Source organism: Dipteris shenzhenensis, chromosome 7 (assembly GCF_047967505.1).
Source record: "Dipteris shenzhenensis isolate YYH24624 ecotype China chromosome 7, Dip_SZ_1.0, whole genome shotgun sequence".
Taxonomy (NCBI): Eukaryota; Viridiplantae; Streptophyta; class Polypodiopsida; order Gleicheniales; family Dipteridaceae; genus Dipteris; species Dipteris shenzhenensis.
In genome coordinates, this window is record NC_141602.1 from 22,253,268 (window position 1) to 22,325,356 (window position 72,089).

Consider the following 72,089-nt stretch of genomic DNA (forward strand, 5'->3'; position numbering starts at 1 on the left):
TTGGAGAAATGAGCACGCCTCTCGATAGTCACCCTACAACCTTGAGTCCCGCGCTCCCAGGTGGACCGTAGAGTGTAAATGATATCCTGTCATATGGCAACTAGGGTAGCCACGGGTGGAACCGATGCTCACCCATCACAAGACTGCAGCGAGCCACCCAAATGTTCCAAGCCGTGATGTTGGCTACCACCTCCCAAAGATTGTCCTCCTTAGGAGGAGGAGGAGCTAGACTATTAGGGGAGACTACCTCGTGGAGTGCAATCCTCTGGATGCTCTAACCCTGTATCCGACAGGCTGAGGAGATCTCATCAATCTGAAACGCGTGTCCTCCCTCTGTCAAACAAGCCACCATCCCCCAAGTGTAGTCTCTATGAAAACTTTACATACGTGTCTTGGGCTCCCATCCAGATCCTTGCTGCGCTATGATAGCTCCACAGGCAATGCGGGATAGTCTCCAAGACACCATCGGAGCAACAATGGCTGTTTGACAAGAACCGCGGAGGAGCCGATCCAAAGCCCAACCTGATCAACAGGGAGGCCTGTTGTTGTCCTTATCCCCCCCCCTATCCCCCCTCCTCCTTCCCCCCCAGACCCCTCCCCCTCCTCTTCACTTCCCCCTCTCCCTCCAGGGTTCCCCCCCCTACGTCCCCCCTTCTATGGTCACTCTCACCACCGGCCCCCCTCCCCATGTCCCCCACGTCCCTACCCTTCCCTCTACCGCCGTCCCCCCCTCCACTTCAGCAGCAAGTTCTTCTGCTTCGACACCCTTGTCAGCAGACAAGGGAACAATAACGTCCCCTTTTGCTTCCTCATCGCAACAGTAGGTTCGTCTAGAGAGGGATTCGGAGGGACAAGGCTCGTCCTCCCAATCAACAGCCCCCAACCTCTAACCTGGGCGTCCCTTACCGTGGGACTTCTGGAGGATAGAATCCTGGAACTATCTGGAGATTCCGAACTCATATTCTCTATCACTGGAGGTAACACTCATGGTCCTTCAATCCCAAAAGGGGGGTTTGATCAGTGCAATGGGATCTCAGACACACCTCGTTTGGAGATTTTGTTTTGCCTCCATAGGGTTGAAGAGTCTCTATGATTAGCCCTCTGCCTACGGCATTTGCGGGCCTGCTTGCTTGGTTTCTTTTTCTTCTTAACATGTGTCTAGTCCCCTGCAGAGGGAATAATTCATGGGATCTGAGACTCCTGCTACTCCTACCTGAGAGGATGTTGAACTCGGGCTTGCTGACTCTGCCTACACTACGGAGGAGGGAGGGGGAGGCACACGAGGGAGGCCACGGGGGCAATCTTTGACGAGGTAACCCATCTATCTGCACCAAAGATACTAGCCTGGTAACCCGGAGACCACCCTTCTATTGCTCTTGCCTGAGAGGGCGCTGAACTCGGGCCTGCTGACTCTACCTACTCTGCGGAGGAGGGAGGGAAAGGCGCACGAGAGAGGCCACGAGGACCATCTCTGGCGAGATGACTCATCTGTCTGCACAAAAGACACTGATTTGGTAACCCGGAGACCTCCACCCTCTGGCGAAGTGTGCCCCCTTCCAAGGTCTCGAGAAGGATCAACTTTAGAAGGGACTCCAGGCTCTCAACCACCAGTCTGATCCTCCTGGGAACTCCATTATCTGCTAGAACAGAGGCAATCGTCTTTGGCGGAGACTCAAGCACTGTGCCAAATGCCCGACCAATGAAAGGGAGGATGGCTCCATACTCCTTGGGAAGCCCTGAAAAGCGGAGTGTAACTGAAAACCGTGGAACATGGTGTGTCGTATCCATGTCCTCCATTGTGAACCTATGATACCAAGGAAAGAGGTAGACAAGGTGCGGACCAAGGAGTACGAGACTCTGGTCACAAGTATCAAGGTAATGTCAGAGGAGCTCAACTGGATGAGGAAAATGCCTCCTCCATAGATGGTGACCTCTTGGATGTGGTCTCCCTCTAATGCCAAGCTCACCTAGATCCACTCTCGCACCTGTCTCCGTGTAGACGTGAGGCCCACAATTCTGCCTACAAGCACCTTGTCCTAAAGGGACTGAACTGCTTGTTGTATCTGTTGCTTGTCAGCTGGGAAAAGAAGAATCTTAACGGCTGTGGGATTCAAGGGTACTGCCATAGAGCCCCTCCGGCCAAACCAAGGGTCACCAACAAGGTTTTTCTTTCGTCTTCATAAGCACAAGTGCTCCCGCTGCAAGGAGGGAGAAGAAAAGGAAAAAAGAGCACCAGAGGGAAAGGCGGAGACAAGGCGAGGCGGAGGGGACAAGGACAGAAGTGAAGTAAGGAGGGCAAGGAGGACGGGCGACGGGAGAGGAAGGAGGACGAGAAGGCGAGGGGAGAGGAGGGGAGGAGAGGCAAGAGGACGGAGAGGAGATGGAGAGGGGAGCCAATGGGGAAGAGAGGGACGCGGGAGGCAGAAGAGGTGGAGGTGGCGGGGAGCGAAGGGAAACGGGGTGGCGGAAGACGCAGCAAGCGGAGGGGAGCACAGCAAGCGGAAGGGGAGGCAATAGAGGCGAGCGGGAGGCAACGCAACAACGGACACAAGAAGGGCGGCAAGAACAAAAGGGGCGGCAAGGAGGGCAAGGGAGTACAGAGGGGGTGGAGGCAACGGGGCAGCCAAGGAAGGCATGGCGTCAGGGGGAGCAACGGCTCGCAGTAGCAGTAGCTCGAGGGCTCAGCACTCAGCTTTCTAAAAGCCCACCCTAAATAGTATCCACTTATGTTACTTGATCAATCATTCAAAGGATGTGATATCGCAACATGTCAGTTCATTTCAAAGAGAGAAATTACGATTGTCCTATGCACAATCATTCAAAGGATGTGATATCGCAACAACATGTAAGTTCATTTCAAAGAGAGAGCAATTACAATTGTCCTATGCACAAGTCCATTTACAAATACAATACCACATAAATTTTTAATTTAAGAAAAACAAATTCTTGTATATGATGCAACCCATGCTAGGACGGCACCCTTATTGATCATCCAGGTGCTGGTTGTGTGGAAAAAGAAATTTTCAACAAGCCACAATGAGATTGATTTCTTTCAACAAGCCACAATGAGATTGCTCCTATTGCACTTGTAGGTGCCTGAAGATAGCTTGGATGACAGATATTTCTGAGCGAAAAAAAACTTTTTGCAGTTTGTCTTTGTTCTTCGGATTTATTGTCTCTTAGCTGGGTGCTTAGTTTCGAGTGTTCTGTCTTTTGTCTCCAATATGGCTTGTGCGTTATTGTTCGCATGAATTTGTGGGTACAATGAAAATGAGGATATGGAGAGGATGTACCAGGAGGATGTAAGGAGTATCTGAAGTCATGTCCGAATCCCCCTACTACTACAACACACTCATCTTTATCTCCAAAGAGACGGTTGGTTGTGGAAGAGTTCAAACGCATAACACCGATCTTGTGCAGTTCTTCGTCCCTTTTAATGCACACCATCACCAAGTTACGTTGAGAAGGTTCTCCTGCCTCTTGCTCACAGGCACCCAAATGTAACCACCAGGAATCAAATTCTATCCAGTCTGCAGAAGACGGGAGACAGGAGCTACCCTCAACAACAGCTAATGCCAGCCTGACTTCACCTGTGTTGTAGTAGCTACCCACAAATTCCACAATAAGCTCCAGTTCTGCATTGCTGCTGCGGCAGAGTTGTACTTCTCCCCGGCTAAATATTTCTTCCCATTGGAGCCCTTTGGGGTCGTCGCCATAGCCCAAAGATACTTCCGTGTAGCAAGCCGACTCCAATGCTGGTAGCCTTAAACGAACTTGAACGAGTTTCCCTGCAAGCCCAATTTTTCCAGCAGTTGTTACCTCTTTTACAACCACACTCTTTCTGAAATTCATTAACATGGTCTGCCAACCATATATTCGATCCTTAGTGGTGCTAAAATCCGGAGCCCATGACATCCCTGTGGCTCCATAAGCCTTTGCATCCAGAGCGCATAGTTGTATCAACGCATCATCATCCCGTAGCAGCTTCGCGAGACCTGCAATCTGCTCATCCAGGGTCTTCCCTGCCTGCACCTCCCTCAGATCTTTCACCGGTAGCAGACCCAGTATAGAGAGCACTCGATCCTCTTCCAGTGAGCAATTACGAGCTGCGATCTCTGACACCACCTTAAAGGCTGGCCATCTTCGTGTTTGTAGAAAAGCCCGTGTCTCACCACCATCAGGGCCAAACCTGCCAAACCTACTACCAGCAACCTCAGAAGCACGTGCGACAGCATTATCCAGGTGCAAGGCTGCATGAACAAGAGTCTCAGCACGCATCAAGGAGAAAAAAGCCTCCCGATCTACAAAATAAAGAATGCCCGCCTCATCCTCTATAGAGACCTTTCGTATCAAATTTGTGCCACATTTAGGACAGCGATCATCGCTTGTTATGATCTCTCTGAGGTCCACATATTTCATTTGTGAATTATCTGGCTTAGGGAGAGCTTGAGAATCCAATTGCCGCACGGTGCATCGACAGTACCCAACATGTGACCGTTCGATCACATAATTCACAAGTTGTATGGTTGCAAAATGTAATCCCGTTACTACAAAAGTGAGTGTACTAGGCAGCAAGAATTCCTGCAGTGTCCATGCCCTTGAAAACCAACGAGGAACTGGATCTTGGCCGTCCGACCACAATCGGAATCCTCGATCCACACCATGGGTAGAAGCATAGCATCCCTGGCTGCACTTGTAGTACTCACCCATGCTTGATATTTCTCTACTCTTCTCTTTTATATCCATCTGATTGATGCATAAAGTGTCCATCCAAACCAATTTCACTCCATCAGTAGCGAGTACATTTAAGAATTCTAACATCTTCTGGTAGCAGGGCTCTTCAGAGAAGGTGGCCAGTTCCAATGCCCACCCGTAAGGGTCTGTTAATCCTCGTAAATCGGCGAATGAGAAGTAGTTGCGGACCTCCTGCTTTATTCGCTCAGAGAAAACAAGCAGACCTTCAGTCCAAGTGTGTGATATCATGTGGAAATTCCAGTCATGTGGTATCTTAAAACAAACCGCTCCCTCGCTACTGAGGGTGCCCGAGACATCAATGACACGTAAGGGCAGCATTGATCTCAAAAAGGTTCTATTCCTCCCAAATTAGGCTCCATTTCTCCCAAAATAAAACCCCATTGGCAGAACCCCATTGCTCCCAAAATCTGTAAAATATGACGTCATTAACATAACCCCATTATTGACAGCCCATTACTCCCAAATATAATGATCTGATTGGCACGACATCATCCACCAGCCTCAATGCTCCTGACCCCAATGCTCCCAGTTTGTTCAGCTTCATCTCGGAACTGCAGGTGGTCAATAAGATGCAACATTTAAGAAGACTGCAAAGACAAAATCACAATATTGTGTGGGGTGCACAACTACATACAACAAGGAATATCATTGCAAGCAATTATTTATTTTTTACTGTTCCGTCATGGCCCTTTAATAAGCTTCCGTTGCTCTTTCCATTTAATTTCTTCTCTCTCTCCCTCACACACACACACAAGGGTCATTTTAACATCACACCCATAGCAGCAGATATGAGACACCTTTCAACCATACATCTGTGTCGTTCGGTTTTACATGGCAATCAGGAAACTAACCATGCAGAATATCACTATATGCCCGTCCCACAGATTGTACCCAGGTCTGCACACAGGCATCCTTGCATCATACCACTGGGATAACAACCCCTTGACAGTTACAAAATTAAATAATGTTGAAGGTTACACAATAATGCAAATTCAATCACGTTTAAGGTTACACAATAATACAAATTCAATAAAAGCTAAAAATTCTGTGGTTTCGAATTGTTTTCCATTGTAACAAATTCCAAAACTAAAACAATCAAAGAAAGAGCGGGACACGCCAGACAAATCTCAATCAGCCTGCACCTGAACATTTCTAGATTCAAACATTCTTGTGTGCATGAGGGTCAAGCTGCTTGACTTCAGCTACCATAGGCAGTATAGAGTAACAGTATAGATAGACAAGAAGGTAGGCAGACAACAAGGTCAACTGACAAGCTGACTGAAACTGCAGACCAATGAAGGGTGCCCTTCGGGAACACCGCAAAGCTGCCAACACTAATTCTATTGCCGATAATAGCAAAACCATAGGCACAAGATAAAGACGATGAGGCTACAAATCCTTCCATGGGCGAATCCCAGTAGCCTGCAATCAGGTTTCACATCTACAAAATATGAAAATAGGTGCATGAAGCAAATTGCAAGCCAAGGAAGATTGGTTCGCTATAGCAATGTAACCAAGCTGCACATTATACCTTTGTAAGGCTAGGATATATCCAATCGTAAAAATTTAGATATTTGTTGTTCTAAAGCCCAATATTCTATAGCAATGTAACCAAGCTCCACATTAGGTTAACTAAACAGACAGTGTCTCAAGCAAAATTCAGAGAATGTGGAAACACACCATAGGATCAAACATATGCATCAGTCTGGAAGATATCTGAAGACTCTTTTCACTGCCTGCCAATGCTGTGAACTGGGCATGTGCATGAATCTGTTGAGCTGAGATACTACATACTGCAAGCCAGGTGTGGTGTGACATAAATAAATAAGGCATCCAACAGCCTGCTGATAAAGAGTGATATCACATGGTGGGCTCCCATCATGGGCTGAGAATTTGAAGCAGGGTCCACTGGAGTAGAGATTGGCTTGCAATCCTCAAACTGAAAACGATCAAGGAGCTATCCAATATAGTTGCTCTGAGACACCATGATACCCCCCTCAACATGAGCAAACTGAACGCCCAAATAATAATGGAGCCGTCCCATGTCTGACATGTCAAAAATCTGCTGCAAATCAGCCTTGAAAGCTGCAATTTGCTAAGTATCTAGGCCCATGATGAGCATATCATCCACATACAAAATCAGCACTAAAAAATCAGATCCACTCCCACGGACATAAAGAGTGGGTTCTGTGGGACTATTCTGAAAACCAAGGGATAGTAAGTGTGCATGAATTTTGGCATACCATGCCCTGGGTGCCTGCTTCAAACCATAAAGGGCTTTTCTAAGCCGGCATACCTTATTTTCAAAATTAACAACCTCAAAGCTAGGAGGTTGTGTGACATAGACTTCTTCCTGCAGATCCCCATGAAGAAAAGCGGTCTTGATGTCAAGTTGGTGCACTTGCCAATGATGATGGGCTGCAATGGCAATGACACATTAATGGTAGTAATCCTGGATGTGGGAGCAAATGTCTCCTCAAAGTCAATGCCTTGTTGTTAGGCATACCCTTTTGCAACAAGACGGATTTTTGTATTGATCTATGCTGCCATCAGATTTCCTTTTTAGTTTGTAGACCCACCGCGTTCCGATGGCATGCTTGCCAGGAGGGAGATCTACTAATTCCCATGTGTCATTTTTGGCAATAGATTGTAACTCAGCTTTCATTGCATCCATCCACTCTTTGCTATCAAAAGCATCTTTATGGCACAGAGGCTCTTCATTGCAAGTTGTAGCAAGGAGTGCAAACTCAAGAAAGTGACCATGCTGTCTATTCCCTGATCTTGTCCGGGCAGCAAAAGGCTGATCTTGTCTGCTGTCCCTCAATGTATCAAGAAGCCATCTGGGAACTTGCCTTTGCTGTCTATTGACAGCTCTTTCTTCAATGACTGCATCACGAGTAGTGGGATCATTTTGTGCCGGAAGAGAAACCTGCAAATCAGCATGAGGTTGTGGCTGATTATTGCTTAGTGGAGGGCCTACAGGAGGCTCATGTTGCTGGTCAAAATCCTCTTCTGATGATGGCAGAGGTAACCAAGATTCAAAGGCATCAAACATGTCCACATCTGGCTTTGCTTTGCAGTCCACAAGAGGAGAAGCTGAATGTTCAGCAAAGATCACATCTCTACTGACAATAATCTTCCCAATATTTGGTTGATATAACCGATACCCTCTGCTCTCCTGGCTGTAGCCAATAAATATGCATTTGATTGCCTTGTCATCAAGCTTATGTCTCAGCTGAGATGGTACATGAACATATGCAAGAGATCCAAAAACTCTCATGTGTGAAAGTGAAGGCTTCCTGCCTTTCCATGCTTCATAAGGTGTAATAGTCTTCAATGCCAATGTAGGTGATCTATTCAGCACATAGTTGGCACACATTACTGCATCAAGCCAAAATTTATCGGGCAAAGACTTGGCCTTAAGCATGCATCTGGCCATCTCCATTGTGGACCTGTTTTTCCTTTCGGAAACAGGATTCTGCTGAGGGGTGTAAGGAGTAGTGCATGAGTGAATAATGCCCCGTGAAGACAAAAATGCATCAAACTCCTTTGACATATACTCTCCCCCCCTATCTATGTTGAGGGTGACAAGCTTGCATCCTGATTCATTATCAACCATATTCAGCCATCTCTGAAAGCATAAGAAAACTTCAGATTTGGCCTTTAAAGGATATACCCAGCAATATCTTGTGAAATCATCAATGAGAGTCATGAAATACTTATACCCCCCAATGGCATTTGTCCTCATTGGGCCACAGACATCACTGTGTACTAGCTGCAATTTCCTTTGTGAGAGTTTTGGGGAAATCGATGCATATTACCCAAATGACAACCCTCACACACATGTATGGAAACTGTGTGAGTTTGAGGTATATCAGTTGCCATCTGTTGTGAATGTAGCTTTGCAAGAGCTCTATAATTTAGATGGCCCATTCTCTCATGCCAAAGATGACTTTCAGCAAGCTGTGAATCTGAAATAGCCAATGCTTCAATAGAAAGTGCAGCTGAATGATGATCAAGGTGATAAAGCCCTTTTTGCAAAGTGCCAGTGAGAACTATGGTATTATCATCACGAAGATCATAAACTAGACATCTGTAGCCATCAAAAATTACTCTGAAACCTGAAGTAGCAATTGCTGAAATTGAAATCAAGTTGACTTCAATGCCAAGCACAAAAAGAACATTTGTCAGAGCGACAGGATGGCTTGAAATGCATGTGAGCTGCACATCTCCAACTCCTTTTACAGCATTTGAAGCATTATTAGCACATGTAATAGTCCCCCCTCGAGGTGCATCAGCTAAAGAATGGAACAACTGTCTGCAAGATGTGAGATGCTTGGAAGCACCACTATCAAAGTACCAGGACTGAGCATCATTAGCAATAAAAAGTCCTAGGTCTAGGTACAAGTACCTTGTACTTAGATTCTTTCATTATCTAAGATTTGACGTGACGGCTCACTCAGCGACTCTTTGCTACCTGCACTCTCTCTCTCACTCATTCGATCCTTCAGAGGTATCAGAGCCACGGATCTGTTCCGTCCCCGTACAGTCTGTACCAAATGACCGTAAATTTCTGTATCAGCTGTCTGTACATCCGTCGTACCTGACAAGTGTCCTATGTGGCCTAAAAGGCACTAACACTACAAGTGCCTACACTTACGCCTACAAGGCACATACCATGGCCTATAGGGCATCACTAGAACCACCAGAAGATGGCCTACAGAGCTATGCTCTCCCTCATCTAAAAGTCAGCTTGTTATGTGCACGCTACTGGGAGGATTAGAAGAGCTCCCCTCTTTGGATTGGTGTGTGGTGACAAATGCAGGCTGTTGTATGGGCTGTGTACCGTATGAGGGGTGGCAGTGTTTTTAAGGTGGCTGGGCTGTACTCATTCCATACGTGTGCTATCCACGCTGATTGAGCCCTTTATTGCTACTCACCTGAGTTAGCTAGCCAAACATAAGCAGCCTGGACACATGCATGCAGAACTAGTAGTAAGAAAACGCAGTAGTGCTGCCTCGGACATGGCAGATTCCTGGCTGCTTGATTCATGTCTGGATTGATGCTGGTGGCTGGCAGCAGCATGCGTTTTAAGGTTGCAGATCATGGCTGAGTGAATCCTCCCTGCTGGAAGCCACGCTGGGTGATGTGTATGCTGTATGTAGACAGCATCATCTAATTTTGGATCACCAGCTTTTCCTTCACTTGGCCACCATATAATTGGCTTGCACAAAAGCCAACGCTTCTGCTATAAGAAGTCCTATGACCTTTTCTGTGGGACTGCCTATTTTTGTGACTGCCCAGTCAGCCAACAATCCCGCATTGTCTATGGGGCTGCCCCGCAGTGCAGAGGATAGGGACGGGGTCCTAATGATTGTTGCCAATATGCAGAGGTTACAGCAAGACTTCACTTGGGGGATGGTTGCATGGCTAACGGAGAGGGGTCATGCCTTCTCCATTGATGCAGCCTCTCCAACCTACAGGATCTAGGGCCAGCAGGTCTTTAGGATAAATTCCCATCCACACCCCTTGCCTTCACCAAAGGATAGAGTATGGAGACAGTGTCCAGCATCACTGCCTAGAATATCTAGGTTTCCCGCTGCAGTTTTGTGATGGAAGGCCATCAGGTTCTCCAAGCAGCCACCCTTGTCGCAATCTGACGATATCATTTACACCCTGCGCACGATCTAGGAGTGCAGGACTTCAGATCCAGGGCAATCATCATACAAAGGGAATGTTTTGCAAGGCAAGGCAGGTATAGTTTATGTGTTTACTGAGCGAGGTATTCGCTGGATGTATAGACCTCTCCCCTGATTGTTAGCCCCTGTTTCAGAGATTCCCTGGGTACTGAGCTAGGTTCTCTGGAAAAAGGCTGGTTTTTCGAACATCCAGTTTTTCTATTTTCCCCATGACCAGCACCTTTCGGATGGCTCATTTGTATGGTTGGTCTCTCAATCATTGATAGAAAGTTCTTCTCTTTGGAAAAAAAAAAAAAAAAAAAAAAGCCAAATCCTGTACGTGCCTTCAAATAGCATAGCTCACCTAGACTTCGGGATTACCATTGAGGGGACACTACTTCCCCCTCGAGAAAGTTTTCATCCTTGAAAACAAAATTTGGGAATCTCTTTGGAAGTGTGCAACTTTTTCCAAGTAGAGCCTTCTTTGGGCCTATCCTTCCACTTAACTAAACACTTACATCGTACTGAGTGTCTAGTCCTTTATCTTGTATATCCAAGATCTTTTCAGGTCATGTGACAAGGATTCAGGCTCTATGTCAACAACATTATCATCAACACATTAAACCTTTTTCAATCTACTCTCATGGAAGACTGAATGAACTGTACAGCCTTTGTAAAAGGCTAACTCATAAGCAATACCTCCAATTCTTTCAAGTATTGTGAATGCACCACAATACCTCAGTGATAATTTTGGGACTACCCCCATCTTTAAAGATTCTGAATGCTTAGACACCTTAAGTATATTTTATCACCTTTCCTGAAGATGACTTGTCGATGGCTCTTGTTGGCATAATGCTTAGCACAGTCTTGTGCTTTTTTAACATTATCTTTTGCGATTTTCAACATCTCATTGAGATCTTGAATTGTAACTTCTCCTTCTTGAGTCCAATGGCCATGGGGGTTTGAGGCTGAAAACAATACATCAGCATAAGGGATTATACCCTATGGCTGAGTCTTTGACGCTATTATAAGCAAGCTCCATTATGGAGCAAGTGCTCTTCCCAATTGGTTTACTTTTTGCTTACATATGCACGTAGCATATCTTCTAGGATCTGCTTGACTCTCTCAATCTAACCCATCACTCTGTGGATGATCAATCATACTCATATTTAGCATGGGTTCCACCTTTTGAACACAACAAGCCAAAAATGACTATAAACTTTGTATCTCAATCGCTTACTATATTGGCAGGTAAGCCTTACAAGCGATAGATATTCTCAAAGAATTGCCGAGCTAACTCAGGCGTCTTCATTGCCATTTTTGTCACAACACATTTTACTCAATCGATCCACGACTAGTGATACCGCATGGCCTCTACTCGTTTTAGGTAAAACTACTATGATCTCCATAGAAACACTTTCCCACTTAGCAACTGGATCTCAAGCAAACTCAGCAAACCACCTACCTTGAGGCGTTCTACCTTAATGACCTGGACAGAAGTGGTGCCCCACAAACACACCTTCCTGCCGCTTTTTGGACAGCCAGTCATAAGGCAGTGTTTGCTGCTTGATCCTTGACCTCCTTGCTCCCTCCGTCTACAACCAATGGTGAGGCACGAGTCTCCCTCCCATGATTCTTTCCTTGCTGCTGTGTAGAAAGCCCAAATATGAAGACCTGCTGCTGGTGTTCTGGACCTCCCTGTTGTTGTGTTCGCAGCCCAAATTGCGTAATTAGAGTCCCTGCTCACTGGGTACATAATGGATACGAAGACCCCAAGGCTGGGAGCCTTTTGCAGGCCCGAAATCCTCCAGCCAACCGACCCGTTCTGTAAATCTCCAGCCTGGCTGACTTGCTGCCTGTCTGCTAGGTGTTCTTGCACTGCCCCAACCTCCAGACCAGCTCCAAACAAGTATCTAGATGAATCTAGGAAGATGCCCAAACTCATCCTCTAAAAACACAACACACTGTGCAGTTTCAATTTCATGAATGTCACTCATAAGGATGAAAACCATAAACTCCATGACGCATAGCTACTATGACATCCCCACCGATGTCATCAGCACCCAACGGCGAGTGTAGACCATAGTATAAACATATGCTCTCACACATCCAGATTCACACACACACATACTTGAGCATCCATTTATACAAAGGTCTTCATACTGAGTTTCAGTCGGCACTCCGGAGGTGAAGGGCAGACTCAGCCAGGACAAAGGCTCGCACTAAAGGAGAAGGTTAATGTAAAAGTGTCTCATTCAAGATACAACTGCTTGTGAAGACTATACGATTTCATTTTAGTCTCTCCCAAACAAGCATCTAAGCAAAATAATGCTTAGAGGGCAACGACAGCACTAAAAGAATCTATCGCAATATCAGCAAACATCAACATGGACGAAAACTTCACAAGATGAAATTTTTGCATGTCTGTTGATGCGACGGCAACATATATGCACAAACTCATCCTCGAAAAACACAACACATTGTGCAGTTTCAATCTCATGATAGTCACTCATAATGATGAAACCCATAAACTCCATCACGCATAGCAGCAATGCCATCCCCACCGATGTCATCAGCACCCAATGGTGGGTGTAGACCATAGCATAAACATATGCTCTAGCACATACAAATCCACCCACGCACACATTCTAGAGCATCCATTTATAGAAAGGTCTTCGTATTGAGTTGTTGTCGGCACTGCAAAGGTGAAGGACAAACTCAATCGTGACAAACGCAAGCACTAGAGAGAAAGCTAATCAAAAAGTAGTAGACATTCTCTTAATTCAAGCCACGATTGCTTGTGAAGACTATATAATTTTATTTTAGTCTCTCCCAAACGAGCATCTAAGCAAAATCATGCTTAGACAATCTAGCTGATTAGGCAATGCACCACTTATGATAGAATTTATTGAAATATCAGCAAGCTACAACATGGACAAAAACTTTTCGAGGAGAAATTTGCATGTTCGCTAATACAGCAGGAACATATATCTACATGAATCCAAAAACATGCCCAAACTCATCCTCTAAAAACACAACACAAAGCAATTTCATTCTCATGATAGTCACTCATAACAATGAAACTATAAACTGCATCATGCATAGCACGGACTAGCTACTATGACATCCCACGACATCATCAGCAATGATGGGTAGACAATAGTATAAATATATGCTCTCACATGTACAAATCCACACGCAGGCACATACTTGAGCATCCATTTAGTTTATGTCGGCACTTCAGACGTGAAGTGCAGCACTAAGGGAGAAGGCTAATCAACAAAGTAGTCAACATTCTCTTCATTCAATCTACAACCACTTGTGAAGACTATACGATTTCATTTAAATCTCTCCCAAACGAGCATCTAAACATAATAATGCTTGGACAACCTAGCTAATAGGGCACCACTTAAGATAAAAATAATTTATCACAATATCAACACACCACAACATGGACGAAAACTTCACAAGGTGAAATTTGCATGTCCTCTAAAAACACAACACAAAGCAATTTCATTCTCATGATAGTCACTCATAACAATGAAACTATAAACTGCATCATGCATAGCACGGACTAGCTACTATGACATCCCACGACATCATCAGCAATGATGGGTAGACAATAGTATAAATATATGCTCTCACATGTACAAATCCACACACAGGCACATACTTGAGCATCCATTTAGTTTATGTCGGCACTTCAGACGTGAAGTGCAGCACTAAGGGAGAAGGCTAATCAACAAAGTAGTCAACATTCTCTTCATTCAATCTACAACCACTTGTGAAGACTATACGATTTCATTTAAATCTCTCCCAAACGAGCATCTAAACATAATAATGCTTGGACAACCTAGCTAATAGGGCACCACTTAAGATAAAAATAATTTATCACAATATCAACACACCACAACATGGACGAAAACTTCACAAGGTGAAATTTGCATGTCCGCTAACATGGCGGGCACGTATATCTAGATGAATCCATGAACATGCCCAAACTCATCCTCTTAAAACGCAAGACATAGTGGAGTTTCAATCTCATGATAGATGCTCATAAGGATGAAAATCGTAAACTCCATCACGACTAGCAACTATGGCATCCTCACCGATGTCATCAGCACCCAACGGTGAGTGTAGACCATAATATAGACATATTGCTCTCACACATACAAATCCACACACACACGCATACTTAAGCATCCCTTTTATACAAAGGTCTTCATATTGAGTTTCTATCAGCACTTCAGAGGTGAATCGCAAACTCAATTATCACAAAGGCTAGCACTAAAGGAGAAGGCTAATCAAAAAGTTATCCACATTCTCTTCATTCAAACTAAAACTGCTTGAAAAGATTATACGATTTCATTTTAGTCTCTCCCAAATGAGCATCTAAGTTAAATAATGTTTAGATAATCTAGCTAACAGGGCAGCGCACCACTTAGATACAAAAGAATTAATCGCAATATCAGCAAGCTGCAACATAATTGAAAACTTCAAAAGGTGAAATTTACATGTCCGCTAATACAACGGCAACATATATCTAGATGAATCTGGGAACATGCCCAAACTCATCCTCTAAAAACACAAGACATAGTGCAGTTTCAATCTCATGATAGTCACTCATAAGGATGAAAACCACAAACTCCATCACCCATAGTAGGGACTAGCAACTATGACATCCCCACCAATGTCATTAGTCAATGGTGAATGTAGACCATGATATAAACATATGCTCTCACACATCCCCACCACCATCATTAGTGCCCAACGGTGAGTGTAGACCATAATATAAACATATGCTCTTACACGTACAAATCTTTAATCCACTATACAAAGGTCTTCGTATTGAGTTTCTGTCGATACTCTAGAGGTGAATTGCAGACTCAATTGTCACAAAGGCTAGCACTAAGGGAGAAGGCTAATTAGAAAGCAATCCACATTCTCTCTATTCAAGCTACAATAGCTTGAGCCTTGAGAAGACTATACGATTTCATTTTATTCTCTCTCAGATGAACATTTAAGTAAAATACAATCTAGTTCCTAGGGCAACGCACTACTTGAGACAAGAATTATCGCATTATCAGCAAGCCGCAATATGAACAAAAACTTCAAAAGGACGAATTTGCATGTCCGATACTACGGCGGGAGCATATATCTAGATGAATGCAAGAACATGCCCAAGCTCATCCTCTAGAATTATTGTTAGAATTATTAATATATTCTAGGTAGTGGCCAATGTAATGTAATAAGTGAGTTAGGGGCACTTTTCCCTCTTAGAGGTTTTTCCCTCTAACCACGATCTAATCTCTAACTACGGTTAGTGATTAGATAGGGTTTTGTCACTTAGACAAAACCCTTATCTCTATCCTTGTACACACACTTCATTCACTTCAGTTCAGTTGACATTCGGGAGTGAACTATGTTCAGCTCACTTTCTCTTTGCTCACTCTTGCTTCCATTCTATTTTCTCACATTTGGTATCAAAGCACTTCCTTCCCGGACTTGCTCCCTGCTCCTAGTCTCTTGCTTCCAATTCTTGCATTTCAGCTCCAGCTCCCGCTCGTCCATACTGCGCGTCAGAATTCGTCTGTACAGTTCCATACGTTTGTGCCAGTTTTTTCCATACAATCTGTACAAACGATTCCGTACAGTTCTGTACTTGCAATATTTTTTGCAGGCTAAAGGTGTTCGGTGTCTGTCATTTGCAAGCAGAGTTCATTTGCAAGCTAAGTTGTGCATCAGCCATTGTTTGGCTTCGCTTTTGGGAGCACATTTGAAGCTGTAGCAGACATTGCAGTAGATCTGCAAGTTTTGGAGAATTTTGGGGCTTTTTGCAATTGCACTACAATCTGCAGTGAAATTTGGGGCTTTTGCAGGCAGAGTGCAATTTGTGCAACATTTGGGGCTTTCATATCATTTGCCCTCTTTTGTATGCAATTTTGTGCGAGAAATTGGGGCTTTTGCATTTGGGTTGCAATTTTGCAGGAAAAAGAGCATTTGGAAGTTTGCAACCAGTTCTGGACTCAGTAGAGTCAATTTGCAGACTTTTGCCACTTTTTGCAGATTCTATTTGCAGATTTTTGGGCATTCAACAGAGCATTGAAGTGCATTTTGAGCCTTTGATAGGCTGACAGTATTTATCAATGTGGGCAGATTTTCTTTGCAAATTTTACTTGTGCATTTTACATCCCAGGAAGGGATTTTATTGGTCTTTTTGCTGTGTTTTTTAAAGATTATATGGTGAAAATGGCTCAGAACAACCCCAATGAGGTGTTCAGAGTTCTCACACACGAGGATAAGTTGGATGGCACCAACTACTCCCTATAAAGTTTCATGGTTCGCAATATCTCGATTGGCAGACATCTTTGGGATTATGTCAATGGAGATGAAGCAAGACCAGATACAGTGGCTACACCTGTCACTCCTACAGCTGGAGGCAGAGGTAGAGGTGCAAATGCAGCACAAGTAGTTGGAGCAGCTGCTCTAGGAGCTCCCACAGCAGAGCAAAAAAGATGGGACTCTAGAGATGCACAAGCTCTTTCAGTAATTTCTCTTTCTGTCAAGAGGTTCATTATACCTCACATTCGGTCATGCAAGACATCTAAGAGAGTATGTTTGCAGCAAGAAATGATGCCAGAGTTTCCTTTCTGAAGTGAGAGCTTTCCCATACGCATATGGATGAGGGAGATTCAATTCACAAAGCTTCAGGACTTGAGGGAACAAGTGTTGAATATTGATGAAGTCATTCCGGATTCAGAGATGATCACCACCACTCTGAACTCTCTTCCTGATTTCTATCTCGGTTTCCATCCCTCGCTGAATTTGTCATTGAGGGGGGGCAGCAATCCTCTCTCTTTTCACGAGTTGGTAGGACTTCTGTTGCAGGAGGAGCAAACGCGCAAATATGGCAACTCGGGCTGGCGAGCATGCCATGCTCTCCAAGTTCAAGCCCAAGGGTAAAGGGCAGCAAAAGCCACATGCCAATCAGCCCACAAATCACCATAAAGCTGATTCAGGACAGTCCTCTTATAAGGCAAAGGGTGATACAGATAAGCAGAAAAAGAAGGGCATCTGTCATTATTGCAAGAAGCCAGGTCATTATATTGGAGAATGCAAGAAGCGCATAGCCAAAGAGAAGAAAAGGGATTCCGGTATGGCTGTGTCAGATGCATCAGCTCCACATTCTCATGATGGGGGAGATGTTCTAGCCAACTTTGTGGAAGAGCACTATGCCTTTCTGTCTTGCACTTCATATTTTTCAGTGGGTAGTTCAGATGCTACAGCCACTAATGATGATGACCCATATGCTTTCTTGACTTGCACTCATGATCCTTCAAAGGATGCAATGTGCATGCTCTCTTAGTATCAATGAGACACTTCATACTTGGTATTTTGACAATGGTGCTTCAAAGCACGTCACTTCCAAGAAGAGTCTATTTGTATCTCTACATCCTCCACCCACCAAAAAGAAGGTGACTTGTGCGAATAATTATTCTTATTCAATGTGGGGAGTGGGAGACATTATTCTCACATCCACTGATGGCACAGATTTCAGAATTTCAGATGTTCTCTATGGGCCAGGCATAAAGAAGAATTTACTTTCAGTGTCCTCACTCAATAGAGAAGGATTTCAGGCTGTTTTTTATGATGACAAGTGCGCGGTCAGAGACAAAGAGAATGACTATGCTTTGATGTTGTCTGGCAATTTGTATCGTGGACTTTTTCAGCTTGATCTATATGAAAAAAGATCCAATCTTGCATTATCAATTAGCACTCCCACTGCTGCAATGCAAAATGCGAAGTTATGGCATGCCAGGTATGGGCACATGAGCTATGGCAGCTTACTAACACTTCAGAGGCATGATATCGTTGATGCATTGCCTCCTTTGGAGTCGCCTCCTCCTCATGCATGTGAAGGTATCCTTGGCAAGATGCATAGACTTCCCTTCAAGAAGGATGGTGCAGTGAAAGCTACACGAAAATTACAGCTTATTCACAGTGATGTCTGCGGTCCAATGAGGACACCTGCTTTTGGAGGTTCTCTCTATTTTGTTACATTCATAGATGACTTCACAAACTACACTTGGGTCTATGGTCTCAAGGCAAAATCAGAAGTGTTTATGAATTTCAAACACTTTGTGGCTATGGTTGAGAATGAGACAAGACTCAAGGTGCAGATACTTCGCACAGATCGAGGGGAAGAATATATGTCTCATGAATTTGAGGCATTTTTTAAGGAGAAAGGCATCACACATCAGCTTACAGTGAGGCTTACACCTCAACAGAATAGCAAAGCTGAGCGGAAGAATCGCACTGCCATGGAGATGGATAGATGCATGCTTACAAGTAAGAAGTTGCCTCATAGGTTTTGGCTTGAGGGCCTCATGTGTGCCAACTATATTTTGAATCAGGCTCCTACAAACGCTTTGAAGACAATCACTCCCTATGAGGCATGGCATGGGAGAAAGCCTTCAGTGGACCGTTTCAGAGTTTTTGGTTGTGTTGCATATGCCCACGTGGAGTTTAGACACAAGTTGTCAGATAAGGCACTCAAATGCATTTTTGTGGGATATAGTTTGCAAAGCAAAGGCTATCATCTCTACAATCCTGCTACATGCAAGATTTTTGTTAGTAGAGATGTTATATTCTCTAAAAATTCAGCACATACACATACTGAATTTCAGATTCCAGCTTCTTCAAATGATGTGTTTGAGGCGATGCTTCCTATAGCATTTGGTTCCCCCGCTGAAACTCAGAATTTACAGCAACCTCCTCCAGATCCACATGCCCCGATTCAGCCACCGGCAGATTTTGTACCACCCCAAGGTGTGGATGAAGTTGTCAAGCAAGAGATTCAAGAGATACACGCAGCCAAAACAGTCCCGAATTGGTTGCTTCAGACTCTCAGGGAGAGTAGGCTTAAGGCCCCATTGCCTGGCAAGACTCGTAGTGCAGTAAGGCATGCCGGGGGGGCTCTTTCAGTTGAGACAGCTTATGCAGGGACTCTTCTTGATGAAGAGGAGCCTAACTCTTTTGAAGAAGCAAAGGATAATGTGCATTGGATGCAAGCCATGTACAATGAGTTGCAGTCCATAGAGAAAAATCAGACTTGGGATGTTGTGGATTTGCCACCAGGTAAGCATGCCATTGGTACCAAGTGGGTTTCAAGGTAAAAACGAAACCAGACGGGTCTATTGAGGCAAGTACAAGGAATGGCTGGTTGCCAAAGGATATGCACAGAAGAAGGGCATAGATTATGAGGAGACATTTGCTCCTACATCCCGGATGACCACCATACGGTCAGTTATTGCAATGGCTGCAAGTTTGTGTGGAATGTCCATCAGTTAGACATAAAAACAGCTTTCCTTAATGGGGACTTGTAGGAAGAGGTTTATGTCAAACAACCTCCTGGATTTGACTTTTTGGCAATGCACTTTAGGTATGCAAGCTTAACAAAGTTTTATATGGGCTGAAACAAGTCCCACGTGCATGGTATGCCAAGATCGATGCATTCCTGGCAAGTAAGGGATTACACAAATATCCTACGGAAAGCACCCTCTACATCAAGAAGGATGGGGGGGATATTATGGTCATCATTCTTTATGTAGATGACATGTTGCTCACGAAGTCAAATGAGAATATAATTGCAGATTTCAAAGCTGAGTTAAAAGCTGAATTTGACATGACAGATTTGGGTTTTATTTGGGGATCCAGTTTATACAAGACAAGCATGGCATCGTTATGTCTCAATCCAAGTATGTGCAGAAACTCTTGGATAGGTTCAACATGCATGGTTGTAAGCCTATTGCCACTCCCATGGAGCCGGGGCTGAAGCTAACTATGTGTGATGCAGGTGAATCAGTGGATGTCACACTTTACAGCCAGGTTGTTGGATGCCTCATATACTTGTGCAATACCACGCCTGATAGTATGCAGTATCTCGGGTGAGCAGATATATGCAGTGTGCATAGCCCAAAGACAACACATCGGCAGGCTATAAAACGCATCTTCAGATATTTGCAAGGCACAAAGTCTTTTGGCTTGATGTTTCCCAGGGGGGGTGACTTGCAGTGCATGCTTACAGTGATTCAAATTGAGCTGGAGACTATGATACCAGGCAGTCCACTAGTGGTAATTGTTTCTTTTTGGGCAACAATTGCATTTCTTGGCTGAGCAAGAAGCAATCTACAGTGGCTACTTCCTCATGTGAAGCTGAGTACAGGGCAGCTTTCACAGCAACAGTTGAGTGTGTTTGGCTGCGACGTTTATTCACTGATCTTCATCTCATATTGGAGGGTCCTTCTCCTATTCTCACTGGTAGTCAGAGTGCTATTGCAGTGGCAAAGAATACTGTGTTTCATGCTCGCACGGAGCACATTGAGGTTCATTATCATTATGTCAGAGAGAAGTTGCATGCAGGGGAGATCAGTATGATCTATGTGTCAACACATGACAATGTTACAGACATCTTCACCAAAGCACTTCCACATGAGAAGTTTGAGGCATTTCGCAGTGCCATAAACTTATCTCCTATTGGTAATTGATCACTACCTTGTACACCACATTGGCACTTCAGGGGGGTCTTAGAATTATTAATATACTCTAGGCAGTGGCCAATGTAATGTAATAAGGGAGTTAGGGGCACTTTTCCCTCTTAGAGGTTTTTCCCCCTAACCACGGTCTTATCTCTAACTACGGTTAGTGATTAGATAGGGTTTTGTCACTTAGACAAAACCCTTATCTCTATCCTTACACACACACTTCATTCACTTTAGTTCAGTTGACATTCACAAGTAAACTATGTTCAGCTCACTCTCTCTTTGCTCACTCTTGCTTCCATTCTGTTTTCTCACAATTACAACACATGGTGCAACTTCAATCTAGTGATAGTCAATCATATAAAACTGTAAACTCTGTCGTGCATAGCAGGGACTAGCTACTACGACATCCCCATCGATATCATCAGTGCCCATCAGAGATGTTATGCTCTAGCCGAGATAGCATGACCTCGGATAGATCGGTGGGCATTTTCTCTTAGATGACCAACTTTTGTAATAGTTAATGTGCATAATTAAAATGGTCAAGAGAAGTAACTGCCAAGGTCCTAGGTGAGGGCGGAATGGCATTGACTAGATAGTTCTGAGTGCTAAGGCCTAGGTGCACCTAAATGTGCAAGAATGCCAAGGGGCAAGTGGGTTTTAATGTGCCCCAAGAGAGGGGTAAAAAGGTGCACCAAGTGGAAAGGCTAAAATGCTGACATTTGGCAAGGAGAACTATCTAGGGAATTGAGGGTCTCATGGATAAGCATGAAGGAAAATAACGGAGAAAATGTACGTAATCTGACGACAGCGATCCATGACAGTTTGGCTGGGTGGAAAAATAGCATGCCATCGCCCGTGATTGTACTAACGTAGGAAAGAGATTCAGGTTAGAGATAGAAGGGTCTTACATTTTGGTATCAGAGCAAAGGTAAGGGTAGAACCTGTCGGTTTGTGACGGACAGCATGTGGAGATTTCAGGGAGCCTTTGTTCGTGGCGGGATTTCAGGGTCACGTAAGGCAGCGCAGAGGTGACGTGATCCGTCCAATATCTGATAAGATCAACGACGAGATTAGAGGAAGTCCTTTACATTGTGCTCCGTGATAAAGGAGCGCAGGCACGCGATACGCGATTGAGCGACGTGCACGATCTACAACGAATTAGGTGAAGGCGTAGGATAATGGGTAGCGGGACCTTCTGTAATCGGATACCTGTCATACAGGAAAGCTGGAGGTCCTACGGAAGTTTACTGATAGGCCAGAAGTGAGGGATGATTCGTTACCATGCTGAGCTAGATGACAAAGAGCAAGTTCTAAGTGCCGTCTGATTGGCGATGCTTCGCTGCTGGCATTCGACACTACCCATGATAGAGCACCGTCCTCCATAAGTTTAATCGGAAGAAAATACAGGACTGTCGCCAGCACTTGGACTGGGAATTCTGAAGGGGTTCAGTCTGTGAAGATTGCAAACCGTATATATAATAGGGCAGAGTCAATTTGCGAGTTTCGAGGATATCCAGGGGGCATCTCTTTCCCCTTATTATATATATTTCAAGTTTTCAGTTTGCAGTAGTTGTTCCTGTACAGAAAGGGATTTTGAAGTGCTGTACTTTTGGAGTTTTCGCGTAAGAAGAGAAGAAGGAAATTTTTTTAAATTTAAAAAAAAAAAAAAAGAGAGAAAAATTTTTTATTTCCCTTTTCAACAAAATGGAGGCAGAAGGGCAGAATTCTAGGGTAAATCCTAGCGAGTCTAGAGTGCAGTCTACACAACAGACGTCACATCATGCAGCACCTACTTTGATCGGTAGGATTTCGATATTAGAAGATGCTTTACAGCAGATTATGAACCAGCAGCTTCAAGTGAATGCTGGTCAAAGTGAGATCAGGGAGATGGTGCAAGCCTTGTCGGCTAGACCGTCTAGGATTGATAAGGGCAAAGCTCCAGCAGAGCCAGAGCCCAGTATACATTCCTTAGAGCGCGCAAGGGTCAAAGTGCCTAATATCGCTAATTATAGACCGGAGAAGTACGCTGGTCGGATGACCGAGCGCAGCTCTGATGTGATCGAGGTTTGGTGATCGAGGTTTGGTTACACAAGTGGGAAGAAGCCTTCGCCATTTGTGAGATTAGATCCGATCTAAAGAAAATCCGCGAGGCCACACACCTGTTTATTGAGGCAGCGGATAGGTGGTGGATAAAGCAACAGAAGGATCAAGTTGCTCCAACCCCCTGGGAAGGGTTTAAAGCTGAATTCAAGAAACACTTTCTCCCACCTGATGAAGAATCCCGAGCTTGGGATGCTTATAGAAATCTTCGTCAGAGGAGCTTGTCAGTGGCAGAGTACACTGACAAATTCAGAGAATGTGTCATGAAAATAACAGACCCTCTCCCTATGTCGGTTCAGTTAAAGGACTATATCTATGGACTGAACGACAAAATCAAAATGGAAGTTCGGGCTAAATATGTGACTACATTAGATGAATCTATAGCAGTAGCCCTGAACTATGAGGATGCCAGAGGTAGATCTGGTGGATTTGTGCAGGCAGGGACTCAGTATGAGCACCCGAGAAAAGGGGGATTTCAGAGGAAATGGGTTTCAAAGACAAGTGTCTCGCAGCCAAGTGGCCAAACCAAGCAGGTGAAGCCGGTTGAGGGACCAGTAAAAACAAGTACCACTGTTGGGGTGAAAAGGAAAATAACTCCAATGGCAGCCCGGGCTTGGTCAAAGTCCTCGTTGACCCCTGAACAAAAAGAGAAAGCTAGAAAAGAAGGATTGTGCTTCGGCTGCCTTCAGCGTCATCAGTGGAAGGATTGTCCACTGAATAAAGACCGTCGCACGGCTAATATGATAATATCTGAATGCGACGTAGAAATGCAGGAGAGTCCCAGTGCGGAACATATGCAGATGCAACTGGCGGGACCTTCTCAGAGGTTAGTACCTTGTTTGTTATGTGTATCTGTTGCTAAGTTAGTGACGAGTGCACCTGATAACATCCTATCTAAGCCCGCAGCAACGAGGTATACGGCCTTTAATGATACGGAGTTAATTAAAATGAAAGGGCAAGTGGCCAGTCATGATGTCATTGTGTTGTTTGACTCGGCGTCAACTCATGATGTGATTAACTCCAAGCTCGTGAAGAGGCTGAAATTAAAGACAAGTCCATCTGACTATGCGTATACAGTCAGGATGGCAGATGGAAGTTCAACTGAAGTATGGGACCAAAGGGTTACCCAGTTGGAGCTTCGGATTCAGGACTATGCTAAGAAGCTTGATTTTGAAATGACCAAGCTTGCTCATGCGGATATAGCCCTGGGTATGGCGTGGCATTCTAGAAAGAATCCAGCCATTGATTGGAAAAAGCACGTATATCAATTCAAGATGAATGATGTGCTTTATGTCTTGCGAGGTGAAAAAGATATACCTCAGGGACCGTTGGTTTCCGTGATGGAAATCAGAAAGGCTCAAGTAGAGTTTTTATACCTTTGCACAGCATCGGTAGAGTCGGTGGATGATTCTTTGACTAGCACTGATGTTACGCAAAGTGGTGAGATGGCCAAGCTGGCTAATCTTATAACAGAGTTCTCTGAATGTTTTAGGGATGAACTACCTTATGGGTTACCTCCAGAGCGGAAAGTTCAACATAAGATTGAACTGATCCCGGGGGCAGAACCTGTGAATAGACCTCCCTATAGAATGAGTTTTGCTGAAGAAGCGGAGGTGCGTAGACAACTGGAAGAATACCTCAAGTTGGGGCAGATTCAACCAAGTTTCTCACCTTTTGCTTCGCCAGTGATATTAAAGAGGAAAAAGGATGATACGTTTCACCTCTGTATAGATTACAGAGCATTGAATAATATCACTGTTAAGCACAGGTATCCGATGGCTCGGATTGATGATTTGCTAGATGCATTACATGGAGCCGTGATTTTCAGCAAGATAGATCTTAAGTGCGGCTACCATCAGATCCGGATTAGAGCCGAGGATGTGCATAAAACCGCTTTCAGAAGCAGGTTTGGTCATTATGAGTTTTTGGTAATGCCCTTCGGACTTACCAATGCTCCAGCGACCTTCGTCATGCTTATGAACGATTTACTACGTCCGTATATCGGAAAGTTCGTAGTACATTTTATTGACGACATCCTGATATTCAGTAAAAGTGTTACTGAGCATCGTGAACACTTAAGAATAGTGTTCAGTACTTTGAGGAAAGCCAGTCTTTATGTGAATAAAAAGAAAACTATACTGTGTATGGTTAGGCTTGAGTATTTAGGGTTCATAATTACTCCACAGGGGGTAGAAATGGATCCGAAGAAAGTGGCTGCGATACTAACTTGGCCAATCCCTCAGAGTATGACCGCGCTGTTGCGATCATTCTTGGGATTTGTCTAGTTTTATAGAAGGCATATCAAAGGATATTCCGGAATAGTATCGCCATTGACTGATCTGACCTCAGATAAAGTACCTTTTATTTGGGGACAGAATCAACAAGAGAGTTTTAACACCATAAAACAAGCTGTGGTCACAGGACCGGTGTTAAAAATAGTTGATCCCCAGAAACCCTTGTTCCTAGAAACCGATGCAAGTGGCATTGCGGTAGGAGCAGTCCTCCTTCAAGAGGGAAGGCCAATAGCCTTTGAAAGCAAGAAGCTTTCTCCCTCTCAAAGGAATTGGCCAACTCATGAATTGGAGTTGTATGCTGTTATCCATGCTTTGAAAACATGGAGACATTATCTGTATGGTTCAGAGTTTTATGTGGATGTAGATCATGATACTCTGAAACATTTTTGTAAACAGCCTGACTTGAGGGGCCGCCAAGCTAGGTGGGCAGAGCTCATGCAGGAGTTTAATTTGACGATTCGGTACCGAAGAGGAAAAGACAATAAGGTGGCTGATGCGTTGTCTCGCATTATGCATAACCTGAGTTTCACGGTATTAGAGAGTGCTCTAATGACCGAGATCAGAGAAACTCAAAAGGTGGACGAGTTTGTCCAGAGCTTATGGCCTAAGGCTCATGTGTTAAAATCCGGGGAAAGTGAAAAGGATAACCTGGCATCCAGAAAAGGCCAAACTTATGCAAGATATACCATAAGGGATGGTATGCTAGTTAGAAATGGCAAGGTTGTAGTACCTGGTCAGAATGATCTCAGGCAGAGAGTCATTCGACAGTGCCATGATAGCCCGTGTGCGGGACATCCAGGAGTCGAGAAGACATATGATCTCGTGAAGCGAGATTTCTTTTGGCCAAAGATCAAAAAGCATATTCATGAATATGTGACACGGTGTTTCTCGTGTCAGGTAAGTAAGGCCGAGCGGGTGAAGCCACCCGGACTTTTACAGCCCTTGGAAATACCACTAAGTGGGAGAGCATTTCCATGGATTTTATTGTAGGGCTACCTATAACACAAGGAGGGTATAATTCTGTCCTTGTGGTGGTTGATCGTCTAACCAAGATGGCTCACTTCATTCCGACTAGAGAGTCTGTTAGTGTCCCGCAAGTGGCGGATTTGTTCATTAGACATATATTTCGTCTGCATGGATTGCCTAGATTCATAGTGTCAGACAGAGATGTTAGATTTACCGGTCATTTTTGGACAGCGGTATTTGAGACACTGAGGACTGAGTTAGGAATGAGTAGTGGGGATCATCCTGAGATGGATGGTCAGACGGAGAGAATCAACCAGACTTTAGAGGATATGCTGAGGGCATATGTGTCATTGAGGCAACATACATGGGACAAGTGGTTGCCATTGTTGGAGTTTGCCTACAATGATAGGAAACATTTATCTACCGGGTTCAGTCCGTTTGAGCTGAACTATGGTTATAGACCAGCCAATCCGACTATAATTGGAGTACCTCAGAAAGTGCCCAGTGCCGCGAACTTTGTAGTTCAGATGCGGGAGATGCTAGCACTTGCGAGAGCTAATATCCGCCAGGCTATGGATAGAGCCAAGGTATATGCGGATGAAAATCGGTCTATAAGAGTATTTGAAGAAGGAGAAAAAGTTTTTCCCAGAGTTCCTTCGCACTCGAAGTCGTTGACTTCAGGAGAGTGTGCTAAGTTATCACCTCGATACTGTGGGCCGTGGTTAATTCTAAAGAGGATAGGCAGTGTAGCCTATAAATTAGAATTGCCACAGGGATGTAAGGTGCACCCGGTTTTTCATGTTTCGCGCTTAAAGAAATTTTTGCATACAGGTGACTCACTAATCGAAGGTGTGGTTTTGTTTCAGGAGATAGAGGATATTGCAAGGCGCAAGCCAACAAGAATCCTGGACCGAGGAACAATGCAAATACGAAATCGGAAGATACCCACGGTGTTGGTTGCATGGCATGGTCAGCCTCTATCGGAAGCTACCTGGGAATCTGTATACCAGTTACGGAGAGTGTTCCCAGATTTCATCATCGAGGACGCTGATGCTTGAAGAGGGAAGGAATGTTATGCTCTAGCCGAGATAGCATGACCTCGGATAGATCGGTGGGCATTTTCTCTTAGATGACCAACTTTTGTAATAGTTAATGTGCATAATTAAAATGGTCAAGAGAAGTAACTGCCAAGGTCCTAGGTGAGGGCGGAATGGCATTGACTAGATAGTTCTGAGAGCTAAGGCCTAGGTGCACCTAAATGTGCAAGAATGCCAAGGGGCAAGTGGGTTTTAATGTGCCCCAAGAGAGGGGTAAAAACGTGCACCAAGTGGAGAGGCTAAAATGCTGACATTTGGCAAGGAGAACTATCTAGGGAATTGAGGGTCTCATGGATAAGCATGAAGGAAAATAACGGAGAAAATGTACGTAATCTGACGACAGCGATCCATGAGAGTTTGGCTGGGTGGAAAAATAGCATGCCATCGCCCGTGATTGTACTAACGTAGGAAAGAGATTCAGGTTAGAGATAGAAGGGTCTAACAAGAGGGTTTAGACAATAGTATAAATATATGCTCTAACAAATACAAACCCTCACACACACACATACTAGAGCATCCATTTATACAAGGGTCTTCGTATTGAGTTTCTATCAATGCTCCAGAGGTGAGGGGCAGACTTAGCCGTGACAAAGGCTAGCACTAAAGGAGAAGGCTAATAAAAAAGTAGTCCATATTCTCTTCATTCAAGCTACAACTGCTTGTGAAGGCTATACGATTTCAATTAGTCCCTCCCAAATGAGCATCTAAGCAAAATAATCTTTAGGTAATCTAGTTGATAGGGCAATGCACCACTTAAGATAGAATTTATCGCATGGTGAAAACGCCACAAGGTGAAATTTGCATGTCTGCTAATATGGCAAAAACATATATCTACATGAATCCAAGAACATGCCCAAACTCATCCTCTTAAAACACAACACAAAGTGCAGTTTCAATCTCATGATAGTTACTCATAAGGATGAAAACCGTAAACTGCATCACGCATAGCAAGGACTAGCTACTATGATATCCCTACCGCAGTCCCAACGGTGGGTGTAGACCATAGTATAAACATATTCTCACACATATGACACGGCCTAGCACTAAAGGAAAAGGCTAATCAAAAAGTAGTCCACAGTATCTTCACTCAAGCTACAACTGCTTCTAAGGACTATACAATTTCATTTTAATCTCTCTTAAACGAGCATCTAAGCAAAATAATGCTTAGACAATCAAGCTGATAGGACAACACATCACTTAAGATAGAAAGAATTTATCACAATATCAGCAAGCCACAACATGGATGAAAACTTCACAAGGTGAAATTTGCATGTCTGCTAATACAGTAGGAACATATGTCTGGATGAATCTAGGAACATGCCCAAACTCATCCTATCTCATGATACTCACTCGTAAGGATGAAACTGTAAACTGTGTCATGCATAGGAGGGATCACCTATGGTGACCCCACCGACATGGGTGTAGACCATAGTATAAACATATGCACTCACACATACAAATCCACACATGCACGCATATTTGAGCATCCATTTATACAAAGGTCTCTGTACTCAATGTCTGTCGGCACTTTGAAGATAAAGGACAAACTCAACCGTGACAAAGGCTAGCACTAAAGGAGAAGGCTAATCAAAAAGTAGTCCACATTCTCGTCATTCAAGCTACAACTGCTTCTGGAAGACTATATGATTTCATTTTAGTCACTCCCAAATGAGCATCTAAGCAAAGTAAAGCTTAGACAATCTAATTGAGAGGGAGATGCACCACTTAGATAGAAATAATTTATCCCAATATTGGTAAGCCGCAACATGGATGAAAACTTCACAAGGTGAAATTTGCATGTCCGCTAATACAACGGAAATCATATCTAGAAGAATCCAAGAACATGTCCAAACCCATATCCTAAAACACAACACAGTGTGCAGTTTCAATCTCATGATAGCCACTCATAAGCATCAAAACCGTACACTCCATCACGCATGGCACGGGCTAGCTACTATGACATCCCCACCGACGTCGTCAGCGCGCCCAATGCAAACCATAGTATAAAAATATGCTCTCACACATACAAATTCACACACACGCACACATACTTGAGCATCTATTTATACAAAGGTCTTTGTATTGAGTTTCTATCGGCACTCAGGAGGTGAAGGATAGACTCAACCGTGACAAACGCTAGCACTAAAGGAGAAGGCCAATAAAAAAGTAGTCCACATTATTTTCATCCAAGCTACAATTGCTTGTCAAGTAGTCCACATTCTTTTCATCCAAGCTACAACTACTTGTGAAAACTATACGATCTCATTTTAGTCTCTCCCAGATTAGCATCTAAGTAAATTAATGCTTAGACAATCTAGTTGATAGGGCAACCTACCACCTAAGATAGAAAGAAATTATCGCAATATCAACTAGTTGGAAAATGGACCAAAACTTCACAAGGTGAAATTTACATGTCTGATAATGTGGCGGGAACATACATCTAGATGAATCCCAAACTCATCCTCTAAGAAGATAACACATAGTGCAGTTTCAATCTCACGATAGTCACTCATAAGGATGAAACCACAAACTGCATCACGCATAGCAGGGACTAGCTACTATGACATCCCTACTGACATCATCAACGCCCAATGATGGGTGTAGACTATAGTATGAATATGCTGTGACACATACAAATCCACACATGCATGGATACTTGAGCATCCATTTATTTATTTTTTTTGAAAAAAAAAGTGCTGATTATATTACTTCGAGAAACAAGAATACATGGGGTCAGTTTTGCAGCTGACGGGGCTGCAATCTCAAATCGGACGCAGCCCTAAAAGGAAACAAAAGCTCTCTCTCACGGAGGGATCAGGCGGGTGAATAAATAGCCAGAGAGGCGGTGAGTAACGCCACTGAAGGCCCTAAGATGTATGCTCGAAGAAGAGGCCCTGCGTATCCCAATCTCAGAGGAAACGTCTCCGCTTCTCCCGGCCGGCCCGGGAGTCCCCCTGGATCTGGTCCCACTGCCCTCTGAGCGTGTGGATAATCTCGCTTCAGATGTTGGCCATGATCTGGGCAGTCAAGGGTGAGGTACCTCCGAGGATATGCTCGCAGCGCGAGGTCCAGGTGTGCCATCCAACGATACTGCCAATAATCTCCCAAACTAGCTGCCTCACCTAAGATCCTGTGTCCACCTCTGCCAAGTGCTGCGGAATGCCCTCAAGCGGCCCCCAAGTCCCCTGGGTCATGAGGAACATAGGGTCCTGTGGGCCTGCCTCGAACATCTGGTGATAGCCAGGTATGGTACTGCACCAACAGAATGCACCCCAAGTGATCAAACCTAGCTCCGGCTCTGCACGAGTGAGGATCCCGAAAGCCCACCTCCACACTTCCTGGGCGCGAGTGCAGCTCCACACGCAGTGTTTTGGTGACTCCTCGTCCTCATGACAAATCTGACAGAGTCCCTCCTGACCAAACTTCCGCAACCAGCTCCCCACTGGAAATCCCTTGTGGGCGAGTAGCCACAGGAAGTAGGAAATCTTCCGCAGCCGCCAACTCTCCCACAAGGCCTTCCAGAAGGCCTGAAGAAATAGCCTGGAAATACCCCGAGCATACCATCTGGGCCGCTGGGTGGGTGGGCGGTCGGCTCTGCATCCTCCCGAGAGCGCTCCTGCCGAGCTTCGCACTGTATGCGAAGAAAGGAGTCGGCCCCTGGTCTGCCACAACCTCTGGCCATCTCCATTCTCCTGGGTCCCAATCAAGCTCTGAAAGGGCCCGCCCCTCCCAAAGCCAGAGACGCCACAACTGCAACTGATCCTGCTCTACTCTAGGATCGACCTGCCAAACCTTCCCCAAGAGGCCTACAACACGAATCCTCTGCCACGGGAGAAGGGGGTCGATGAGCGCACCCTCTCCTGATTCGACCGTCACCCAGAACGGCGAAGGAGACAAAGGTGTCGGCTAGCCGACCTGCGACAACCAGTGGGATGCCACGGGGGGTGAGCTGTCCAAGCCAGCGGGCATCACCAGGCTTGAGGATCTGAATCTCCGGTGGTTCCAACCAGCGGGAAGGAATCGCTCCATCTATCTCTGTGCACCTCGCCTGAGCACCACGGACGCCCCCTGCTGCGGCTGCAAGTGCAGCTGTCTCCAAGTGCCTGTAAGTGTCCCTCCAAACTCGAAGGGACCGAGCGGGCCCCCGCACCCAGCCATCCCACGAGATATGCGACCTCTCCCCCAGCTGAAGGCTCGAGACATCTCTGACCTGACCGTTCCAAATGAGCGGCTGACAGTCGATCTCCTCCTGACTGCTAGGAGGCGACTGGATGAGGCTGAGACGAAGTCGCCTCCAAACAATGAGCAGGCTACGAATGAGCGGGGAGCGAGGGCGGGTAAGCGGTGCAGAGGTAAAGATCCACCTGAGAGACGGCAACCACTCTCCTCCACGGCGCGAAGTGCAAGAACTGATCCCCTGCTGAAGTAGTAGCTTCCACGTTTGCCCCCCCGAGGTCAAACCGCGGATAACTAACTTGCCCAGCAGGGCCTGACTCTAGAGCTCTGGATCAATGACTCCTAAGCCTCCCTCCGCTTGCGAGAGAATGACTGTCTGCCAGGCTACCTTGGCTCTGGTATCTCTGAGACCATCCCTTCCGGACCACGAGAAGTTCCGAACCATCCTCCTGAGCTGTGCCACGCAAGACCGCAAGAAGCACCAACAAGAGGCCACATACCAAGCCATGGTCAAGAGAACTTGATTGACCACAAGGGCTCGACCTGCAGAGTTTAGCAGTGCTCCAAAAAGCCAGCTTCCGCCGTATGGAATCTAGCACTGGGAGAAACTGCTGAGCTGGCGTAATGTCCAAGCCAACCTGAAAACCGAGGTATCTAGTAGTTTGTCCCCGCGGGATCCATCTGAAACCCAAAAACCTCCCCCACTGTGAGCAGGCCCCCGGGTCTGTGAGAAAACCAACTGATTTGTTCCAGTTGATTTTCGCACCGGCTGCCGAACAGAAGACCTCTAAGGCCAACCTCACCCTCTCCAGCGTCATCTCATCATCCTGTACATACAGTGCCGTGTCGTCTGCATACTCCGAGTCCAGGAGCTCAGAGTACTCCCTGATGGGAAGGCGAACACCCCTAATCCATGTCGTCCTAGCTCGAAGATAGTGCGTCATCGCCTCGGGGAAGAAGAGAAACAGGTAGGGAGCAAGTGGGCAACCCTGACGCACTGATCTCTCCAAACGAAATCGCTCTCCCATCCTGCCGCCGATGATGACCCTGCTGGAAGCTGTCCTGTATAACGCTGAGATGCCCTGAATCCAACCTACTGGGAATCCAAGTCTCTCCAGAGTACCCTCCAAGAAGGACCAGTCCACTTGATCGTAAGCCTTCTCAAAGTCGAGAAGTAAGATGGCTAAATGAAGCCCGTTGTGCTGAGCCCACTCCGTCGCCTCTGAGGAGGTGAAGACATTATCCAGAATACTGCGATCCTGGACAAAGCCTGTCTGAGTGTCATGGATGAGGTCCGGAAGTAGTGGTCGAACTCTGGCGCTGATCATTTTGGCAAGGATTTTGTAGGCGGTGGTGAGAGTGATCGGGCGCCACTGACGGATCTCCTGCCGATCTCCCCCTTTCGGGATGAGGCAAATCAATCCCGAAGAGAGGCTCTCTGGCATCTATCCGCTACTAAAAATCTTCTGGAGAGCTGCAAGAAGGGGCTGATGGATCTGATCCCAGAATGAAGTGAAGAAAGCTCTAGAGAGCCCATCCTCACCAGGGCATTTCTGCCCATCGATAGCCATCAAGGCCTCCTGCAACTTGACGGTGGTGAACGGGGCCATCAGCGTCACCTGCATGCTGGGCTGAACAAGGGCCGGAATGTGCCTCCACACCTCCTCGCGGGAACGTCTGGTGCGGGAGGCAAGCTGCTCCTGCTGGAAAAGAGTCCTGTAGAAGTCGGTAGCCAACCCCATGACCTCCTCCTAGCCGGTAGTGATATGACCCTCCGTTGTCCTGAGACTCCGGATCTGGTCTCCTACTGCCCTCTGACCATGAGTCCTGAAGAACTCTCTGCTCATCCTGTCTCCCTTCCTAGCCCAGTAAGAGAGGGAGGCGTGATAAGAAAACTCTGAGCGTCGCTGGAGAGTCTCCTCAAGAAGGGCTCTGGCTCGAAGGGCCTGGATACGAAGCTCCTCCGAACCCGGAGCTGCCTGCTGGAGCCGCTGAATGGAGGCGAGGTCCCTACAAAGAGCTCTCTCTGCCCCACCACTCCTGACGAACCTGAAGGGCTGTTATCTGGCAAATCTAGCTGGACTCTTGCAGAGTCTGAGCCACCGCCTCTGCCAAATCCTCGCACTCGCCCCAATCTCTGTCCCAAAGGCTACCGATACGACTGCGCACCTCCTCCCTGGAAAAGATGGAATCAGGAATCCTACACGAACGGGGGGCAAGGGACTGAACTGCCGAGTCTAATGCATAGTCACATGAAAACCCGTTTCGTCCTCTTCGAAACCTCGAAACGCGAAACAGACGAAACACTCTCAACGAAACCTTTGTTTCGCCCAAATCAAAATAAACGTTTTTGCTTTGTTTTTTCTAGAATCCAAGGTGTTTATGTTTTGAATTTCCTTTTAGTATCTTGACTTTATATTTCTCTTTGTTCACTCTAACTTAAATATAACATATCTTTTTGTAGCTATAAGGGTATATATTAAGTATCAATTCGAAACCTATCCGTTTCGTCTGACAACACGAAACGAAACGAAACAAAACCTGTCGAAACAGCGAAACAGACGAAACGTTTCTTGTGACTATGGTCTAATGTCAAGAGCACTGGCGCGTGGTCGGAGAGTGTCGTCCCTGGCACTACACCCACCTGACCACCTCTGCCGATGGCCCAATCACTGACATAAAATCTGTCCAATCTCTCCAGGAGTCTGCCCCCTTCCCTACGGAAACCCCACGAGAAGTCCAAGCTTCCTTGCCATCGACGGAATGCAGGGTCTCTCCAGCTGTCCCTCCCTCCTATCGCAAAGAGAAAGAAGTCCCACGCGGACTGCTCTGCCTGAGCTATGCCTGTAAACTCTGGTCCTCCATGGTCTCGAGATTGTTGAAGTCCCCTCCAACAATCCACGAATCCATGTCTGGGAGAAGCTCTGTAAGTGTCCTCCAAAAGGTGGCTCTGCGTCGGAGATCTGTGGGTGCATAAATGTTGAGGACTCCTATCCTGGAGCCCTCCAACTCCAAGCCAACCCACAGCGCACGGCCTAGGATCAGCGTACCATGGTCAAAAACCCCCTGGGCAAACGACTCGCAACAGACGTGCACACACCGCCGCTCCTCCCTTGTTCACCGATCGAGGGCTCCCAGTAAGTGTGAGAGCGCCCAGGAGGATCTTCCCGCAACTACTGGTATGAGCCACTGAAAGCTTATGCTCCTGAAGCAGGAGCATATCCAAGCGACCAATCACCGCCGGTTGAAGTTCCTGTCTCAAGATAAGCTTCCTAGGACCACGGGTGCCAAAAGAATGAAACCCGTTCACATTCCAGGAAACGATGTGTAAGCTCATGGCGTAGATTGGTAGGCTGCGAACAACTGTCTGCTCGCGGTGGAGGTCGATGAGGAGGGTGGCTGTTCGGAATGAAGGCGCTGACGCTTCTATGAGGGTTTTGAGAGGGAGGCGGGGTCATCCTGCCCGTTCTTCAAAACTCTGAGCAAAGGCGTGAGGCCTTTGGTGCCATGGACAAACGCTTTCTCGAGCCAGCTCGAGATCTTTGAGGTTGTCATCCCGTAAAAGGCGCGAAGTTTCTGTGCTGTCCAGACTCTGACATCCTGTGGGAGGGGCCAAGGCAGAGGGGGCCTGAGGATCACAATCAACCTGAAACGCTTGGCGACACATTGCCACCGCAGGCGCACGTCACCCTCGGACCACTGGGTCTCGAGAAGCTGTCCATCTGTCGGGCCTATCCACGAGCTAATCTGAGCGTGTGTCTGCTTCCTGAGAGCCTCCCAGACCGAGTCGTCTGTCCAACTCTCGGTGCCGTCGCTGAGAAAAGTGAAGGCAAAGCTGGGCCCATCCCTCGGGGCCAAGGCTGCGATCTTCCCATCCGTGCCTTTGCGGAGCAGGAAGATACTGATGTCAAGGCAAGCTGGGAAGGTCCCGAGGCCGGCCACATCCAAGTAATCCCAGGGTCCGGACCTGTAGAATTCGCATGGGAGCTCTCTCTCCTGGAGCTGAGGCCCGCCAGAATCTGCAACTGAGGGGGACGGGCTAGCAGACAAGGAAGGCTGCTCCTGGGTTGGTGAAGTCTCGAGGTGCTCTACCAGGAGGGATGAGGGGGGAGGAAGCTACGGGGTAGGACACACAGACTCCACTGAAGCGTCTAGCTGGGGGGCGGAGGTGGGGGAGTAGGATCTGCACGCGGCTGAGATAACACCTGTGAAGATGACACTGCGGGAGAGCTGAGAGGGGCGGGGGGGGATGGGGCTGGGGCTGGGGCTAAAGGGGAAGAGGCGGGGGCTGAGGCTGGGGGGTGGTAGGAGGGGATTGCGTCTGGGGCAGGGGCTGGGGTTGGGGGAGGGGGGGCTGAGGACAGGGAGGATGGGGAACCTGATGCTACGGGGGGCGGGTAGCAGACGAAGAAGAAGCTCTCCCAAGACCTTGGGGCGGCTGCCTGTTAGGTCTCTGAGGCTCTGCTGGGTACCCTCTGCCTCCTTGCCTTTGTCAGAATTCTTCTTGTTCTTTCCCCTTTTTCTTCTGACCTCGGTCCAGCCACCAACCACCTCTGGGCCGGACTCCTGCTGCCTCTGCTCTGCCTAGCGTGGCTGCCTGGAGGGGGGGGGGAGGGGGCTGCGAGGATCGAGAGGGACTGGAGAAGCGCAGGCAAGCAGCAGCCAGGTGCCCAAAACTATGACAACGCAGGCACTGGCCTGGTTGTCCTGTGACCACCATGCTCTGAGTAATGATGCCAGCATCTGTCACAACCTCGATCTCTGCAAGGAGGGACGCAAGATCTACCACAGCCACGTGGACTCTGGGAGCTAATGCCGCAGCAACCGCGTCGACAAAAGTGTCAGGCATCACCCAACCAAAGTGGGCACCCAGGTCCCTGACTATCGGCCGCAACTCAGCAGCAAGGCCTGGAAAAACTAGCGTCACTGGGTGGCGGGGTATGCGGAAACGAGCATCAAAGTCCGCTGCGCTAAAGCCTCGGTACCAAGGGACTATCATGATGATCTTCCCATCCACTGCTGTGGGGGAACAAGCAATCAGATTGCTCGCAGCTCTCGCAGTGGAGAGCTTGAGCCAGAAGATGCCCCTTCCCATAAGGGCCACCTCCTCAATGTGGCTATCCTCTAGCACAAGGGTGGATTGTAGCCAATCCCTGATGGCTGCCCTGGAGGGAGAGTGCGCAATGACTCTGCCATAAACGGAAGTGTGGGCAAAGCCATTGGCAGCCTGTTTCACCAGGGATGACTGCTGCTCTGTCAAAATCACGCGGTAGGCTAATGGAGAGGGGGGGTCCGGCTGGACCTCCGGTTCCGGGCAGGGAGCCGCCATACCGCAAGGACAAACTGCGAGAACTCCAAAGAAGGAAGAGGCTACCACCCAGATGGAGAGATAGAAGAGAGGTGGAGCCTGGGGGTGGATGAGGGAACGAGGCACACACAGGGGCGACTCCTTCAACCGAACAAGGCCAAGCCAGGGGAGAAGTCTTCGAGGCAACAGGCAGGCTGCCACACGATCTGCAGCGAACAGGGATCTTCGAGCAACTGGCGAAGCTACGAGCAGCTGGGCGGAGCTTCGAGCAGCTGGACGGGGAGACACCTGAGGTACGAGCAGGCGGCGGCAGCGGCGAGCTGAACGGTAGACTCTGAGCGTGACGAAGATCTGAACGGGGGGGGAGAGGGCAGCATGTGCAAGCTCGAGCAGGAGGTAGGCGACAGAGAGGGAGAGATAGATGCGCGAGGAGTGGGGGGTGGGGGGGGAAGAGAAGAGGCGATGGCGAGGCGACGGGCGGAAGAGGGAATCAGGGGAGGTAGTCGCGATGGCAAGGAGGAGGACTCGCAGGAGCGTCGATGTCAGTCCATTGAGCATCCATTTATACAACGGTCTTCGTTTTCTTCATTCAAGCTACAACTGTTGAGAAGACTATGATTCCATTATAGTCTCTCCCAACAATCATGTAAGCAAAATAATGGTTGGACAATCTAGCTTATAGGGCACCCCACCACTTCACATAGAAAGAATTTATCACAATAATATATATCCAAATGAATCTAGGAACATGCCCAAACTCATCCTCAACAAAAAAAACAACAAATAGTGCAGTTTCAATCTCATGATAGCAGAGACTAGCTACTATGATACCCCACCGACGTCATCATCATCCAACGATAGGACCGACGTCATCATCATCCAACGATAGGTGTAGACCATTGTATAAACATGTGCTCTCACACATACAAATACACACACGCACACATACTTGCGCATCCATTTATACAAAGTTCTTCACACTGAGTTTCTGTTGGCACTCTGGAAACGAAGGACAGACCCAGCCATGACAAAGGCTAGCACTAAAGGAGAAGGCCAATCAAAAAGTTGTCCACATTCTCTTCACTCAAGCTACAACTGCTTGTGAAGACTATACGATTTCATTTTAGTCTCTCCCAAACGAGCGTCTAAGCAAAATAATGCTAGCTGATAGGGCAACGCACTTGATGAAAACTTCACAAGGTGAAATTTGCATGTCTGCTAATGTGGCGAGAACATATATCTAGATGACTCCAGGAACATGCCCAAACTCATCCTCTAAAAACACAACAAATAGTGCAGTATAAATTTTAGGATAGTCACTCATAAGGATGAAAACTGTAAACTATCACGCCTAGCAGGGACTAGCTACTATGGCATCCCCACCGACGTCCCAACAGTGGGTGTAGACCATAATATAAACATATGCTCTCACACATACAAATCCAGACACGCACACATATGTGAGCTCTTCGTATGGAGTTTCTATCAGCACTCCGGAGGTGAAGGGCAGATTCAGCCATGACAAAGGCTAGCACTAAAGGAGAAGGCTAATCAAAAAGTAGTCCACATTCTATTCATTGAAGTTACAACAGCTTGTGAAGACGATATGATTTCATTTTGGCCTCTCCCAAACTACCATCTAAACATGTCCAATTTGATCCTGGATGCTGTGCAAACCTGCTGGTTTGTCTCCAGACTATTTCCGGTCTGTCCTGACCTGCAGAACATCCCCAGACTGCCCCTGGATGGTGTAGAGACCTGCAACACTGTTTGCTGTCTTCTGTCATAGACCAGTCAGCCTCGCCTTGCTGCCTTTACAGCTCCAAATATTCCCTGGGTGCTGCAGTCTGCTTGCAGGCCTCTGACATGAACCTGACAGCTTGGCAGTGATGTCTTTTCACTGCTCCAAGGTGCTCCTGCAGAATTCGCAATCATCTACCAATTTTTTTTGCAGTCCTTGCTGCCCATGTGGCAGCCCTGCCAATGCTGGATGCCAACGTGGCATCTCCAACTCTCTGTCCCCAATGCTCTCCTTATTTGGGGGCTCACAGGTGGGCAGGTGACCTACAAAACTCCAACAACCAATAGCTACCTTGAGCTTCTCAAAACTTTTTTGCTGGGGTTCCCCAGGTGAAGGTCTTTCCCTTCTTCTTGAGCTTAAGCTGATCCGTGATTGGAACAGCATGCTTCTTCACCAATAAAATAGGTAAAGCACAAGGGGATACACTTGGTCTTACGAACCCACTCTTGGGATAGTCCATCAACTGATTTCTACCTCCTGAGCTCCAAATAAACTAAGCCTATATGGAGGCTTACTAATGGGTCTAGACCCCAGGCATAGCATTCATAACATGTTCTACATCACAAAGAATGAAAAACCTTCCGGTAACTCTACTAGAAGAACATCATGAAACTCATACAACAATTCCTTTAACGATGTAGAAGCCCTTTTAGTGTTAAAAGACTTTGAAACATACAAAGTTGTGCACACATCAAATTCTTTACATCCACTTGAACCATCAAAAGTAGATAAACAATACATATCATCACAACTCATGTAATAGAGAAAGATCTTATGTATTCTGTCATGGTTTACAAGGCGAGAACAAATAAGTGGTGAAGCTGAAACATCATGCTCACTGTACAACCATCAGCATCAAACTGCAAAGAGTTATGTACAGCAGGACAAAGGAGGACCAAGATGAAATAACCACTCACAGCCTAAAATCACATATGCATGATGTGATGTGCATAGCCTAAAAATCAAGAGACATTTGTCTCTCATGACCTAAGGTACGTCCTGCACAACCGTATCCCAAACATCCTTTATCATACCCATTGACCAGAGATATAACATATTGATAGTCACTAGGATGTTCAGCCAACTTTAATTTCTTCACCAACTTGTTCAAGACATTGTGGGTTGCACTATCATTAGTCATGATGTGAACTCGGTGTCCATGGATGGTCCCATGCATAAGAACCAACTTATGTAGGCAACCACGTCAAAGATGTCACACAACACTCATGAGGATAGTCGGAGTGGCAAACCTCATACCTAGATGAATCCAAAATCATCCTCTAAAAACACAACATAGTGCAGTTTCAATCTCATGATAGTCACTCATAAGGTTGAAGACCATAAACTCCATCATGCATAGCAGGGACTAGCTACTATGACATCCCCACTGACATCATCAGCGCCCAAGAGTGGGTGTAGACCATAGTATAAAAATATGCTCTCACACATACAAATCCACACACCCACACATACTTCAGCATCCATTTACACAAAGACTTCGTACTGAGTTTTTGTCGTCACTCCAAAGGGGAAGGGCAGACTCAGCCATAATGAAGGCTAACACTAAAGAAGAAGGCTAATCAAAAAGTAGTCCAAAATCTCTTCATTCAAGCTACAATTTCTTGTTTTCATTTTAGTCTCTCCCAAACGAGTATCTAAATCTAGCTGATAAGGCAATGCACCATTTAAGGTAGAAAGAATTATCGCAATACCAGTAGGCCGCAACATGGACGAAAACTTCACAAAGTAAAATTTGCATGTCCACTAATACAACACAAGCACATACCTAGATGAATCAAGGAACATTCCCAAACTCATCCTCTAAAAACACAACATAGTGCAGTTTCAATCTCATGATAGTGGCAAACCTCAACCTCTTTACAATTCCTGTAAGTCTCAAGAGGGCACACTCGCATGGTGTGCACTTGCTTTTCCTTGCCCTTATCTTTACTTTGCTCACAACAGCTCGTCTCATTAACACAAAACTTAGGACATTGGGATATGTTGTGTCCCTTGCCCAAGCAATACCAATATAAGTTTCCTTTTTAAGCCTCTCAAAAACCCCTTACTTCAAGAAACGCGTAGTTCCCTCACACTTTTTAGTTTGTTCTCCCTTCTGTTGACGTCCTTTGCATTTCAAGGGACCTTGAATCGTTGTGTGCATTAAATGCATGCTTTCTCTTTCTCAACATCGATGAGACCACATGTTTCATTAACTACCTCAGGGTCGAGGGATCACCAGCAGCAGGTTTGATGATACAGATTCTACTATATGTAGATGACATAGTCCTTATATCATCCTCAGCAGAGGGATTGCAGAGGCACCTAAAGGCCCTAGAGGTGTTCTGTAGAGAGAGAGACTTGACAGTCAACCTTGGGAAGACAAATGTAATGCTCTTCAACACCTCACACGTTTCACTTACCAAAGGCGAGCCAATGAAGATAGTACAATCTTACACATACTTCGGAGCGGTCTTCTCAAGGTCAATTTTCAGGATGACCCATGCAGCCAAAGCACGGCTCAAACGTGGACACAGGATTTTAGCCCAACTTGAGAGGCATTGTTTTCACGCGTATTTTCAAGATCCACCAACGAAGCGCTAGCTTTCTGACACACTAGTGAGACCGACTGCCATGTATACAACACCTTTCTAGAGGAGCAGCCTTTCAGCAACAGAGTGGAGGAGATTTGAGCGGCTACAGGTGATTATGGGTTCTCTGATGATTCGGAATTCGCCATGACACCTCTCCAGGTTGATGCCCGTTTCTAGACAATGACTTTCCTCCACATAGTGTGGACCTTACCTCACTCGAGATAATCGAGACTAGCAAAAGAGTCACCCATACACTTAGCACAGAGAGGGGCCCATGCAGTTTTGTATGCATGTGTATTCACATGATTTGCCAATCACAACATCCAGATGGACCAGCTTCCACCCTTTTGGTACAGCATGGATGCAACTCCCAAGTCGATCCCTCGAGATGAGACTAACCATATCATACGGTTAGACCTCCCAATTGCATACATCGTGGGCTTTGGGGGGCAACTAGGAGCTCCCTGCCAAGACCCAGTTCTATCACGACCACTTCTTGAGGGTATCGGAGGATGGACTCATTATCAAACCCTAGTAGCTTGAGGACAAAGCACTCAAGGAGTCTCACATGATTGAGATTCGCCATCAGACGGATGCAAGTCTTGTCACATTAACTAGGAATTGAGGCAGGGAAAGTTGTAGGTATACCGAGAGAGAAGCGGATCTGCAGACTATGCACATTGGGGAAGATTGAGTCAGAGGAGTATTTATTTTGCGTCTATCCAGGCTGCTACCAGATCCAAAGGGGATACCACTGCCTCTTTCAGGAGGGGAACAGTTAGTCCACTTCCAAAACCAGATCTGCATTGGGCTCTATCTGATTGAGATGTGACAACACAAAGATATACTACTATGACAGATCAGACAACATCAGGCAGATACAGCACCACAGGCTTTCAAGGCAGACTGAGCACAGCGATGTGTCATAGGCTTCTATGCTTTTGAGTCACCTCCAGGACACAGTGGGATGGAGGAGAAGTTAGTTAACTTGTCAATGGGCAGAGACGATAGGACTGCCGAGCGAGGGACGCATAGTCCACACACAACACGAAGAGTAACTAGGGCACGCACGATCAAGGTCTGATCTATTTCCACCCTCCTCAAAGAAGATCACCCGAGATAAGGAGTCACTCTTGACATAGTCCATCAAATACAGAGGTCGAGGAGACTACGCCCTCCGTCGCAGTGCGAGATAGCTCGACAAATGCAGATCCTGGAGATCTTCGCAGCCCACCGGAGAGATACTACGGTGCCAAGCAAGGGCCCAAGCACGCCCTTTTCTTCAGCCCTTCGAGGCTTGTATGAGTTTCCATTTATTCTCGTGTACTTTGTCCAATAGGCCTGTGAGGCCTTCCATGGACGTTAATATTTCTTCCTTTCTTTCTTTCCAACCATATCGTCGAAAATGTTGTCGAACTTAATCGCCTTCTGGAGTGCCTTAGGCTTGTTCGACTTTACTTGATCCCCCTTGTAATCCGCAAGTGAATCCACGGATCTTCTGGAAATCGCCCATCCCATATGTTTAAGAATAATCTCGCGGTAATAGGATATGTATTGGGTCAACGTGGGATCCCCCAGATCCCAAGCATCCCAATCCATTCCATTTTATTTTCGAGACGGAATTATTTTTTGCACATAGTCTCAAACCCTAACCAAGTATCAGACTAAGGTTGATACTCAACAAGCCACTTATAAGCCTTGCCACCAAGCGTTAAGCTGGCCTCTAAGGCACGCACTTGCTCTGTGGTTAGACATAAATTATGCAGATCCTACCACATTGTAGGTATGTATTCACTGCTTCTTTATTACGTTCCTTTCTCCCCGCCGTTAAAGGTGGGAGGTTTCTAATCTTTCAGAATGGTGGCGGCATTCCATGAAAGAGACCCAATGACATTATAAGGCCTCCTAAGGCTACCATCCCATCCAACGGGAGGAACATCTAGCGTTCCCTTCATCGAAGCAGACTTTGTAGACATTGCCTGCAATCTTGCTTGAATCTCCTCTAACACAAGGAGGTTCGTATCGTACTTGGCCTCTAGGCCAGAGGTATGAGACTCTAAACCTTGAAATGAGTTCGGGGCAGGGCGGGTTCACACCAGTTAGTCTCAGTTTTTATAAAAGAAGCTGCCATTTAACAACGAGAAGATTTTATCGGTACAATCTTTTGAGGGACAAGCTACCAAGGTTCGATCACCAGTGACCTCGGGCTTCACAGCCTGACACTATTGTTCGAGAGGTCGACTAACATTGGTTTCCCACTCAGAGAATATGAGAGATGTGGAAAATAAAGAAATAAATACCTTAGTCCATGAACAAGACTCTCACTGGAAGCAGGAAAGGTTCGCCAACAACGGGCTGGAAACTGCATGTCCGGGCTGAATCGGACTCTCCCGCGCTAATCGGTGTAGCCCAAAACCTCGAATCAAATGAGAACTTGCCCCTCGTCTCGAGGTAGAAGATGAAGAAAACAACAACTAGATGCTGTCATGTAATCGAAGCAGGTCCGGGCAAGAAAACACAGCCTTTCCAGGCTGGGTGGGCCTGATACAGGGTGGGCAATGGTGAAAGTCAGATGGGCGATCCCCCGCAAACAAACAGGCCGTACTCTCCCGGGAGGCAAGCGTTGCTCTCCACAACAATTATCCACCTCCGGGCTAAGCGATGGCAAGAGAAAGATCCCTACAACCAACCGATCGCTGTGTGGAACATGCACAATGCAAGAAACTGATTGCACCTACTGGGCGACTTCAGTAGAAGACCAACTGGACATAGAATAGGCTGGAAACTCCCTGTTGTTGGTGATGGGTTAGGGGAGGGTGTCCCTTCTTGGCCGTCAAGGTAAGCCGAGAGCCACGTGGCAAAAGCACGGATGCAGGGTGGCGGCAACACGGTCTAGCATGACAACATGGCATCAAAATGAGTCACCATCTAGGCCAATCAGCATTGTACGTGTGAGGTTCTTGGTGGACTGTCTGGCTGACGCATCGTGCGGCTATTAATAGGTCCCTATTAGTGGGCTGATGTGTGTCCAAGGCTAGTTTGATTTTTTGGCGGTGTCGGTTTTTTCGTTCTGATTTTTGGGTTTTTAAGAGGCCTCAATCGGACGGTTGAAGATTGTAATCTTAGCCGACCAGCGACCTTGATGGATGCAAAAGGCTACCATTAGACAGTCAGTCCAAATCGCCATTGCAGGCAGGTCTCGTAGTGTGGCAACGTCCCCATAGGCGGTGCGTTCGCATAGGTGATGCAGCAAATCGCCCTTGCAGGCGGGTCTCGCATTCGAGGAGCATCCCCATAGGCACACCGAGGGGTATCCTCCACACCTCCGTCCAATGATGCAAGCATACGTGGTAGATCCGCAACTGACACATGGGCGCACTTATCACCAACTGAGAAATAAGGTGAATTACATATATTAGGCCTGCCAAATATGGGTGGAAGGTTATGTCCATTTGTTTGAAAGAGTAGTGTAATTAGGGAATGGTCCGACGAGTATGTGTATTGTGTTCCTATAAGGTGGTTCTTGAGCAATGTATTTGTCTATATATGATCTAATGCGGAACTATGAATTGTAGTGGGGTGTTGAATTAGTTGTTCCATATTGTGAAGTTTCATGTGCATGTGGAGGTTTTGCATATTTGACATTTTGATTCTATAGTCTATGTTGAAGTCTACCAAGATGTATGTGGGAATGTTTGAATTCAAGCAATTGAGGATGCTATCTAGTAAATCAAGTTTGTGCTTTCGGGGACTTATAAATGTTTATTATAATTGTTTTTGGGAAGGTCGAAGATTGGAAAATTGTTAACAAGAAGTCAATGCCATCATGGAAGTAGTAGTGTGTGTGAATGAGGTCTACTTATGTCTTGTAGTAAGTTGAAATTCCATGTCCCATTGTTCCAATAATATGTTTGAAGTTTGGGGTGTTTGTGTCATCTGAAGGTTGAGGGTGTATTTCTTGGAGGCAAAGAATTTGTGAGGCAAGGAGATGAGGACAAGAAAGTATGTCTTGTTTGTGCTTTTGGAATGTCCTTTTGTTCAAGGATTGTGGAAATTGGTTTGTTTGTGGATTGTTGTGCACGGTTTATGGAGTCGAATTTCCATGCACGCGTTGAGTCGAGCCTTTCAATTTCCTGGAGTACAATCATGTCAACCTTGATGTGTTTCACTTGTAATGGTTGGATTATGTAGAGGTTTGATGGATCTCGCACGCGTGACAATGTAGTGTAAGCTAGGCCATGTGGCTTAATGCTTGTAGGATTGAATGCCATGTAGTCCATTGAAAGGCCTTGGGAACGATGAATTGTGCGAGCTGCTCGGGTTGTATTGGAAATTGATGTCTACAAACTCTGTTGAGAAGGTTTTTCCCTATTTGGAACTCTCGAGTGACTTGGAAGATTGGTGTCCATGATGGATCAGTTTTATTTGTGTAGAACATTGCATTCTCTGATCGAGTCTTCTTGCCAATTTGGTTGTTCGTGAAATGAACCCATACAATGAATGGTTTGTTCTCCATGTTAGAGTCCATGAAAGCAACATCTGCTCCGTTAACAAGACCCTTAGCAATGTTCAAATTTTTTGGACAAAGTTCAACAATCATACCTAATTTAAGGCGTAGCTCAATGTGAAGCCCACCTATGTTCTTGGGGTTTGCTGGCAATTGGATTGTCTTGCTACATGTTTTATGCTTATTGTCGATGGCTTTGAGGTAGTGGGGTTCAGAGGTCAACATATGGAAGACTTCTTCATAGTGTTTGTGTGTTCGTGTAGAAAAGGTGTGGAACTTTGTGCTTGTTTGTAGGTGCACGATGGTAAAGCATGTTCATGTAGTTCAAATCTTCTTGTGTATGTGGGCCAATAGAATGAGGTTTAAAATTTCAATGAAGGTTTTGTTGGTTTGACACATTGGTGTCTTTGGCTTGTAGTAATATATTTGGTCTTTCCAAATGGAAGGTAGCATTATTGCCTTCTCAGAAAAAATCCATGCATCCTTAATTGGGCTTGCTTGGCACAAATCACCTCAAAGTAGTACGTTCACACTTCCAAAGGGTTCCAAATGATTGCGTTTTATTTCACACATACGTATGTTTGCTACAATAAAAGTGTTTTGTCCAATTAGGGAAACCTGATCAAAATTTATTAAGTCCAAGTTTTTGTAGAGTGTTGAAAGTGTTTGAAGCATTTTTGCAAAAAGGGATTTGTATGTGGAGGTCATGAGCGGTTAGTGGAGTGAATGTGGCTTTCCCAGTGTATGCAAGCACAAGAATTCTAGGCAAAGTACCCTCACTAGTGTCATAGTGCCTTAGCAATGCTTGAATCAACACTAGAAATGTAAATGTCTTGCTTGTGCCTGCATTTCCAAACATAAATATGTGTAAGGGGGTTCCAGACAGAAATATGTGCAAGGGGGTTGTTTATCTTAGGCGTTTCTTTAGCAAAATGTCTTCTACTATTTCACGTTGGCCAAACTTTAAAGCGCGAATTGAGGCATGGTAGTGATTGTTTGGCTGTGCTTTGATGTTGAATGAATTGATTTTGCTTAGGAGCTTTGGGAAACTCGACTTGCACGTCAAACTCATTTTTTTTGGTTATGTTTAGCATATGAGGTTGACATAGAAGTTGAACTATTAGAGGTAGAATTCGAAGGTTTGAAGGACAATAGCTCATTGAAGTGTGCTCTATTTGTTTCTTTTGAGTCCTTATTAATTGCATAAGATCATGCCAAGTTGGAATCTTTGTACTTAGTGAATGCTCGTGCCGAAGAAAAGGTAAGTAATGCAGACTTAACTCTCCGTAATGATTTTTCAAGGTCCTTTGTTTGGCTGTAGTTGTTGAAGCGAATAATGTTGTTGCGTTTGTGCTTCTTTGTGGTGTTTTTATTGCTTTTGTATACTCGATGATGAATTAAGCTAAGCAGACATAAAGCATGGTCGCTTTACGTTAAGCGTACTTCGTTGCAATATCTGCGAAGAAGATATCATTGCTCTCAGGATCAAGCTTCTCTAGTTGGGGGCGCCATTTGAGCAAGAAGGTTCTTTCTTCAATGGGGCTAATGTTAATCCACCAAGTGTGCCAGTATTCAACACAATTTTTCAACACAATTTTTACATCAACGTTCGTCACAAACTCGCAACGTTCATAGACTTTCACAGCCATCAAGCCAAACCAAACGAAAACTATTACAGACGCTATATGTGTAGCAATAAGTTCACAAATTATTGTTTGAGTAGCAGATACTTGCAACAACGAACATGTTAAGATTCATTAACGTACAATGAACTTTCATGAACTTCATCCACTGCAACCACAAATGAATTTGGACAAGTTTGTTCACCTTCCACATATGCTTGCCGCCAAGTGAAACGCCTTTCTCAGTGAACACTCAGCAGATTTACCATCAGATGACTGGACTTGCAAGTGTAAGTCTTTCAGAGGCGTTCCAACACCAGTGACCATCAAAGCATTTGCACACGAAACAGCAGGACCAGGAGCGGGGAGAGTGGTCTATTTCGTTGGGCTTGCCGATTCCGCAAAACAAGTACTTAGAAAACCTAGCATGCACTTTGTAACACCTCACATATTCAATCGAAACCCTATTGAAGCGCACGAACTTGCAAGTGAAACGCACGCACCATCAAAACCAGACCTTTCTCCTTCAGTTTTTGCTTGCACCTCCTACCCATACCTCTTCACGATCTTTGTCCAAAACTAAAAAGCCAATCAGGAAATACCGAAACGGCTGGGGAAGTCTCGTCAAAGCTATGCAGAAGTTGAAGAAGAAGAAGAAGAAGAAGAAGCAGCATGAAAGTTTCTTGGAACACCCCTCCCAAAAGTGTTACTCTCGGTTTCCATTGCCTAGGGGGACTACCGAAATCCACCATCTCGCAGAATCAAAAAAAGAAGACAGACGTAGCAACAAACAGGCTATGAAACGTGAAGACACGTCTATATTTATAGGCAGCCAAACAACACAAATCTCCGGTTGTCTGCGCCACCGAATCGCTGAAATCTATCCCAAAATCTATGTCTTCAATGCAAAATCTACCCCCAGCATGGAGAAACAGAGCATGCAGCATAGGATCTTCCATTCGGCTATTGAAGGTCTCTGCATGTTCACTTTGAAGAGGTCTCTGCATGTTCACTTTGAAGATGCATGACACATCCCAGCTCAAAGACCATCGGTTGCTCCATCTTCAACAACGTGAGCATGAGGCCTTTCAACACTCGGACTCTCCACGTTGTCCTCACGTAGCGTAAGACCTTCCTATCCTCGTTCACTCACACCTCTAGTGATCACGTAGCAATTCTACACAAGCAACAACGTTCTTTGATTTCATGTGCTCTTCCTTGCAATGCACTCAAAAAAGCTCTTACATGGGTCTTCCTTTACACAACTAAAACGAAGCTCTTGACACATCCCTCTGCTTGCTTCACAAGTACAGCCATGAGGAGCTCCAATCCATCTTTCCAGGATGTAAACGAATTCTATGGATCATGTAATAGTGAGGATGAGTATATCCCTAGCTCCCAAGGTGACACCAATGTGGAGATGTCGTCCCAAGAGGATTCCTTATGTGTTGACGCAACGAGTATGATTCAAGGAGCAATGTTGTGGCACTGTCAATAGTACAAGGGTCTTTGTAGGTTCTCCATCCTTCCTACAAGCTCCGCCTCCTCCCTCTCCAATCAATTGGAATGCTCGTGTGTGTCCTCATCCTGATCCAATTAGGATGTAGGCACCCGCCTCTATCCCTATACCCCCCTCTATTTCCTTCCACTCCCCTTATGGCTACTTCACTCTACCCTACTCCTATACGCTTGTCTCCCTTCTTAGGAATGCCATCTCATCCTATTGTAGGTTCTTTGCATGCCTTGGGTGGCATACTTGCCAGTACATCTCTTCCTGTTGTAGTACCATCCATGGCCTTGGATGGCACACCTTCTTGTCCCCCCCCAGCCTTTGGTGCCACACCCTTACGCATCCCCATCTCTTCTGCTGACTCCACACAAGGCACTCTAGAAATAGGTGCAAAACCAATGTCCCGGCCATGCCAAAATTGGTAATTTTATGATGTCCTAGCCTTGATAGACAAGGAGGAGGAGGTAAACGCAGTTGCAAGCAAGGGTGGCATTTGTGCTAGGTTGAAAGATCGTTGGCACTACATTTTTTAGCTATGCAAAGTTGAGTGTGTGGACCGTTCCAAGTCTCAATGCAAATCGAAGTGGAAACAGATCAACAGACTTTTCCACCGTGTTTATGACTACAAGAAAAACATCCCTTCTAGGCACTCCAGCTACTAGAACTTGCAACTAAGAATAGAAAGGCAGCATGCCTTCTTATAGATGACATGAAGGAGGAGATCTATGAGAATTTGGTGTCATTCTTGTAGTGATGTAGACCCTAGCCCCTTTCTCTTCCCATTGGTGAATGTTTGTACTTCATTTGCATCTTGTGTTTGTTTCATCTAGTAATGTGCTTCTTTAACTTTGTCTATTGTTTGGGCTTTTAGATGAGGGACTCTCATGTTTAGTGAGACCCAGTTTTCACCGGTGTAGCAATTAAGGACGGTGGCTTGAAGGGGGTGTGCTACAAGAAGGCTCAACATATGATGGGTAATCTTAAGGAGTTGGTTGACACAACCAAGAACATGGTCACTATGCTCAATGTTGGCTCTTTCCTACTGCCTCTGTAGGAAGAGCTAGGTTCTCTCAGTATGCAAGGTTCCGAGGCTTTTTGTCACCTAAAGGTATATTGGGGTTGTCGGTTGTAGTATATGTGTAGCTTAGGACCTCGAGTCGTGTTTCAGTGAGAGACGTAGGCTTAAGTGTGGTAAGCAAACAACGTGCATGCATGTGCAAAAGGAACGTGTACCATCATGATTGAGGTAATGAAGGCTTTCACCTTCATTGGGGGTTGTAGGGTTTAGGAGGAGTTTAAGAGTTAGAAGGAGGTTCCAAGGTTAGAAGGAGGTTCCAGGGTTCAGAAGGAGGTTCCATGGTTTAGAAGAAGTTCCAGGGTTTAGAAGGAGGTTCCAGGGTTTAGAAGGAGTTCCAGGGTTTAGAAGGAGTTCCAGGGTTTAGAAAGAGGTTCCAGGGTTTAGAAGGAGTTCAGGCTTAGAAGGAGGATCCAAGGTTCAGGGTAGAGTACATGGTGGAGAACTCATCTCCCTCGTAGATCATGGAGTTTAAGGGTTGAGGAACAAAGGGTTTAGGGGGAGCATAGGAGTGGGAGAGGAAGAAGGTGTAAGAGCATGGGGGAAAGAAGAGAGAGGAGGGAGGAGGAGGAGAGAGGAGGAGGAGGAGGGAGGAGGAGGAGGAAGGAGGAAGAGGGACGAGGAGAGGGAGAGGATGGGTTGCAAGGTTAGAGGAGAGGGGAGGAGGAGTTGCAAGGTTAGGACATGCTTTTGAACGTGGAGTGCAAGGAAGCATGGACACTTGAGACAAATGCTTGGAATACCAAAGTAGACTCAACACAATGTCTCAAAGAGTGTGGGCTTCATTCCATTATAGGGTATTTATACAAGTTGGAGAGCTGTGATGTTTGGCGGGGGTCTCGTTGCGGAGGTTGTAGACTCTTTTACCAATTCATCTTGAGTTTTGGCATAGCTTCTTATCATGCTTGTGAATTCATTGCATGCTTTGAGAGTATGGAATGAGAGTGTGTGATACTATTATTGATGCAATCTATTATGTGCCTATGCAAAATCGTGTGAGTTCATGTGATGTGTCTAACTATATGCTTATTTGTGGGATTGAATAGGGAAACTAAGACTCAATCATCCCTAATATGAAATTGATTAGGTCTTCCTACATGTGCAAAAACGTGCATATGCCAATGAGTGTGCGTGTAACAATCTAGTGCAAATTATATGTGCAAAAATGTGCATATGCTAGTGAGTGCTCGTGATACAATCTAATCCTAACTAAGGAAGACTTGGTTTCCCAAATCTTCATTTTTGTCAGGGATGGCTTGCGTGTTGATGTAGTAGTGCTTCAGTCGGCTCCCGTTTACTATTGTGTTGAATTAGACTCCATCCAATATTTCTAGTAGCACAGCTCCGATGGGATTCATCTTTCATACTCAGTATGGTCCTTGACCTAGATACTTTAGTTTCCCCTTGTGTACTTTGGCATTGTATGACAGGACTAAGTCGCCTTCCTTGATGTCTTTAGCTTTAGGGTTTATGTCAAACCATGCCTTTCTTCTGCGTTTTTCTGTTGTCATGGCATGGTAGGCAACTAGTCTTGTCTCCGTATGCTTTTTCAACTGATAGAGCCTTTCTTTCAAGGACTCATGGTCTCCCATGCATTCCTGTACTGTGATGCGTAGACTTGGTATTACAAATTCAAGTGGGACCCAATTGAAAAGGTGTGTTCCCTGTAGTGATCTTGAATGTGGTTCTGTATGCCCATAAGGCACCATTCAGTTTCTCTGCCCAATCAGAACGCTATGGTTCTACTACCTTGGTGAGGATAATGCATATTATTTTGTTGGTGGATTCTGCTAGTCCATTCCCTTGGGGATAGTAGGGTGTGCTTTTTCTATGGATTACCATGAAGCCAGACAAGAGTTCTTGGATTATCTCATTGACAAAATGTGTGCCTCTATCCGACATAATTTCAATGGGGCATTCGAATTGGGTGATCACATTTTCGTATAGGAATCTTGCTGTGCTTCTGGCATCTGCCTTTCTGACTGCTTTAGCTTCAGCCCATTTTGTAAAGTAATCAGTGGCCACAATGATGTAGCGTGCCTGTGTTCCTTTTGCTGCTGGATGTATGGGACCCACATAGTCAATCCCCCATTTTTCAAATGGTTTTTGTGCAACAATTGGTGTTAGGGGATCGAAGTCTTTGTGTTGTGGTTTAATAGTCCGTTGGCATACATCACAGCCTTTCACATATTCATAGGCATCTGCCCTCAGTGTTGGCCACCAGTAGCCTGCGAGGAGAACTTTTCTTGCTGTGGCTTCCCCTTGGAAGTGTCCTCCTGCAATGCCTTCATGGACTTCACTTAGGATTGGCATGATCTCATGAGGCATTACACATCTTCTTAAGATCTAGTCCTTGCCCATCTTGTATACTTGTCCTGTAATGAGTTGATAGGGTGCAGGCTTTAGAATCAATTTTCTGGCATCTACTGCTTTCATTTCAGGGGGTGGCTTTCCTGCCATCAAGTACCCAATGATATCTCCGCACCATTATGGAACAGCATCTATTTGAAATAGTGTTGCATCTGGTAAGTTGTCTTCTACTCCAGTGGCTTCTTCTCCCGACTTGACACTTGAGACATGTGATCGGCAATGTAGTGTTGGGCACCTTTGCGGACCACTATTTTGAAGTTGAATTCTTGAAGCAAGAGGAGCCATCTGGTTATTCTTCTTGTGGTACACAGACGGTTCACAAGATAAAGTAATGCTTAATGGTCGGTGTAGAAGACAAAATCATTTGCCAATAAATAGTGCTAAAATTTCTTTACACTATACACCATTGCTAGGGCTTCTCTTTTTGTGGTTGTATAGTTGATCTCTGCATCATTGAGTTGTCGATTGGTGAAGTAGAAGGGGTAGTCTTTCTTATGTTCACCAGGTTGACAAAGCACACTCCCAATTGCATACTTGGATCCATCAGTATGAACATGAAAATCAGTATCCCAATTGGGAGATATAAGGATGGGTGCTGTGATTAGGCGCCACTTTAAAAGGTCAAAGGCTTAGTCGCACTCTTCAGTCCATAAGAACTCCACTAATAATTTGTAAAGTGGTCTAGCTATCATGGCATACTGTAATATAAATTTTCTATAATAGCCGGCATGTCCCATAAAGACCTATACACCTTTGGAATTTGTAGGAGGAAGCAATTCCATGATTTTGATTTTGTCCATGTCAGTTGCAATCCCATGTTCAGAGATGATGTGTCCCAAAACAATTCCGTGGGTGACCATGAAATTTAGGGAGATGCCATACTCCCTGCATTTGATTAGTACTTCTTCAAGACATTTGAAGTGGTCCTGTTTGGTTGAATGGATGCACAAATCATCCAAGAACACCTGAAATGACTTGAAAGCTGTGAACATGACTCGCTGGAATGTGGCCGGGGCATTACAAAGGCCGAATGGCATGACTCGATATGCAAAAATACCCCATTCTGTAGCAAATGCTGTTTTTGATTGGTCTTGACGATTAATTTGCACTTGGTTATAGCCACTGCAGCCATCCAAGAAGCTATATATTTCGAATCCTGCCACCTTTTCCAATACTGTTTCTATTAAAGGTAGGGGATAGTGATCCTTAATTGTGGTAGCATTCACATTTTTTAAGTTTACACATATTCTAATCTTCTTGTTGCATTTAGGTACAATGACAATGGGTGAAACCCAATCAGTGTGCTCTATCTCATAGATGAATCCAGCATCCAGGAGTTTTTCCAGCTCGTCATAAACCATGGTGCCATATTTAGGATTTGTGCGATAAGGTCCACATACCTTAGGGTGAGCACCTTCCCTTATAGGTATTGTGTGTACTGCCACTTCTGGTGAAATTCCTTTCATCTCTTTATATGACCATGCTAGGCAGTCACGATATTCCATTAGGAGTTCTTTGAGTTTGGTTTCATCTTCTTGATGAAGCTGTTTCCCAATGAAAACCAATTTTTCTTCCTCCCCTTCAAGGGCGAGGTTTATTGTCCGTGTTTTTGCTAGTCCCTCATAGATTGGAGTTTCACCAATGCTATCGATTTCTTGAACTTCAGATTCTCAGAGTGGTCTTGGCATTGCTATTGGTGCACTACCACTTGTATAATTCTTGAAGTATTCCGGCACTTCGCGAAGATCAGCCTCAAAGGGGGTGAACTAGCCTGACATGTGTCATGTGTACTGGGTGGCATAGTTGCATTTATTAATTTGTTAGGCTCTTCTTGACTTTTTTTTTCTAAAGTTGCTTGATCGAGCTTCATCCGCACGTGGCTTATATTTCCGAAACCTCTTACATTGGGAACTGGGGTAACTTTTCCACTGGTAAGGTGTTTCCAAGCAAGGGTTCATGTGCTGCACATACTCGTTCCAGTCCCTCAGGGGACCATTCAAGAGGCGGTGGTTCTGATTTTGAGGGAGCTGACTTTGCAAGGTACAATTTGACAATCCTTGTTTGGACTCGTTCGAATTCATTGAAGTGCTCAGCCTTGGCTTTTCTGCGATTTCCTCCTCCAGCTTTCTTGTGGGATCTTCTGCTATTATTCAACTGTGGAGGTTCAACTTTTGGGAGCTCGACTGCCATTAGGGCATGCAGAATGGCTAAGTCATTATCAAAGATTTGATCTTCAATTTCAGCGTTCGCAGCCTCTGTTTCAAGGTCCCAAGGAAAATCTGAGTCATCATTAGTATTGGTACCTTCTTCAGGTTCATTATCCCATTTGAGGTTAGCCCTAAAGAATGGCATCTCTAGATCTATTGGTTATTCATGTTGGAGTGGAGGATCTACTTGTAGCGCCTTAGCATCGATCTATGAGAAGATGGGATCTAATGAATGGCAATTGTCGATGGTTGCCAATGTTTGTATCCAGTTATTGACATTGCTTTGTGAGTCACCCGCTATGGCATGCTGTTGCAGGGGAGCTGATTTGCTTGAGATTGTCATGGAAGATGTGTCATCCAATGCTCTAGGCACAATTGGTTTAATAGCTCCTGTCCTATCCCCACATTCACCCTGACTACAGTGTCTCAATTCTGGATTGTCAGTCTATCAATTCCCAGTCATGGAGGATTGATGCTTCCCGTAACCAAGGATGTCCCAGTAAGATTTGATAGGATTTTTTGGGGAGACTTAAGATTGTGAATTGAAAGGAAAAGCGGATGTCTCCGATCTTTGTGGACACGCCATTCACTATTCCCAAGGGTTTAGCCCATGAATCATCGGCAAGGCGTATGTTGAAATTAGCCTTTTGCATTGGTGGGAGACTCCATTGTTTGTAGAGCTCCTTTGATAGGACATTTACACCTACTCCACCATACACATTGGACTTCATTATATGCCTTGTGGATCAAAGGCATAGTAATGTTGCGTATGTCATCTTTCTCACCCATTCGCACAGGGATATCTTCAATGCCGTTCATAGGTGGAGGGGGATTTGTGAGTTCAGCCCATCCTTTGAAACTCTCCCAGAGATTGGGATAGTTCCATAGGAGGATTCCAATGGGAATTGACACAGGGCAACTCAGGATGCTAGAGAGTGCGGCTCTTCAAGTTGACATGGCGGTACATTCTGTTGTGGTCTATTGTTGGAACAAAGGCTCGAGTACAGTATCAATACTTTGTGGGGGCAAGTCATGGATTGGGTCTTGAGCTTGTTTCTCAGCCTCAAATTGAGCTTGTTCATTTTGGACCCATTGTTGAAGTACCTGAAAATGAGCCTTCTCCACCTCTGCATTTGGGTATGGAGCTTCTTTTACTTGAGGCTCAGGAGTTGATGTGGATGAGCTCAGTTGCTCATTGCTTGGCAGAGGTGGAGGCACTTGTGCTTTCTTTCTCAAAAGTCGCTTTGGTTGGATTGGAATGTTAGGGTCCTTGGTGAATCGTTGATTGGAGGTTACGGCGTGAAGATATGAGCCAATTTATGCGAAACGTGGCCCACATGGGGGCACGAATGAGCGAGTGCTAAGGATGCCAAAATGGTGTACGAATGGTTGAAAAATACCCCGTAGCGTGGTGTTTTCGTGTGTGAAATCTAGGTTCAAACGGGGTTCAGTTTGGGTCCCAAACGGATGAGGTACGAGGGGTTAAAGTAGGGGTAAAATTTGGGTTGGGGGGGTCCTAAAGGTGGTGTGAATGGACTTGAATTCCAACTGAGGGGTTGGAACCAAGTTGATCTACTTAGATTAACTGACCTATTTGTCTAGTTAGATGACTAACAGTTAGTCTAACCTAACCTAGTTAATGTTAAATTGACCATAGTTAGTGCAACTAACCTAGATAGGGTAACTAACTAATAGTTATACTAACCTAGCTAAGGTTAAAATTAACCTAATGGAGGTTAATACTAACCTAACCTAACCTAGTTTAATTGACCTAACTAACCTAACCGAACTATAGTTAAAACTAACCTAACTAAGGTTAACTTACGCTAGGGTTAGCTTTAGGTTAGCCCTTTTTTTTTGGGGACATAGTGGGGGGGGGTGTCCCAGGGGGGGGCAGATTTTTGCGAGGGGGGGGGGGGAGGGGGAGAGGTGAGGGGCGCGGGGCTGGACTGCGGGGTGGTGAGGGGGGGGAAAGGATTTTTGCGGGTGGGGTGTGAGGGGGAGAGGGGAGGGGAGAGGGCAAGGCACGGGGCTGTGCTGCAGGGTGGTGAGTGGGGGGCAGGGCATGGGCGGGCGGGGCTGCGGGGCATGTGGTGAGTGGTGAGTAGGGCTACGGGGTGGGTGGTGAGCGGGCATCGGGCACCGCTAGCGCTCCGTCATAGGCAGTGCTAAGCGAGCGGGTGGTGGTGGGTGGGGCGACACGGCAGGGTAGCACCGCGGGGCGCAGTGGTGGGCGGGGCGAGCGGTGGGGCGGGTGCACTAGGCGGGCGGCTGTGCGGGGCGCCATCACGGGGGTGGAGGGAGGGTGGAGAGGGGAGAGGGGGAGGGGGGTTGGTAGGATGAGAGAGGGGGAAGTGGTAGAGAGAGGGGGGAAGAGAGAAGCGGGAGGGGGATGGTAGAGAGAGAGAGAAAAGATAGTCAGCTCATTTTTTGTACTGATTTTTTCTGGGAATTATTACAAAGCGTCTGCTTCATTGTTATAAATCTCCATAAGGTTTCCAACTCTATCCATCCACTTGTGATTCACATAGAGCTTTGATTGTCTCCACTCTACATGTTTCTGTGCAGCTGTTTAATTATCAAGGATCGCTCTTCTTCTTTTCTTTTGTGCCATATTAAAGGAAAGTTTAAATTTTGACAATGAATTTTTTCTTTTGGATTTGCAACCTTTGAAGTATACCTCTAAAAAACTATCGGAACACTTTTTTGAGACTATTTGCCTTATGTGCTCCTCCAAAATGCTATGTCTGAAAAAAGCATTTCTTGCTATGTAATGAGACTTTTCCATTCCTTGTGTTGACATATTGCAGGGCATCCATACTTTTTAACAAAATATGGAAGGTGTTGTGTAAAGAATATGCTGCAATCACAAAAAATATTAAGTTAGAACTTTGTAAACCATGTTTGAAAGTACAAACTATGCATACAAAACAAATAAATTCAACTTACCATGTAGTGTGTTATATTGTAGCTTGTCCATGCTTGTTTCATGGATTTTCCAAAAATTTTCAGCTCCTCTTCTAATGCACGATGATCGCTCTTGGTCCATGTCTTTTTGTCACAAAGTTGGAAAAGCTTGTCTAAGGATTTCCATACCTCTACTTTAACATTTCGAGCAACATCATCTGCCATATCATCTTTAACTGCATTATGCACATGCTTCCAAAGTCCGTATTTCACTCTGGAAACATATCTTAATCATCTACCAAGTTTTCCTTCTCTTTGTGGTTCTGATAAAAATCTTCTTGCTTTGACTCCACCAATTGATGGTTTGATAGGAACATCTTTTCCATTTGAGGACTTCTTGATATCTGTTATGACATGAACATCTCCTCCATGGAGACCCATGCCTGATAATACTTTTTCTAATGCAACAATTGCTTTCTTCCTTCTTCTTTTTTGGTCGAAGCTTCCAATCAAATCCAATATACAAAAACACCAAAATTTCAATGATTCTGCATAAAGCATGCATTGTGCATATATGTATATTACACAAAGGAATATCAAGAACTACTTTGAATTCAGGATCAATCTTGTCCCTATTAGGAGCTTTCCTCCACTATTTAGGATCCATGACATGGGCTGACTCCTTGCAGTATAGGCATGGAGATTTTGAATTACCTCCTTTGCTTATGTTGAACATACATGTGAGGGTCTTGAGGTCCCCTGCCATATGCCAATCAACTTGGAAATCACCCTTGCCTTCAACATGAAGTTGCCCTCCTTGAACCTGGTTTTTTATGACTTTTGGTATTTGGTATGGTGAAACACCCAAAACAAGGTTTGGTGATCCTCGGTCTTTACCTGCCCTTAAGAAGAAACTATATTGCTGCTTCTAGATATAATAAATGAAAGCAAACAGAAATATATTTGAAAAATGAAAGTTAACGCTTACCTCAAATGCTCCCAACCACCAAATATGCTTCTTGGATTGTACACTGAAATGCTTTGAGTTTTCTCTAGTGTGATTCATGTATCAAGTGCCCTATTCATAAGCGTAATGGTCACTCTTTCAATCTTTTTCTCTTTCACAATTTCACATTCATCCAACTTTATGACAAATATAAGTTGTCCCTGACACTCTTCAAATGTGATTCCGTAGAATTCAACCATCCATTTCTTGTAATTGTTCAAGATCAACAAAAATATTATTCCAAGGATTATACATAGTGGTCCCCTTACTATTTTCAAATACATCCTCAATATGCAACCACTGACCAATAAAATCATCTACTTGTTCGTTGAGTGAAGCTCTTAAATTCCAAACTTCTATAGGATTTGGAAGAAGCACATGTTTGATCCTCTGGTCTTTAAACGCTGATGACACTACTTTGAAAATCAAAGAATAACCTTTCCTGCTAACTCCACTCTCATCGAGAGCCTCCTGAATTAAGTTTACATCAACTTTATTGCTTTCCACAAACTGTTGCACAACATTGCGTTTGATTGTTTTAAACTTCTTTTCCTCAATCATCCCTTTCGCAATAGTCATTGAAAATAGAGCTTTCATTTGTTTTACAGAAAGAGTGTTCGGATCAACATTCTCCTTTTGGGGCTCCAACACTTTCTATAAACCGGATGCATAAATAAGAGTTAACAAAGGAAGATTCACATAGCCCGACATTGCAAATAGTAAACGCTTTTAGCAATCTCATGCTTTAAACAATCTCACCTTGCTACTTGTACTCGATAGTTGCACCCTCCACTTCTTGCTTTCAATTCTGCAATGTTGCGAAGTTTTCTACTTGTAAGCCTATCTCTCAAACAGGCTACTTTCAATCTTGCTTTACATAACTTCTCCCTCGTCTTTGTATGTTCTTCAATTTCATTATGTAATTGCTCTTTCAATCCTGAACTTTCGACTGTCTATTGTATTTTTGTGTTCGCCTCTTGCTCATATAAAGCCTTATACATGTGCGCAACTTGATATCAAGCCGTGATGTATCCATGCATACCTTTTATTCCATCACCCACAAATTTCAGCAATCCCACACAAGATTGAATTGATAGGTTTGGCCTAGGGGAAGGGGAGTGCTTTACCATTGCAGAAAGAATGGGAGCAAGCAAAGATAAAGAGGTTGGGAGGAGGAAGAGGTTGAGAGGAGGAGGCTGAGAGGAGGTTGAGAGGAGGAAGAGGTTGGGAGGAGGCTGAGAGGAGGTAGAGAGGAGGAAGAGGCTCAAAGAAAGGTGGGGAGTCAATGGGGATAGTTTGGGGAGACTCTTGTGAGGAGTTTGGGGTGCTGGGGACATTTTTGGAAATTTCCAAAAATCAAAGGCATTTTGGTTGTTTTGGAAGGAAATCAATATGAAAAATCATATATTTGAAGATGTATTTGAGTTTTTATTTGGCTAAATATTATATCATTCCATTGAAATATTGACAATATTATATCATTCTATTCAAATATCAAAGGCATTTTGTTTGATTTGGGAATGAAGTCAATAGAAAAATCTTATATTCAAAGATGTATTTGAGTTTTCTAGATAAATACTACATCATTCCATTGAAATATTCCAAACATGCTCATATAATTGCCATGCATTGTGAACCCAACCATTGTGAATTTTCTCCAATTTATAAATGTCGTAGAGAAACTCTTATAGAATTCAATCATATGATACATTAATGATTGATTCATTAAAGATCATGTTGTCTTTAGGGGTCCATATAGGATGTAACTATAGCATGCACTATTTAACATTATTGATGTATCCATGATTTTTTACAAAAAGAAAGAACTTGAAGTTCTGTTTTCACAAGGAACTTTTGACCAATCTCTATATAGCAAAAAAAAAATATTTGCTAGATTATTTACTAGATAGAAATGCATGTAACTAGTATGATGCCAAAAATTGATATTTTTTATTTGGCATTGGTATTGTTTTCTTCTATGTTTGATAAGAGTTTGAGTATCAAGTGATAGCCTAGCGGCTCTCACTTATTTCTATTTTCTAAGATATTGTATGGCATTGAGAGGATGAGTGGAATGGATCATTGTAAATACCATAGGTATGAATTATAAATATGTTGGTATGGGGTGAGAGTTGTTTGTGTATGAGATATTATGGGGTTTTTAGAAAATAGGAAGAGTGAGTCATATAAAGAGGTGGGCTCATGTCCATGTGTTCCAAAAATATAAGAGAGGCCACATGCCAAGCATGTGGAAGGCATGTGGAGGAGTGTGGAGTCAAGAGGAATCCTTTTAGAATTCCCATGTGGAATAAGGAGGATGTGGACATATGGAAAAGAGAGGGTCCCTATGGGCTCCATGTGGGGAGACTCTTGACTTTCTCAACATTTTAAGAGTCTTGAGCATTTTTTGATGGGAGTAGCCAAAAAGGGCATGGATGGTGACATACAGGCTTATGTGATTGATGGGGAAAAGAATCTACAAGCAGCAATTGTAAATGGATGAAGGAGGGTGACAAAATCTCTATAAAAGGGGCCCTCCTCTCCCTTGTTCATCATCTCTCCACCATTAGGCCTCATGTTGTAGCTCGTATTCTCAACATTTTAAGAGTCTTGAGCATTTTTTGATGGGACGCATGGCAAGAGTAGCCAAAAACGGCATGGATGGTGACATATGGGCTTATGTGATTAATGGGGAAAAGAATCTACAAGCAGCAATTGTAAATGGATGAAGGAGGGTGACAAAATCTCTATAAAAGGGGCCCTCCTCTCCCTTGTTCATCATCTCTCCACCATTAGGCCTCATGTTGTAGCTCTAGTCTCCTCAACCCTCTTCCATGAGCCTTCTCTCCCTCTTGTAGATATTCTCGTATGTAGACTCTTGAGTCCATCTCTTTCTAGTTCATTCTCTCTCTATGAGTAGTCTTGGAGCTTCCGCTCCCTCTTGTACATATGAAACCTCTTCTTCTCCATTGTGTTTGTAGTATTTTGAGTTGCATTGGAGTGGAGCCTCACTCTATTTACAATGAAGATCACCTCATATTCCCTCTCTTGAGTCTCTCTTCCCAGAGGATGATAATAATAGTTTCTTTCTTTCTTTCTTTCTTCTGTCTTCCCTTTTCTTTCTTTCAAAGCCTTAAAAGTTCTTTCTATTCGGCCGCTCATTGCACACACATGGTCCATCCATTTCTTAAGCCACTAAGGGACAGACTTACTCTCTTCTAGACAAAATCTATGAGTGGTGGATCATTGATGAAGGTGGAGTTTTGAGGGACCATCCTGCTCAGGCGAAATTAGCATGGGTGGAGGGCAGTTTTCATGATAGTTTGACCCCCTATTAGTGTTTTGCTCATAACTTTCCGCTCGTTAGTCTAATTTTGATGAAACTTATATCAGTGCAAAGCTCACTTCAAGGCGCATGTCTTTGTATTATTAGATATCAAATACTACAGCAAAAAGTTATGAGTCTCTATGTTTGATAGTCTGTTTTCATGATAGTTTTTACCCCCATCTAGTCATTAGGAAAAAAGGGAGCTCATTTTGGGGCCCTGTAAGAAATTCACTATTTTCTCTTTTCTCTCTCCACAAAAGCAAGAAAATATGGATACTTACATGAGAAATGTCAGTGTGAAAAGGAATGAATATATTCTTTCATATGCTTTACATTCAATGTTCATATAAGAGCAACACTTTTTTGTGCAGAATTTGGTGATTCTGACACCCCAAATGCGTCCGAAACGGCCCAAAACCCTAAGAACGGCACTGGAAACGCTGGAATCGGACATCCGGAGGCCCGAAAATGGTCAAAAAAGGCCAAAAAGTGAGATTTGCAAAAAAACGCAATATCGCGTTTTTATGCAAATCTCACTTTTCGGCCTTTTCCAGGTCTCCGAATGTCCGATTCCAAAGTTTCCAGTGCCATTCTTGGGGTTTTGGGCCGTTCCAGACGCATTTGCGGTGTCAAAATCACCAAATTCTGACAGAAAATAAAATTTTGAAAGATTCAAATTAGATCACCTCATTAATGTGACATGCTTCTACGAACATATAGTACTATTTCTTTTTCTTATTTTCATCTTCTTTTGTTGAATTTTCAATGTTACGTTGGCCCACTCCTGATTGGTTGAGAGCCTATTTTCTCTCTCTTCTAAAAGACCCCAAAATGAGCTCCCTTTTTTTCTAATGAAACCGCCCATAACTTGCTTGCCGCTTCTTTGTTTCTTAAAAAATGTATATCAACGCAAAGCCCATCTCAAGTGCATCTCTATATGTGTTTGAATCTTTGGTATCATGTCTCTACTGAAAGTTATAGGCCTATGTGTCTAATGACAGTTTGCAGAGTGTTGGGATGTTACCATCTTCATTCTCATCTAAGGGAGGAAAGTATGGTGTGGTATCTTGGCATAAAAGCTTCTTTTTAATGTCCCTTTCTCAATGATAAATGTCTTTGTCACTTAGTTTAAAAGTAGTAGGAAGTGATCTTGCTCTCCCAACTAGTGTTCGATAGCTACTCATAGATTCAAAGCCAAGAATTCCATGGGCCTCAGTGCTTTCAATTTGTAAGTCATTGAAAAGGTGTGAGATTGGTTGTGACCTTATTTGCCATTTTGTAAGTGTTAATCTTGTTGATGTGCACTAATAGTGTTTGTGAGATCCAAGTTTAGAACTTTGTTTGTTGATTCTACCTATTTGTTGTAACTTGGGTAATAGGCTATGGCTATTGCATGTATGATCATGAGTTCTTTGATAAGTGTGTGAAACTCTTCATTCATGAAGTGCATTTCCTAATCTATGATGAACTCAATTCCAATTAGTTGCATAGTCTATGGCTATAATTATGTACCTATTTTGTGTGTGTTCGGGTGATTTTTGAACGGTCTCATGATATCTAGGCCCCATCTTTGGAATGCCTACCATGGTCATAATATGGTGTGGCAGCTCTTTAAAAAATCATTGATAAATCTCTTATAGGATCTAAGAAAGCTAATGAATGAGCACAACTAGATTAACATCTTGGGTTCTAGCATATTTTTCTATGGCTTCTATTTTTTACTACTAAGTCTTAATCCCATCCTTTGAGATAACATGCCCGAGAAAAATTCCATCATGTACAAAAAACACACAATTTGTCAGATTCAATGACATCTCTGCCTCTTGGAACTTTTTTAGGACTTTTTCTAGGTGGGAAATATGACTAGTTTCTTTCTTGTATACACATATAGCTAACTTGCTAGAAATTCAATCAAATACTCCCTAAAGGTTTCTATCATGAACCTTTGAAAAGTAAATGGGGCATTTCAAAGTATAAATTGCATGACTTTGCATGCATATGAATTCCACTCAATTATGAAGGCCATTTTTCACTCACCTTTTGGTGCCAAGAATATTTTATTGTATCGATTGTACCCATGCATGATTGAGTAAATTTTGTGTCCTAGAGCTTGATCAAGATGTTGTCCAAGAAGGGAATGGGAAAGGTTTAGTATGGTCTAAAGCATTCAGATTTTTGTAGTCCACACAAAGTTGGACTTTTAAATCTTCTTTGGAGCCACCATGATAAAAAATAGCCAATCACTCTTGCCAATTGCATAGATGAATCTTGCTTTGATAAGCTAGTCAAGCTCGACCTTTACCTACTTGGCATTCATCATATATCTCTATTGTTATATTGTCTTGGTATCAAGAACCAAGGGGACACTATGCTGATAGTTTTGGGGTAGTACTCCTCTAAGGTCAGTGTAGCTCCATGCAAAGACATCCTTGAAATTTGTGAATAAAGCCTTTACCTTCTTGAGTTGGTCCATCATCACGTTTTGAATTATCTTGACAATCTAAGGTTCTTCCTTTGTGCCTATTTTAGATCTTAATGTAGCTCAAAATTAGATTTTTTGTGTCAAGTTGGCTTACTATCATCTTTGGCTCCACTCGGTTTCTTTCTATTATTACAACCTTGGAGTACTACTCAAGGTAGAGATCTTTCTACTCTGCTATAGCTGTTCCTCTTTCTTATTTATTTTATTTTGTTTGCTACTAGGAAGATGTCAATCTTGATCACTAGTAAGATATTCATTTATATTAGTCTTTTTTCAACATCTTGTGGGAATTGGTCTTGCGCTTCCAAGTCTTATGGCCTCTATCTCCTTAGAATCTTATTAGGGTTGGTCATCATCTCCACCTCTTTCTCCTTGATTTTGTTTGTTATCATGTGCAAACCCCTATCATGGAGTACTTTTACACTCTTTACTATCCAAAAGTAGTAGGTAGGTGTTTTCTTCAATGGCTATCATAATTAAGATCACAATGTAATGGAGTTCTCCAATCATGATTGCCACATCTAAGAGCATCCTTGGGGGATCCACTAGCTATTGACTTGCCATTCTAGCCCATAATGAAGATGGCTTTAGATTTTTCAAATTCAGCTTCTTAACCAAGCTCACATAGATAGTATTGGCTCTTGATCTTCTACCACCTTGTATGTTTTGCTTCTTTATTTTGATTGCAATGATAGGCACTATCTCATCTACCATTAAGGTGCCAATCACTAGAATGGTGTGTAGTGATTTGATCATAGATATGTCCACTTCTATACTTTGTATGAATTGTCTTGCAAAGAACTCATGATAATATGGGGCTATCTGTTGCAATAGCTACTTCAGTGTTAAACTAAGCAGGTTTACCCAAGAGGTTCCAAATCTTTTGAAGCCCACAAGGCAACTTATGCATCGGTACTTATAAGAACATAAGTGTAGCTTTGCTTACTAAGTTATTTTTCTTTCTTTTTTTTCTCATTTTCTAATTTCTTTGAAATAAATTCCTTTATTCTTTTGCTTGTTCTTAAAAAATTATTTTGTAAGATTGGGTATATTCTAGTCTTATGAAAGCATGTATATATATAGTTGTAGTACGAAGCTCTAGAGTTGGGTTTCCAAGTTCATGGGTTTGTAGAGTAGGAGTTTTTGTGTGAACTATGGCATTGCCACAAATAGTTGAGGATAAGTGTTTGGTAATTAGTAGAGAATGAGTGAGGGTGTGATTTTGTAAAAGTCATGGGTGTCTAGAATTTAGCTTATGACGTTTGTAAATCACATTGTTTAGAGCTGCTACAATGAATAAGCACCCATTTCTTCAAGTACTATGGAATCTCCTATACCTATGAATGAGCACACTTCATGCCCCTTGCATTCCCATTTACAGAAATGTCCATCACTCTGATTTTCCTACAAAATGAGTATGCATCATGAGGAATCACGTGCATGCATAGACTAGATCTCATTGAGTGAATGCTTCGTTAGGTAATCTAGAAGTAGACATATTGCTTCTACAAGCCAAGATCGAAGACATTTTGAATGCACATCCAAACAAATGCAACTCAATCTTTAGTAGTACATGATTCATAGCTAATAGAAAACACATGGAGAATGTGGACATCAAAATGCTCAACATTGTTTTTAAAATTAAAATGTAATGCAAGAGTCTTGACTCATGCATTTCAAACTATTTGGAAAGATTGAAAGTTCACCCAATTTGTCAACTTGTTTTTGTTTCTTGCTATGATATTAGCCACATAAAGTGCAATGATTGTAAGAGCATTTGCATTTCTCTTCACATACACTCCATGCTCAAGTTCACTTCTTGCAATTCCTTGCTACCTAAACATATGTGAGTTTTTCTATACCAAGCCTATGGGTATCTGGCACAGTGCTAGAACCTTGTTTAGAGACATGTTCACCCCCGGTATAGTAATTTTGGATAATTATTCATGGTCACATAAGAGAACTCCTTCCAAGCAAGGGAAAAGTGGAATGATTGGATTTTGAATCAGGGCCATGATGCAAGGTTGCTCCTCTAGGGGAAGTGCTAGATGGCACTGACAAGGAAGGGAAAAACTTTTCAAAGTAGAACCCCGTATCTATGCGAACCTCCTTCACCATAAAGTCTTTCTTCAATTTGCACACTATGTGCTTAGAACCTTTTTCCATGAATATTTTGGTTACTACATATATGCCTTTTTCCATGAATCACTCTAGCTACCACATATATATCTCCTCTTGTGGTTCTCCATTTAGGAATGTGTACTATTTTTTGTTTGGGCTAAAAAGGTGTTCTACATATATTGAAAAGAAAGATTTTACAATGAAGTTCATGATTACATCACTCTTACAAATGATAAAGGGTCAACATTTGATTAACAACAAAAATTCTCTAAACATGACAAAAATATAGAAATAGCATATATGCTCTAAAGCCTATGCTTCATCCTTTGATTGTAGTGGCTTCTCCTAGTCTTTCTTGTGGGAGTATCTTTGCACATAGTCTTCTACATTTTGATCGGTCTCTTCCAACAAAAACTATCCATGGGCTTGATTGAACATCAAGATTGAAATAGAACACATAGCTTTCATTGTGCTAATTTTGAGAGTATTTGAGCAATGCACTTGATAAAGAATTTGAAATCATATCATAGCAATAATTTGTCTAATTTAGTCATTGTGTGGCCCACCATAAGGAATAGGACAATGAATATGAGTGAGAGAAAGAGAAGAAGTATGGCCAAATAGTCACAAGTTACTTATATTGTGGGAACTTTTGGCTAAGTATGTGTTTTTCTAAAGATTGAGATGCTATGTATTTTCTCAACTTGAACTAGTAAATCATAGAGCATGAAAAGGCAACTCGTGTAATGAAATAAGACATATTATAAGAATTTCGAAGTACTATTAGGCCCACGTGTGGATTGCAATTGTAGATTCTTATTTGACAGATTGACTGCTCAGTGGAACAAATAGTTCACTAAGACTTTAGCCTTAGTGAAATAGACAATTATTAAATCTTTCCACTACTTCTCGAGACAAGAAGGTCCATGTTGCTAACACTCAAACTCCCTAGCCACATGGACCCTACTAATAGCCAGCTTATACAATGGCTCTGTTCTCTAGCCTTCTTACATCATGGAGCCAACCAAAACTAATAAAGGAGGTGTGCCCTTTGATCTAAACGTAGTGTTGGACTTTCTAGTGGCCAAGAAGGTCCCACTGGAGAATTTGAAGGCAAGAAAGAAGTGAATGATGTGCAATCCATCTCAAGTGTAGCTACCAAGTCATCTTGACTTGAACAGAGTGCATAAACTAGTCCACTACAATTTTGCACTCAGAACAAAGAATTTAGAAGGGCGTCATTTTCTCATTCTCTATGTAAGGGTATTACCAGGAAATTGACAAAGATTAGCATGAGGATTGATAGAGTCTTGGGTCATAACTAATTGGTTCTAAAAAGCATTGATTGTAACAAATGTTAGGTTTCTAAGAAAGGAGCATTATGTATTTTTATTTAAAAAGTATGGAAAGTAAAATGCACTTGATTCCAACTACCAATATGCACTACTTTCTAGGAAATTATACCTGACTTAATAGTGGAATGGAGAATATAATATATTGATGTTAGGAGAACAATGCTAGTATTGAAATTGTTTTCTACAATTAGCTAGTAAGTGTGCTAGTTTGGATAGATTTAATAGTAATTATCATTTACCACTAGAACTAGTTTAGGCTAGTATCCAAAATTGGTTATAGGTAGAAGTGTTTGCTACCATTGACTACTGCTCACTTGTCTCTCAGTCTATTAGACACTAGAATAGTTTGATACCATTATTTGGAATTGTAAATATTTGTTTTTAATACCAGTACTTGAAACCAAAATTGACCTTGGGCCAATAAACAATCCTTTATAAGTAAATTTTAATATTTGATGGAATCATCTATTATGTGAAGTGAAAATCATGAACAAAATTAGTAGAATACATGCATTCTTATCTCCAATGTAGATGCCTTGCCTTTCTTGGGAATATTTAGGAAAGATTTTGGATGCCTTGACAACATCTTTATTGCACCAGTAGGTATATATTGTTGAGGTACTCCTCTTGATAAAGGTAGACATACATGAAGAAAATGGAGTAGTATGGGTGTTTGTATAGAAAAATGAAAAGATTGAGCACATCATCATCCTCAAGGGAGGGCATGTTGCAAGTAGTACAGTTGTCAATGATGATGAGTGTATGCAATTGTTTTGTGTAACTTTGTGGTTGTTGTCAATGCATTGATACACTATGAATCATCTATTTGATAAATGAAACCTACACCTCTACTTCATCCATCGCCTTTTCCTTCTCCATATAAGCATGTTCTACATGGGAAATTTTTACTTAATGAGAACTTGTCACACATTTTTTGTTGAGAGTTGTGGTGCCATGACCACATAATTAGAGGCTAAGGTATGTGATAAGGAAAGAATTAAAGTAGCCACCCTAGGATGTGGAGTACATGATGTGGAGATGTGGATTGAGGATATCCACAAGGAGAGATGTGGATGAGAGGATCCCACATGGTTGACTATTCAAAGGACACTCTCTATATAAGAGGCCTATCATGTATCGTTGAACACACATTGCAAGAGATATAGATTTGCTATCTCCCTCTCATGTCTTGTTTAGTGTGCTTTGAGCCTCCTTAGTTCTTCTGCTAGTCTTGTGTACACTAGGCTATACGATCCACACTTTGACATGGTATCAAAGCTTAGGTTTAGCTCCCCTAGTTTAGCTCATTAGTAGTTCACTAGGATTGCTTCATTTAGAGACATTCATTAGAGACATTCATTCTAGTGATAGATATGTTTAGAGGTTCTTAGAAAAATTCGAGAGAAAGAGAGAAATCATCTCAGCTCTTACAAGAGCTTATGGAGATTTAAGCAAGCTTCAAGACCAACAAGGAACATGTCAGCAGCCTCATGAATCCGGCAGCCGCACTCCCACATCTAAACGGGACCTCCAACCTCAAGCGGCTCTTGCTCCTCAATATGACTCACGTTCAATAGGCATCCACTACAATTGGGCAACTTCAACTTGACCTCTCTACGAGCATTTATGAAGCGGCTCAAGCTTCTGCCTACCTATCTGCAACCTCGCCAGCCCGATCGGTGATGACCTCAACAAAGACAAAGCTTCTGAACAGACGATGGGCAGCCCATCTACTAGCTACTATTCGCATCCCGCTGGACCTGCGCCATCTATGGCTGCTAGCCGCCAACACCAACTGCATAGTGCAGCGCAGTCTCGATGAGCATCAACATCCACAACTACGATGAACTACTACAGCTGTAAAATTGGGCAGAGGCGTAGCCACAACGATTCTTCTTCTGGTTCACGTCGCATGCTGGGATCACTTCCTAGCCCCTCAACTCTAGCAAATACAAACCTGACAGTGAGCTCCAACTCTACACAACGCTAGCCTTCAGCCTAGCCATTCAAAGAACTGCCATAACCAAAGGCTCCTGACACAGTTGCTACAGCCCATCATACTGGATGCCAACAACCTTCGCTCAATGCCAACTGCATGTGACCATGGATGCACCGGCGCCTCCATTGCTCCAAGTCCCACAGCACTGCAATGAAGCTACGCCCATCAACCTCCTGCAGTAGAAGCCAACGGCTCATAAAAGGCTCGAACGACGTGCACCTGCAACAAACGCCTCCAGCCCACGAGCTTCCAGACCAGGCCCTACACACTCCTACAAGTGTCTATATAGGCAATGGCTTCCTTGACTTCCTGACCACAGATTGATCAACCTCCAGCGAGCCAACAGCCAACAGCCCACTCCAACCGAGCCCGACATGCAGGGAGAGACCAGAATGACCGTCCAACTGTGCGCAAGCTCGTGTGCCACAACCTGCACTCCAAAGCCTCGTCACACCATCGCCTCTATTCTTTGACACCCTTCGTCGCTCCGATGTCCCTGCTGCAAACAAAGGTCCTTTGAAAGGTTGACTTGACACATGGTAGATGGGGTTGGTTAGATAAATCAGCTGGGTTTGGTCACTAGTCAATGGATTGACACGTGGTAGATAAGCCAGTCAACATGACCTTGGATTGAGTTACCTACCCTCATTTGCCACATCATCTATGACACGTGGCAAGATAAGACTTTACTATGGTTACATTTAACTCTACCTTGGTCAATGGTTAATTGAACAAAGTCAGTCAACTCAACCCACACTAAACCATGGTTTGATTTAAGTTCAAGGTTAGTTAAGTGCCACCTAAGCACATAGCCCCTGCCAAGGACGATTTGTATTGTGCATATGAACCCCTGTGCCACATCATCAAAGGCTCTTTTTCTTCATAAAAACTTCGACAAGGCATAACTTGCAATCCACGAGGAATTTGCACACACTCCAAAAATGAAAAGTGATTGTCTTTTCAAGCTCTATGCGCTTGTTAGATCAAAATCATTGTTAGAAATTAGACACCACCAATATTGAAAGAAATCAATTGGTAAGACCTTTGCAACAAATGGAAAAGTGATGCATGAATGCAAAAAGCAAGCCGAAAGCACAAGTGTATGAGATGACCATAGCACGAAACATGGCATCCACACATAAAGCATCAAGGCACATGGTAAAACAAAGCATCATGCATCAAGCTACATCAAGCAAAGAAGCCAATGCCATCAACATCAAGCATTGAGAAGCAACATCCTTGCCATTTTCAGCCCATATGTTTGTAAATCAAACCTGACCACTTGAGAATAGCCATGTAAGCAACCAAGGGGGGATTTGATCTTGTAATACCCACATTTGATCACCTTAAGTAGCAATGCATGCATAAGGGGAGGTGATGGAATGTAACTCACATCTAACCACCTTGTAGTAGCCAAAGGATCATGGCACCAAGGGGAGGTGTTGAGAGTTGTGGTGCCATGAGCACATAAATAGAGGCTAAGATATGTGCTAAGGAAATAATTAAAGTAGCCACCCTAGGATGTGGACTACTTGATGTAGAGACATGGATTGAGGATATCCACAAGGAGAGATGTGGATGAGAGGATCCCACATGGTTGACTATTCAAAGAGCACTCTCTATATAAGAGGCCTATCACGTATTGTTGAACACACATTGCAAGAGATATAGATGTTACTCATAGCTAGGGAAGAGGAAATTGAGCCACTAGAGAGAGTATTGTTTAACTTCTTAGCTTTATGCTACCAATCCACAACCCTATTTTTTGTTTTCAAATTGTGGCCTTTTAAATGAAAGTAGCCTTAATTCATCCTTCCTAGGTATGACGAGATCTTTTGAAGAATACCCCTTGTCCTCGACTTTTTTTTAATTCCATCAGCCTCACAAAATCATGCATACACACCAAAGAACAAGAACAAGCAAGTGCTACATACGTGATGCTACATTCACATAGAACCAGCATCACACAAATAATGCAAACAAAAAACACACATAGATAGTAAAAATTTCAACACACATCACACCATAATGGGTTTTTACTTGATCACAAAAGTTGAGTTTTCTAATTAATTACCTCCCTCCACTAGAAATGCTCAATTTTAATGAATTGTTGTCAACTAGATTGGACAGCTCATTCTACAACTCTATGAACAATAGATTCACAACGCAAAGAGAGAGAGAGAGAGAGAGAGAGAGAGAGAGAGAGAGAGAGAGAGAGAGAGAGAGAGAGAGAGAGAAGTTGCTTGTCTGCTAGTTCAATAGAAAGAATCGTGTATCTTTTCCCAAT

At 44.1% G+C, this 72,089-nt stretch overlaps 1 protein-coding gene across 1 annotated transcript; it reads right to left on the reverse strand.

Moving 5' to 3' along the window:
• Nucleotides 1-2,988: 2,988 nt before the first annotated feature.
• Nucleotides 2,989-48,012, reverse strand: LOC147900102 (uncharacterized). The gene is made up of 3 exons (XM_087376580.1): nt 47,960-48,012; nt 47,709-47,854; nt 2,989-5,306 (listed from the first exon to the last, which is right to left on the reverse strand). The coding sequence occupies exon 3, from the start codon at nt 5,071-5,073 to the stop codon at nt 2,989-2,991; it is 2,085 nt and encodes a 694-aa protein (XP_087232706.1). The 5' UTR covers nt 5,074-5,306; nt 47,709-47,854; nt 47,960-48,012.
• Nucleotides 48,013-72,089: the final 24,077 nt, after the last annotated feature.

Coding starts and splice junctions, on each gene's coding strand:
- LOC147900102 (XM_087376580.1), bottom strand. CDS start 5,073: ATGCTGCCCTTACGTGTCATTGATGTCTCGGGCACCCTCAGTAGCGAG.